General features: G+C 33.7%; 3 protein-coding genes across 3 annotated transcripts; all 3 read left to right on the top strand.

Moving 5' to 3' along the window:
• Window positions 1–29,401: 29,401 nt before the first annotated feature.
• LOC139856815 (chaperone protein ClpB4, mitochondrial) lies at window positions 29,402–36,626 on the top strand. The gene is made up of 10 exons (XM_071845523.1): window positions 29,402–29,794; window positions 31,286–31,501; window positions 31,855–32,089; window positions 32,196–32,391; window positions 32,520–32,574; window positions 32,662–32,812; window positions 33,463–33,771; window positions 33,852–34,117; window positions 34,548–35,477; window positions 36,103–36,626. Exons 1-10 carry the CDS (start codon window positions 29,501–29,503, stop codon window positions 36,394–36,396), a joined length of 2,946 nt encoding a protein of 981 aa, XP_071701624.1. The 5' UTR covers window positions 29,402–29,500; the 3' UTR covers window positions 36,397–36,626.
• A 4,330-nt stretch (window positions 36,627–40,956) lies between these two features.
• LOC139860315 (U-box domain-containing protein 45-like) lies at window positions 40,957–42,402 on the top strand. The gene is made up of 2 exons (XM_071849082.1): window positions 40,957–41,384; window positions 41,502–42,402. Exons 1-2 carry the CDS (start codon window positions 40,957–40,959, stop codon window positions 42,400–42,402), a joined length of 1,329 nt encoding a protein of 442 aa, XP_071705183.1.
• A 25,777-nt stretch (window positions 42,403–68,179) lies between these two features.
• Window positions 68,180–70,736, top strand: LOC139860314 (uncharacterized). The gene is made up of 3 exons (XM_071849080.1): window positions 68,180–69,046; window positions 69,790–70,263; window positions 70,359–70,736. The coding sequence occupies exons 1-3, from the start codon at window positions 68,180–68,182 to the stop codon at window positions 70,734–70,736; spliced, it is 1,719 nt and encodes a 572-aa protein (XP_071705181.1).
• Window positions 70,737–72,089: the final 1,353 nt, after the last annotated feature.

Genomic DNA, 72,089 nt, shown 5'->3' with positions numbered 1-72,089 from the left:
TATGATGACATATATATGGATATATATATATAGTTAACATGATACTATGATAAGTAAACATATCATTAAGTATATTAACAATGAACTACATATGTAAAAACAAGACTACTAACTTAATGATTTTTAAACGAGACATATATGTAACGATTATCATTGTAAAGACATTTAATGTATATATATCATATTAAGAGATATTCATACATGATAATATCATGATAATATAATAATTTAAAATCTCATTTGATATTATAAACATTGGGTTAACAACATTTAACAAGATCGTTAACCTAAAGGTTTCAAAACAACACTTACATGTAACGACTAACGATGACTTAACGACTCAGTTAAAATGTATATACATGTAGTGTTTTAATATGTATTTATACACTTTTGAAAGACTTCAATACACTTATCAAAATACTTCTACTTAACAAAAATGCTTACAATTACATCCTCGTTCAGTTTCATCAACAATTCTACTCGTATGCACCCGTATTCGTACTTGTACAATACACAGGTTTTAGATGTATGTACTATTGGTATATACACTCCAATGATCAGCTCTTAGCAGCCTATGTGAGTCACCTAACACATGTGGGAACCATCATTTGGCAACTAGCATGAAATATCTCATAAAATTACAAAAATATGAGTAATCATTCATGACTTATTTACATGAAAACAAAATTACATATCCTTTATATCTAATCCATACACCAACGACCAAAAACACCTACAAACACTTTCATTCTTCAATTTTCTTCATCTAATTGATCTCTCTCAAGTTCTATCTTCAAGTTCTAAGTGTTCATCATAAATTCTACAAGTTCTAGTTACATAAAATCAAGAATACTTTCAAGTTTGCTAGCTCACTTCCAATCTTGTAAGGTGATCATCCAACCTCAAGAAATCTTTGTTTCTTACAGTAGGTTATCATTCTAATACAAGGTAATAATCATATTCAAACTTTGGTTCAATTTCTATAACTATAACAATCTTATTTCAAGTGATGATCTTACTTGAACTTGTTTTCGTGTCATGATTCTGCTTCAAGAACTTCGAGCCATCCAAGGATCCGTTGAAGCTAGATCCATTTTTCTCTTTTCCAGTAGGTTTATCCAAGGAACTTAAGGTAGTAATGATGTTCATAACATCATTCGATTCGTACATATAAAGCTATCTTATTCGAAGGTTTAAACTTGTAATCACTAGAACATAGTTTAGTTAATTCTAAACTTGTTCGCAAACAAAAGTTAATCCTTCTAACTTGACTTTTAAAATCAACTAAACACATGTTCTATATATATATAATATGCTAACTTAATGATTTAAAACCAGGAAACACGAAAAACACCGTAAAATCGGATTTACGCCGTCGTAGTAACACCGCGGGCTGTTTTGGGTTAGTTAATTAAAAACTATGATAAACTTTGATTTAAAAATTGTTATTCTGGGAAAATGATTTTTATTATGAACATGAAACTATATCCAAAAATTATGGTTAAAATCAAAGTGGAAGTATGTTTTCTAAAATGGTCATCTAGACGTCGTTCTTTCGACTGAAATGACTACCTTTACAAAAATGACTTGTAACTTATTTTTATGACTATAAACCTATACTTTTTCTGTTTAGATTCATAAAATAGAGTTCAATATGAAACCATAGCAATTTGATTCACTCAAAACGGATTTAAAATGAAGAAGTTATGGGTAAAACAAGATTGGATAATTTTTCTCATTTTAGCTACGTAAAAATTGGTAACAAATCTATTCCAACCATAACTTAATCAACTTGTATTGTATATTATGTAATCTTGAGATACCATAGACACGTATACAATGTTTCGACCTATCATGTCGACACATCTATATATATTTCAGAACAACCATAGACACTCTATATGTGAATGTTGGAGTTAGCTATACAGGGTTGAGGTTGATTCCAAAATATATATAGTTTGAGTTGTGATCAATACTGAGATACGTATACACTGGGTCGTGGATTGATTCAAGATAATATTTATCAATTTATTTCTGTACATCTAACTGTGGACAACTAGTTGTAGGTTACTAACGAGGACAGCTGACTTAATAAACTTAAAACATCAAAATATATTAAAAGTGTTGTAAATATATTTTGAACATACTTTGATATATATGTTTATATTGTTATAGGTTCGTGAATAAACCAGTGGCCAAGTCTTACTTCCCGACGAAGTAAAAATCTGTGAAAGTGAGTTATAGTCCCACTTTTAAAATTTAATATTTTTGGGATGAGAATACATGTAGGTGTTATAAATGATTTACAAAATAGACACAAGTACGTGAAACTACATTCTATGGTTGAATTATCGAAATCCAATATGCCCCTTTTTATTAAGTCTGGTAATCTAAGAATTAGGGAACAGACACCCTAATTGACACGAATCCTAAAGATAGATCTATTGGGCCTAACAAACCCCATCCAAAGTACCGGATGCTTTAGTACTTCGAAATTTATATCATATCCGAAGGGTGTCCCGGAATGATGGGGATATTCTTATATATGCATCTTGTTAATGTCAGTTACCAGGTGTTCACCATATGAATGATTTTTATCTCTATGTATGGGATGTGTATTGAAATATGAAATCTTGTGGTCTATTATTATGATTTGATATATATAGGTTAAACCTATAACTCACCAACATTTTTGTTGACATTTTAAGCATGTTTATTCTCAGGTGATTATTAAGAGCTTCCGCTGTCGCATACTTAAATAAGGACGAGATTTGAAGTCCATGCTTGTATGATATTGTGTAAAAACTGCATTCAAGAAACTTATTTTGTTGTAACATATTTGTATTGTAAACCATTATGTAATGGTCGTGTGTAAACAGGATATTTTAGATTATCATTATTTGATAATCTACGTAAAGCTTTTTAAAACCTTTATCTATGAAATAAAGGTTATGGTTTGTTTTAAAAATGAACGCAGTCTTTGAAAAACGTCTCATATAGAGGTCAAAACCTCGCAACGAAATCAATTAATATGGAACGTTTTTAATCAATAAGAACGGGACATTTCACCTTTGATCATATGGAGCATGTGAGGGATCACGTGCTTTCCAATATGGTGATGGAAATATATGTATACTTCAGCCTTAACTGGCCAGAAATGTGAATACGCTAGAGTACGATGGGGTTCTTTTAATTTCTATGGTAGTTTTCAGATGTGATTCGGGTGGGTTTAGCTCAAGCCACAGCCCGTGAGAATATGTAAAAACTTCAGGTGGTGTATCTAATCCTAAATTTTGAATTATTAATGGTTGATTATTATTTAGGTATGACATCATCACTAGCATGGTGCCAAGTAATGGATGCATGAGTGCGAAAAGTTTTCCTTGGCTATGGTAATCAAAGGATACTTGTTGGAATGTCCTATTCTTCATGAGATTATGCTCATGAGATATTGACCGTCTCAGCACAGAGAACGTAATAGTGAAAGTGGTGTTTATAATATCGTCATTTGAAAATCTTGCGAGTGGTTGTCGCTTATCTTCAACGGGTTTCCTAATGGGTTTATGAGAATCTACACCAGGAGCGTAACTACAGGAGGCATGCATCGAAGAAATTTTAGGGGTGTCACTTCGGGTCACTAAAGAATATGCATCCTTCCTTCCAGCGATGATATGGTGGTAAAGCTGAGAAAAAGAGAAGGTTTGAAACTGGAAAACGGATTGAGCAAAGTATGAAGGAGGGTTGTGGATAAATCACAAAGACTAAACCTGCCTTCAAAGAATACAAATGATTCAGTATCTGCTGAAGTCATTAACGAATACCTTGCTCCTGATACTAAACCCCTACGGACAATATTCTTCATCATCCTCTGATATTAGAAATTCTAAAATATCATCGTATCTTTCATTATAAATATCCTCCATATTTCTGGAGATAATTTCATAATCATTCGTATCGAAAATCAATTTTCTCCTTGCGATATCTGTGTTACATCATAAAAGAAACTATTTTAGTTTCTAAATTCTGAAACTTTCAAGTTTAAAATATGAATATTTTGGAAGTGGTGTTGGGAGCTGAAGCATGAGTTAGTATAATATAATGACACTTGATCAACGTGATTATATTACAGTAAGTCATGCTGAGTTTCTAATGGAACGTGATAAAGGTTCACAGATCCCACCCTCATCATGAACCATGTTACATAACTCATTCATTCTATATAATCTCTAAATATAACAAGAAAATATATTTCTTGATGATTCGGTCTTTTTCGAGGTATTCTGGTAATTTGACAAGTCAGATTGTACTATTACCATTTCTTTCTTAGAACATTATTTATGTTCATCTGAAACTTCATACCTACGAATTCTGGACCATTATCCGTTTGACTTAAGGTCGGGAAGAGAAAACAAAAGTATGAAGCTCTGAAATATAATGGAGAATATAAAGCCCGATAACAACCCCGAAATTACAAACCGTGTATATCAATGCGTATAGCAATATAAAGACACGGGAGAATGAAAAACACTATAACCCCAAGGTAATGGTAGAAGTAAGTAATTTCCTCTGGTGGTAGATGAAAAAGAAGAATGACAGATATGAAAGTTAGGAGTATATCAAGAATCAGAACTGGATGAAGCATTTCACAATTTGTTAGAAGTATGAAATAAGGAAGAAGATTATAGAAGTGGTGAAAATAAATGCAACGGAAGTGGTCAATTTATAGCAAAATATCGGACGCAGCAATAGAGGCAGATTACGCATTTAATCAAAGAAAATCCTAATTTCCGCAAATTCTGAAGAATCAAATCTTATTTAGATTATGAAGATTTTCTATTCCTTAAAATTCGGAAATCAATTGTTACTACATCAAGAGATAAGACGAATCTCTATTCTCCATTTCACTCTATTACGATAACTTCTCTTATACGCTTCGAGTAATTGGATTGTTTTATCCATATTACTCAACGGTAATAAAATTCTATTTATCAACTCATATTCGTCATGAAAACATTTTTATTGTTAGCCATGACGACCTCACTCAAATTTCGGGACGAAATTTCTTTAACGGGTAGGTACTGTGATGACCCAGAAATTTCGACTAAATTTAAACTTAATCTTTGTATGATTAACATTTCCGACACGATAAGCAAAGTCTGTAAAACTGAATCTCAAAATTTTTGAATTACTTTTATATATTTAAATACCTTCGGTTGTTTTCGACGATTCGCGAACAATTATATGTAAAAAGATACATATATACTATAACATGAAAAGGTAACAATGTATTAATTGTTTGATACCGTACATTAAACTTATTGGTTTAAATATCTATTTGAATGTATATGATAAGTTGAAATATTTATTATTAAAATTTATTTATAAATAACGTCCAATGTATATTTAAAAACTGATTTATGTATATTAAAAAGATATATACATATATATAATAAACGATAGTAACATTCGTTTATTGATTCAATTGATATTTAGATAAGTTAACTAAAGCGTTTAAGATGAACCAGTTAAACACTAATTTGCTACAGTGTTTTCAAATTGCCACATTACTCAAAATGCTACAGTGTTTTCGAAAATCACTATTTGCTACAGTGAAATTGACTTTGCTACAGTAAAACACTATTTTAAAATGTATTTTTAACAAATAACGAGACGATGATTTATAGAAGTAAATGACCAAAATACTCGAAAGTTTAAGATATACTATGAGTGGTATAGTTTATGGATAACTTAAGGCTATATCTTGACAAAGGTACGTGTCACGAAACGTAAAATGCAAGTTTTCTCAGCGTACGAAAGGACATTCGAAAAACCAGAACCGGGACATAAGTCGAGTGATGACGTACGACTTATCGGAACAAAAATTACAAGTCAACTATGCACGTGAATTTAATATAATATATAATTAATTATTTAAATTATATATATTATATTAATATTTAATTATGTCGACAAGCTAGGAGCCAAAACAATGTGAGCTGTCCCTGGTCCTCATGCGAGTCGCATGGCCAGAAGGCCATTTCCATGCGAGTCGCATGACTCCAGATTCCAGGCCAGGTACTATAAATTCAGGTGTTTTGCTCGAATGAAAAATCAAACACACATACACAAATATATATTACTCCGTATAATATTTATTATTATTATTATTATTATTATTATTATTATTATTATTAAGATTATTATTAATCTTATTAATCTTATTATTAGTATTATTATTTTTGCGATACAAAAATAATAATGTACATAAAATATTACGACGGAGTGCTGTCCAAGTAATTTTCAAAATATGTTTTCGAGCGGGAAAGAGCTAAGGAAAATATGAGTTATTGCCAAGGAAATTATGGGTAATGTTCGGGGGTATTTTTGTGAATCAAACCTCGTGTTTATCATCTCCGATGCGTCTACGTGCTTTCCTGCAATATTGTATATCAATATTAAACAGTGAGTTTCATGAGATCCCTTTTACTCTCTACGTTTTTGGGCTGAGAATACATGCAAATGTTTTATTAACCGATATACAATATTTATATGTGTGAGTTTCATTTGCTCCCTTTTTAATTGCTTTTGCAATCTATATTTTTGGGCTGAGAATATATGCACTTTATTTTAAACGCAATGGATACAAGTACATACTAAATTCTACACCGAGTTTGAACCGAAAATCCCTTAGCTTTGGTAATTAGTAACTGCCGGTTATAAGAACTGGTGGGCGCGAGTAGTAGTATATGGATCCATAGGGCTTGATATCCCCGTCCGAGCTAGAGCGCTAGCCTTTTAACGGACTTATGCTATTTGAGAAGCGTACACGTTGGTTTGCGTGTATTATTAAGATGATTATACAAAGGGTACAAATTATATAAACATTAAAGTTTAGTTACCAGGGTGCTCAATTTTGTAGAACCGATTGATAAACGTTTCGAATGAAACAACTGAAATCTTGTGATCCACCTTTTATGTAAAACCTATTGATAAACGTTTTGAATAAAACAACTGAACTTTTGTAATCCACATTGATATACGGATTATGTGTAATATTAAAACTATGAACTCACCAACCTTTGTGTTGACACTTGAAGCATGTTTATTCTCAGGTTTCTAGAAGTCTTCCGCTGTTTGCTTATACGTGATACAAGATATGTGCTTGGAGTCATACATGCTATATACAAGAAACTTGCATTCACCAAACCATTACCATGTATCTTATTTTGACTGTATTGTCAACAGATGTATTATTGTAAACCATTTAAATGGTGATTGTCTATACGTAGGAATCATCAGATGTTAAAAACCTGGAATTTATATATTCATTTATGAAATACCTTTTCAAACGAATACAATGTTACAAAATGTATCACATAGAGGTCAAATACCTCGCAATGAAATCAATGAATGACGTGTTCGTCCATATGGATTTGGAGCGATCGTCACACATACCCCCCAAATAGGGTCGGGGAAATATGACTTCACAATATCACACACAAGTATGTATAAACGAGAACGACTCTAAATGAGACGTTTTATAACAAAATTTGAATTTGTAGCGGAAACATAATAATGTTTTACATAATGAAATTCATATGTAAATAACAACTAATAAGTCTAATATGTGGACTCCAATGCAACAGCTAACTAAGCGTCATAGGGCAGCACACAAGCTAATCTTCACCTGAGAAAAACATGCTTAAAATGTCAACACAATGGTTGAGTGAACATCATAAGTTTAACAATCATAATAAGTTTTAGACCACAAGATTTAGTTCAAAACATCAAAATGTTCAATATGCCATGAGTTATAATATCGAACTAAACATTAACCCCTGACACTGTACGGGTGTCGGCATCATTATTATGTACCCCCTTGACGATTACGCCAATGGGTAGAGACGTCACTCTCAATAGGCCTACTCACAATAATTAAGCTTGTAAAATTTCAATTCCAGCAATTAACAATATTATGGCGGAGATTTGCATGTAAAGATATAATCAATACAAGTTATCAAAAGTCTCACGAAGTTGCATATCAAATAGTTTAGGTACTTGTGTCTAAATTGTAAATCATTTAAAAGCAAGCATGTGTCTCACCCCAAAAGTTGTAAAACAGTTAATAAATAGTAAAAAACGGGGCTATGAAGTTCACCTTAGTAACAAGTAAGTAATTCCACACAAGGAAGTATGAATGGTGTATGTGTTCGGAGATCTCAACCTAGAGATATAACCTTTGATTAGTTAATGTCTAATAGACATAAAGTTTTTTTATTAATATAAAAACTATATTAACAGTGACGGTTTTCGAGAAAAGTTCCTATTCTCAAAAGTTTATATTTTTGGAAACCTACTATTTATGAAAAGCTTCCACTTATAGTAAGTTTCTAGTTTAAGAGGTTCGGGTTATAATTCTTAACAAAGATGTTGTACAATCTCGCCCAAACTTCGTTGCTATCATGCAAGTCACTCGAATGATCTATTGTTACCGGGCGCCCAGGATTCTTGACCGGAATCTAAGTCATGGCATTCGAAATCCACAAGCGGTTCCCATAAGGCAACAAGGATCACCCTAGGCCACAAGTAGCGGTGATGTTTGTAGTCTTTGTACGTTATCTTTAATTATAACCTTCACGTTATAGTTGTATACACATAACAAAATATTAAGGTACTTATTAATTATATGTATAGGTGATAATATAACTTAGTGTACTTAAGTGTTACCATATATATATATATATATATATATATATATATATATATATATATATATATATATATATATATATATATATATATCCATACCTACATGTTACATATACATATACATATACTCTTTATTATTATAATATGTATAGGTTTATAGCTATAGTATATATGTATATATTTTATGTAGGTGTTACATATTTTTAAGTGTAAAGATGGTACATATATATACATATAACTACTTATCAACCTTTTGTAATTTCTTATAATATATACATGATACATATACACATACACTAATCCTTCTATCAATTTTATCAATCTTCAAACTTTCATATTCTCACCATTAATTATCTAAATCATGAATCTTATTTACTTTTACTAGTTTCCATATTTTACGTACATCAATATATAATAATACTTTCATACTATATACATAATTATTATTCGTGTTACATATAGATTAACATGATCGTGTTACGTATATACATATTATCAACGCAATTTATATTCTTATAATTATACGTTCACACATGCTCATACATACACACGCACGTACATACATACATATAAACGCATGTATATATATACATATACACATACGCATACACATACAATATATACATATACATACGTAGGCATGCAAGCATGCATGCATGCTTATTAATTATTATTTTTTCCCAAATCACTAACTAAAATTGTTTATACTTGCTAGTTATTTACAAACAAATATAAGGAATTGAAACTAATAAAATGCATGAACAAGGCTTGGATCTAGGGATACCTCAAGTGAGTAGAAGATCGAGAAAAAAGATGATTAACGATGATGATGATTCCGAACAGCAGCAACAATGAAAAACAGGAGCAAAACGGCGGGTTTTGGTCTCTTTTTGGTCGCGCAGAACAGCAACCCGAAGCAGAAAAAGTGGCAACTTTTGAGGGCTATTTGTGGGGCGGTTTATGGTGGTGTTTAGTGGCGGAAAATAGCAATAAAATAGCAGGAAAAGTGGCAACAGAGGGCTGCAAAAAGGCAGCAGAAAACGCAGCTGCAGTAGCTGTTTTTGAGGCCTGTTTTGGTCAGTTTTCGGAGAGCAGGAGCAGCAGAAAGTTGCTGAATTCGGTGGCGGTTGGGCTGCTATGGTGCAACAGTAGTAGAGGGTGGTGATGGAGGTTGTTTGATGGTGGTGGTGGCGGTTTTAGAGGGTGGCCGAATGGGGATATATGGTGGTGATGGGAGCCGAAATCCAGAGAGGAGAGGGAGAGACTTTGAGTGTGATTTGTGAATGTAAATCTAGGAGTCTAGGAGGGTTTATATAGGGGAGCAATTAAGGTTAGTCTAGGATTACTTAGAGTAGGGACCAACTCACTAGGAAAAATCTAAAAATACTTAGGGACCAAGCAATTAGGATTTAATTAATTAATTTATTTTATTGTTTTATTTATTTTTATTTTTTTCGGCTTTCTTTATATAAATATATATTTTATATTTTTTTTACAAGTAATATTTAGTCCTTTTTAATTTTTGGCCCAAGCCTTGCATTTATTTTCTTTAGTTCCCAATTGTTTTATTAATTACATTAATGTCACATTTTAATTATTACATATAGACTATATATTTATAATATCACAGAAAAGTGTAAACTTTAATTAACAGAGAGTGTCGACTAAAAGTTTACTATTTGATTAACGTTTTATTAATCAAAGTTCACAAACACATAAGAGTCCTAAGGTTAAAATAGTAAAAATTGGATTTAGAAAAATGAGGGTCGTTATAACCTACTTTTCAATGGATCTCTAACCCCATTGAACATAGGAGGTTGAGCATCCTTGAAGTTCTTATAATGGAAGTCTCGCTTCCCATGTCCACCATTACCATCACCTCCTTTACCACATGGATAAATGTTTCGAGCCTCGAGTGCCTCTTCGATTGCGGCATTCATCCGCTCATTTATTAAATCGGTTACCTGCCCATCAACCGACTCTTGGAAAACCTTTCGGACATCCTCAAGAAATTCCGCTTTTTTCTTTTTAAAGATGGCCTCAACTTTGGCCGTGAATTCGGAGTCCTCGCTCGGGCCTCCGTCATTGGTGTCGTGTCCGTTTCTCATCTTCATTCTATAAAACGAAATAGGTTAAACAACGAAACGATAATACATGACACATACATACCACACCGCCCCATCTTGCTCAACAATCGTCGTACATCGCTTGTTTGAAACGAATTGAACCCGTAACAATGGTAGCTAGTCATTGTTACACGAGCACGTCGCGTTAACTTGCTAGTACAATGTATATCTCGCTTGATGTTTACAAATACAACACGAAACAATTAACGCAAGGTTAGTTCACATAAACCTAGGCTCTAACCAATCCCGATCCGACCCGAAATTCTACAAGTCCTGCATAAAGCACATACACGATAAAGTCTAAGTCTAGGCACCTATCTCAAGTCGCCTAAATCCCTTAGACCATGCTCTGATACCACTTGTAATGACCCGACTTCGTTATACCAAAAACACACCTTAAAAAAAATATTCTGAATCAGTGTATCTGGACGGCGTCCAGTTATCTGGACAGCGTCCAGTAATGAAGGCCAGGACGGCGTCCAAGCATCTTGGACGGCGTCCAAATGAACTGAACTTACTGATCTGTTTTCCAATTTCACGCGAGCGGAAAACCCGCTTCCCGACACTTTTTCACGAAACCAATTATCACAACACTTCATAATAGGTAAAACTAAGAAGTTTTCACAATAAAACCGAGTTTTACATCATCGAGCCCACATCGGCCGTTTTACGAATTCCGTTCAAAAATACAAGTTTCGACCATAAGAGTTTAAATTCCAAACGACGCCTAAAGCATGGTGTTTGGGGTTAAACTACCCACATCTTGGTCAAACTTCAAAAACTATCCTTTCCCAAAAGCGTCCCCTATCAAAACAAAGTGGGAGGCCACTAATCCAATCGAATACCCTTGCCTTTATCCAAGCCCGAACCTAAAAAAGGTAAACAACGAGAGGGTAAGCAATGTTTAGCGAATGCAATAATTATACATATACATATATAACCTACTTACTTGCAATCATTTACACAATTACCGCATACACACTAGAAAACTAGTTAGCATACCATTGCAAGTAAAATGCTAAATCTCCGATAACACAAGCTAGCACAACAATAGCATATAACACGAACAATATAATATGCTACACTACAACACATAACCATGGTTAACCAAAATACAAAGGGAATGATTCTCGCGAATGAACCGTTAGTCACACAGACGCCACTAGTATGCATCACTAGTCCCTTGGGTGGTATCAACGCCCGAACTTTAAACCCACACTTCACGCCTGCACACATACATATGATATGGTATCGAACGCCCGAACTTTAACCCACATCACATGCCACACATGAAGATGAGGTATCGAATGCCCGAACTTTAAACCCTCATCCCATGCCAACACGTTGTGGTATCGCATACCCGAACTTAAAACCCACATAGCATTTCGCACAAGTAAATACATTACATACATACATGTATAATTATTCCACTCACCTTAACGCCTTTGGTGAGTTAATCAAGCTCGCAACCTTCAATGCGACGTACCTATTACATCATGCATATAATCAATCATACAATCGAGTTGGTCAACCAACTTACTCACCATTCTAATGTCATATTGACCCATAGTGAAATTTCGACCCATTTGCACCCTTAACCCGAATCATTAGGTCAACTTTGCCAAACCCTAACACTAGCCAAATTTTGGTCTTAATTCACTTATTAACATAAGGTTATCGCATTTTCACACTCATTAAACAACTTAGGTCATCAAAGGCTCATTTGACCCATTTCAAGATTAACACACCCATTTGGGTCACCAACATACCCAAATAACACCCGTTTACTAAATCTCTAGATGTGCTAGTAATTAACCAACCAATTAAGACTCTTAAACACATTTATCATTTCAAAACCCTAGGTTAGTCATCTTTGAGTCCTCATGACCCAATCTTACCATAAAAAAACCCCCAAATCACCAACAAATGGGTTTTTAAGTTCGTCACTAACCCCAAACCCTAACCCTTAAACAATTAAAGTAAGGAAATCAAGGTTGAGACTTACCACCACAATCAAAACTTAGCTAGGAAGTAGATGAACAACTTTACAACTCGAGCTTAAACCCGAATCTAGCTTCTTCCTCTTTGGATTGAGCTTTCTCACACTAAAGCTTCCTCTCTCTCTAGAATTTAAGTGGAAAAGGATAAGGTAGATGGAAATGGAGTAAAGGCACCCACCAACTGATCTTTGGGGCCTTAAAGTCGTCCTCCAAGTTAAATTACCAATTTACCCCTTTAAAATCTCTAAAATCCAATAGCTGGCCCGTCAGTACATCTGGACGGCGTCCAAAATACTGGACGGCGTCCAGCTCTTCACAATTGGACGGCGTCCCATAACTTTGGATGGCGTCCCACTTAACTGGAACAGCAGGATCTTACAACTTATCACATGTATAATACAAATACAATAAAAAAATTATTTATTAATGATAACATTAATATCGAAAACATTTATATTGAATACTAACGTATCGATTAAGAGTTCGTTCGTTGAAATCATTTTAACTTCAATTGACAAATAATCGATAAAACACACCAAACATGAGCCCCTAAAAATTGTTTTAAAATCCACCGTTAAAAATAATAGTGTATGTATATCTCTAACTGTATATATGTTTTTAGTACAAAATTGTCAAAATCTCAAACGAAGCATGACAAAGATACATCTAAATATCTATAAGGATTATCAAATAACCATTTTAACTTCAATTGACAAAATGAGCCCACATTTATATAATATTCTACAAACATTATATTAAGTGTAAATTAATTTTATACTATATAAATTATCATTCGTAAACAATATTATAATGCTAAGAAAAAAATATCTATTTAATAGTTTTTTATACAATAAAAAACATTGTAAATGTTTCAATATATGACCATTTATATATATATATATATATATATATATATATATATAAATATATAAATATATATATATATATAAATATATATATATATAATATTAAATCAATGTATCGTTTAAAATAATATTAATTATGATCATTTAAAAAAATTTAATAATAATAATAATAATATAACATAAAATGTTATGTTATTAATATAATTATAACATGTGTTAATATTAATATAATATTATTTAATAATATAATATTTTAGGTAATGAAATATGTATATTAAATTAAATTGGGAAATTCGATAATTCAATAATTTGATAATTCAATTAATATATGGAAATAACTCATAGACTGACATGTGACAAGAATAAAGGAGGAGTTGACATGTGACATAAATTAATCAGGAGTTGACACGTTGGATTATTGTCACACGTTTTATATAATATATAGATATAGATTATAGCAGTGAATTAAAAGTTTGAATTTTTAGATAGTAATTATAATTTAATCAAATACTAATGATGGTAAAATGGTAAAGTTAGTTTACCTGATAAATTGTGGGTGAAGTTTTTGATATCATAATTTAATCAAATAATAACTGATTTAAAATGGCAAAATTAGTTTTAAATGATAGTAAAAAGTAATTTAATTTTATTAACTTTTATGTAATTTTGTGTATGTAAATGTATCTTTTTAATTATATTATTAATTTTGTCTGTTAAATGATGGTTAATATGTTAGAAGATGGTTAATATGTAGGTAAATGAAAAGATAGAGCAGTGTTGACAATTGATGTACTTACGTTTTAATATTATGTTCTTATGACTTAATTTGATAATTATTGAGTCATACATACATATATAGATTTATTAATTTTACAATCATAAAAAACACACATATTATATGAAAAATTGATGTGCTAAAGTGTGTGCTTGTAATACTTAGTTTTGTTTCATCCTTTATATTTATATAATTTTAATTATTTATCACTTTTAACACCCTTACGAACGACAAAACTCGATCAAGGTAGTATAGTAATTAGTAAGTTAAGGTTCGCCCCAAGAGATGCAGAGTTGGATAAGAGTTGTTATTTATCTTTAGTCTGTCTCTTAAAAAAGATAGAGTTATTAGATTATATTATATTGTTATTTAATTATTGAAATATCATCTCTTTGGAAAGAGAAAATTATAAAGCATATTTGGTCAAAGATTTTTATAAGACTATCTTATAAAAGTTAGAATGAAATTTTTGATTAAATTCAAATAATATTAAAAAGATGCTTAACTAGACTTAAGATTCATTAAGGATTATTTTGGCATTTAGTAGGTTTCAACTTATATTGATAATTAATAAAAATAATAAAATAAAAATTAAAGACCGATTGTTATTCTTATAAGTTTAGTAAAACTAATTATCACGTAAGTTCAATCATTAGGACTTAATTATGGCTTACTTGCATAATAAATGTCATCTAAGTTTTATGATGAGAACTAAGATGGCATTCATTCAGACTGACAAATAGATAAGCTAATAAACCTAATCAGATTCAACGGTAGTGATGTTCTAATATTTTGTCTTAATCACATTCTCATGCAATTTTGGCATATAAACTCACAAAAACAAGGGTTCTTTCAATTAAGCTTAATTATTTAATTACTATATAAGTGCAATTAATAATCATCCATAAATTACTAATATTAACCCTTAAATAGATTTCATGCAATTCAAACACTTTTTTTTAGATATGATTAATCTTGAAAGTTGAATAAATCAGCAAACGAATACTTAGAAACAATGATGTGTTAATCCCAGATTCTATTGTACCTATTCATTAAGCATGACAATTAAATGTTAAGTCATAGCAGTAGACAAACAGATTCTCATGACCCGTCCTAATCCATCTGGACGAATACATTACATTTGGTTACATCGAGAGGTACGTGACCTCTATATGATACATTTTACAAACATTGCATTCATTTTTAAAAGACAAACTTTCATCACATTGAAAGTTGACGGCATGCATACCATTTCATAATATATCCAACTATAAATGACTTAATAATATCCTTGATGAACTTAACGACTCGAATACAACGTCTTTTGAAATATGTCATGAATGACTCCAAGTAATATCTCTAGAATGAGCAAATGCACAGCGGAAGATTTCTTTCATACCTGAGAATAAACATGCTTTAAAGTGTCAACCAAAAGGTTGGTGAGTTCATTAATTTATCGTAATCAATCATTTCTATAATTTTAATAGACTAGAAGATTTTAATTCCATAAATACACATCTCGTATCAGGCATTTCGCAAACTGCATAGAGATAAAAATCATTCATATGGTGAACACCTGGTAACCGACCTTAACAAGATGCATATAGAATATCCTCATCATTCCAGGACACCCATCGGATATGATAAACTCGAAGTACTAAAGCATTCCAAATTCCAGAATGGGGCTTGTTGGGCCCGATAGATCTATCTTTAGGAATCGCGTCAATTAGGGGTGCACTAATTCTCAAAATTAGTGATGTTCCCTAATTCTTATATTACCAGACTATAAAGGGGCATATTCGGTTTAATAATCCAGCCATAAAATGTAGTTTTAAGTACTTGTGTCTATTTCGTCAAACATTTATAAAAGCACCGCATGTATTCGCAGTCCCAAAAATATATATTGCAAAAGCATTTAAAAAGGGAGCAAATGAAACTCACTATACTGTATTTTGTAGTAAAAATACATATGACGGAACTGAACAATGCAGGGTTGGCCTCGGATTCACGAACCTATATCATTTGTATATTCATTAATACATCTAATCGTAATCGAACGATCTCATATATTATAACTTTATATACTAGTTATTTGATTTGTGTATATATTTAAAATGATTATTATTTATATAGTTTTAAAAATACCTAATTTGTTATATATGGGCATTTATATAAATATTGTTAATATAATTTATTCATACTTATATGTAATGTTACTCTTAAGTATATTTTTATATACATGATAATATATAATATTAATAATAGTGAATAAAAGTTGTATTTGATTATAATTATAATAATTTTTAATGTTAATAATACTAATAATAATAATCCTATTAATAATACTTATGTTAATGATAATAACTCCAATACTTATAAAATGATAATAATTCTAATATTTATGAAAATAAATCGTATTATTTTTCATAATAATTATAATATTAATCATACTCATTATAATGATATTAATATTAAAATGGTAAAATTTATATTTCTAGTAATACTTATAATACTAATGATAATATTAATACTAGTCTTAATAATAATGATAATAGTAATTTTACTTATTTTAGTGATAATAATATTCATAATATTAAGTTAGTAGTAACAATAATTAATATGTCCATCATCTTAATCATAATAATTAATAATAACAATAATGATACAATAATACCAAAAATAATAATAGTGTTAATACTAATAATGTTAATAAATGATACTAATTAGTAACATACTAATACTAGTAAGTAATAATAATAACATAGCAATAATGATAGTAATAATAATAACAATAATAATATTTATAATAATAATAATAATAATAATAATAATAATAATAATAATAATAATAATAATAATAATAATAATAATAATAATAATAATAATAATAAAAGAAATCTACCTCATATAAGTAGACTTTAAAAGAAAAAGAATGCCACCAGCAGGGATTGAACCTAAGACCTCTCGAATAACCCGAAACAACCAACACCACTCAACCAAATCCGTTTTTCTGAAATAATCTATTCTTAAATTCATATAACTCTTGTTTCTGTTCTCTCTTTGTTCTTCTCCAAATACCAAACAGCAAAAATCCAGGATCAATATCATAACAGCAAAACCAAAAAAAATGTTTTTAAATTTGCAAACAAAATAAAAGTATCAGGTGTGTGGGGGTTTATTTTTAACAGAAAAGAAAAGAATAAAAAAAATATTACGAACAGAAATTTCTTCATCTTCTTCTTCTTTTAATTCACACAACCCAAAACTCATCTAATCTTACTGATTAACGCAAAAATTGATTTTAGGATTAATATTCAACACATAAACATTTATTAGTGATTAATTGGATAAAAAATAAAAATAAAATAAAAGAAGAAAAAGCCCCGCTGCTGTGTTCGCGAATGAAGGTGAAGATCCAACTTTGATTTTAAAATTTAGACACTATTAGATTATACTTACAACATAAAATAGGTGTTAAATATTTTATAGAAACTGCTGAAATCCTTAATTAAACTCGAATTATAACAGGTAATCCGAATTTGATCGAAGAACATCAGTTGACTTTTCAAAAATCAAACTTTGACTTTGAAAATTCAATTTCGTTAGGAAGAATTGAAATCTGAAACTTTGCAGAAAGCTTTAATGGATGAATCCTAACACAACTACATTTATAAATTTTGAAAATTGATTCGGTTTTTAGGTTTTTGAAAAAATGGAGCAAGAAAAGAGACCGACGTGTATACATTATGTTTTTCTTTTTCTTTGTTCATTCCCATTGCAAGCTGATGGTTACATAGCATTTATGTGATATCATTTTAGCTTAAACGAATCAATTATAGTTTGTTTTGTAGTTAGATTTGCTCGACAAGAATTTTCTGTCAGAAGTAAAATAAATAAAGTGAGGTCGACCCTTAACAGCATTTGTTTGTTATTGAAATACATGGAATCAATTCGTACGTCACTTGATTCTGGATATCTATTAATATCAGATAGAGAACAAAATTGATTATATTAACTGATTGTGATACATAACAAATTTTGATTCTTTTATATAATATATATGTATTTATCTTATTAATTATTAAATAAAGGATAATACTGATTTTTATATATATTAGTATATATCTGTTTTATATATCTGTATAAACATATATATGTATACCAATATTTTTATATATATTTCGTATATATGTATTTGTGTTTATATATAATAATTAATCAATAATTATAACTACCTTGTTATTAGTAATACAAAAATTTATAATAATATAATATTAATAATAATACTAATAAGAGTAATATAAATAATAGAACTGATAATTGTTAATATTCTTGTTAATAATGATTATAATAATTATGAAATATAACACTATTATTATTTATAGCAATAATACTAATTATACGAATAATAACAATAATATTACTACTAATAATAATATAACAATTTTCATATTTATGTATTATCTATTAATATTAATACTATATCTATTATTGACTTTAATATTGATAATAAAAATATGTTTATAATTAGCGGTACTAATAATATTATTAGTTATAATATCATTAATTTTAATGATAGTAATAATATTAACAATAATAATAATATAACCTTTTATACTTAACATTATAATTAAATTTAATATGTTACAATTTATTTATTATATCATATTTACCAATAATATAGTATATTGAATCTGTAGTATTTATTTACTATTTATTTACACACAATTGTTCTTGAATCGTCGGAAATGGTCAAAGGTCAAATGCATTCCTGAATAATAGTTCAAACATTTTGGGGACTCTGTTTAATAGACTTTGCTTATCGTATCGAAATCATATAAAGATTAAGTTTAAATTTAGTCGAAAATTCTTGGGTCGTCACACAGATTCAAATAAATTACATAAACCATATTCCAACAGTTCTGGTAAAGACAAGAAAACTGTCAAAATTAACATTCAGAGTCATCGGCTGTAGCTGCCAGAGCCGACGAATTTAATAGTTTTAATCCAATTTTCATCTTTTCGTCCAGTTAACCACCTTGAATGTTTAGCTCATGGTTGGAGACGAATAAAGCAGCGTGCAATTTAAAGTAAACATAATAAAAGAGATAACAATAAATTAAATAAGTACCCGAAAGCAAGAATGAATTAACTTGAATAAACTTGAAAGAATTCTTGAATCCAAAAGTCATTACAATACTTCAAAACTATCTTAAAACCCTAACTATATAATAAAATTCATAAATTGGGAGTCAAGTTATAAAGTAAAAAGTACATCAAAATTGGTAGATTCGACCTCTATTTATAACCTTGCAATATCGTCACCAAAGCTGTCGGTTATAAAGGATATAGCCAGCGAATATAACCTTCCAAACATTCCCGATTAAGTAGTTTCTTGATCACCAAGTTTCTTGATCCGCAACTAATACCTTAATTAGTGAAAGGATCCGTTCATATACATTATAAACGATTCACAATAGTTGATTACATCGCGAGGTATTTGACCTCTATATGATACGTTTTACAAACATTGCATTCGTTTTTAAAAGGCAAACTTTCTTTACATCAAAAATTGACGGCATGCATACCATTTCATATTACATCCAACTATAATTGACTTAATATTAATCTTGATGAACTCAACGACTCGAATGCAACGTCTTTCAAAGTATGTCATGAATGACTCCAAGTAATATCCTTAAAATGAGCTAATGCACAGTGAAAGATTTCTTTAATACCTGAGAATAAACATGCTTTAAAGTGTCAACCAAAAGGTTGGTGAGTTCATTAGTTTATCATAATCAATCATTTCCGTATTAGTAATAGACCACAAGATTTCCGTTTATAAATATATGTACACTCGCAAGTGTATAAAAGTATTCTATAAGTTGTAGGCACCCGGTAACAAGCCTTAACGTTCATGTTTTACCCTCTGAAGTACACCAGATCAGGCGTGTTTAAAATAACCTCGAAGTACTAAAGCATCCCATAGTCAGGATGGGGTTTGTTAGGCCCAATAGATCTATCTTTAGGATTCGCGCCTACCGTACATAGACAAGTAGTTTAATGTTACCAAGCTAAGGGTATATTTCTGGTTTAAACCCACATAGAATTAGTTTTAGTACTTGTGCCTATTTCGTAAAACATTTATAAAACAGCGCATGTATTCTCAGCCCAAAAATATATATAAAAAGGGAGTAATGAAACTCATCATACTGTATTTCGTAGTGAAAATACATATAACGTCATTTAACAAGTGCAAGGTTGGCCTCGGATTCACGAACGTATCAATATTGAGATTCAATATTGCAGGAAAGTACGTAGATGCAACGGAGATAATAAACACTAGATTGACCTCACGAGCATACCCATGAACCATACCCATCACCTCCATAGCTATAACCCATAATTTCCTTAGCTTCGACTCATTCAAAAAAAACTATTTTGAAATCACTCGGACAGCACTCCGTCGTAATATTTTATGTATACTAATAATATCTTGAAATAATACAGAGCAAACATATATATATATATATATATATATATATATATATATATATATATATATATATATATATTGAGAGAGTTTAGAGAAATATATTTTCAAGTTTCTGTGAAATAATGAAACCTATTGAATTCTATTTATAATATATTTTTGAATTATTAAAGTGAATTATTAAAATATGAATTATTAAAGTGAATTATTAAAGTATGAATTATTAAAGTGAATTATTAAAGTATGAATTATTAAAGTGAATTATTAAAGTTAAAGTAAAGTAAAAGTAAAGTAAAGGTAAAGTTAAAGTATAGTAAAAGTATAAAAATTATGTATGTATAATACGCGTATAAATATATATAATATTAATTTAAATCGTTATATATATTTAATGAAATAAAATATAAATATCTTTATATTTATTATACTAGTTAAGTAATGAGTTGTCAAAAGTGATTCTAGATATTTATAAAAGTTATATACGTTTTAATAATAAAGTTCTTTTTAAACTGAAAACGTCTTTGTACGTTTGAAAATAGATTAATAGAATATTATGGAAACCAATTCTCCACTAACTTTTGTCTAACTTTCGTAAATGACACTTTTTATTTTTATTTATAAATAGCTTTATAAATTATTCTGAATATTGTCAAGAGGAATAGATTTTCTCAAATCATAGTGGACCTCTCAACAGAGACTTGTAATCATAATTCAATGTTTCTGATAATTCAATCATTTAATATATATTTTTTTAATTTCGTCAAAAATCATATTGAAACAAATACGTTCGTGTAAAGTATTATACGTTTAATATTTTATTAATATTCTCAAGTTATAATATATATATACATATACATATCTATTTATATATAACGTTTTGTGAATCGTCGGAATTTGGTCGAGGTTATAATGAATGTATGAACACAGTTTAAAATTTTTGAGATTTAACTTAACAAACATTGCTTATCGTGTCGGAATAATATAAAGATTAAAGTTTAAATTTGGTCGAAAATTTCCGGGTCGTCACAGTACCTACCCGTTAAAGAAATTCCGTCCCCGAAATTTGATAGAGGCCGTCATGACTAACAATGAGAATGTTATTATAACGATTATAGAGTTTTATCATGTTCAAGAAGCATGGATAAAATAATTCGATTACTCGAAGCGTGTGAGTGAAGTTATCGTAAATGAATGAAATAAGATAATAGTGATTCGTCGTATCTTTTGACGTCATAACGATTGATCTCCGAAAAGAAAATCTTTGTAATCTATATTGGATTTGATTATTCGGCGATTAAGGAAATTATGATCCTCTTCGAATTAATGCGATAATCCATTTTGATTTCTCTGTCGGATATTTCACTATAAATCCACCTCCTTTGTTTTCTTACAACTCACACCTTCTCAACTCCTATTTTAAAATATTTGTCAATATGCTTCATCCAGTGCTGATTCTTGATATACTCCTCACTTTCATATCTGTCGCTCTTCTTTTTCATCTGCCTCCGGAAAAATCTATTTACTTCTACTATACTCTTGGTTTTATAGTGTTTTTAGTTCTCCCGTGTCTTTATATTGCTATATGCATTGATATATACGGTTTGTGATTTCTGGGTTGTTGTTGGGTTTTATATCTTCCATTATATTTCAAAGTCCTTGCTTTTTCTATAATCATTGTCATCCACAGTTAATGCTCTCTTCTATTTGCTATGATTTATACTCCCATTTCTAGTTTGGAGCTTTGTCCTTTCGTTTCTTCTTCTTGCGATTAAGCACCGCTTGTAATGGTCCATAATTCGCAGATATAAATTTCGGAATGAACATTGTTAATGTTCTAGGAAGGAAATTGTAATGGCACGATTTTGACTTGTCAAATTACCAGAATACCTCGGAAAAGGCCGAATTATCAAGAAATATTTTCTTGATATTTAGAGATCAAAGAGAATACAAGAGTCGTGTAACATAGCACATGATGACGTTATGATATGTGAATCATCATGTTCCATTTAGAAACTCAGCATGAATTACTGTAATATAATCACGTTGATCAAGTGTCATTATATTATACTAACTCATGCTTCAGCTCCCAACACTTCTTCAAGAATATTCCTATTTTAAACTCGAATGTTTCAGAATTTAGAAACTAAAATAGTTTCTTTTATGATATAATACAGATAGCGCGAAGAGGTAAATGATTTCAGATAAGAATAATTATAAAAATATCTTCAGAAGTATGGATGATATTTATAATGAAAGATACGATGATATCTTAGAATGTCTAATATCAGAGAATGATGAAGGATATTGTCCGCAGGGGTTTAGAGTCAGGAGCAAGGTATTCATTAATGACTTCAGCAAGTACTGAATCATTTGGATTCTTTGAAGGCAGGTTCAGCCTTTGTGATTTTTCCACAGCCACCTTCATACTTTGCTCAATCCGTTTTCCAGTTCCAAAGCTTCTATTTTTCTGAGCTTTGCCAATATACGATCCTTTATCATTCAACTTTTTACTGTTAAGGTCGTTTACAGTTTTTGCTGCTTCATCAGCATTTTTCAAAATTTCGAGAATTGGTTCGCAGTTTAGGGTGTTTTTCAGAAATTTCTCATTCAAAGAATGTAAGTCTTGGAGGTAGACGTTGTGTGTATATGTAATTGTTGATGTAGACATGCTGCGAGGTTTTAAAATTACTGATTGCTGATTCTCAATAATTGGTATGGCAATTCTTGTTATAAGGTACGAATGAGTATATGATAGGGTTTCGATAATTATAATGATTTTTTTTTAAAGTCAAAGATCAGTGAAGTTGTTGGTAAGTTTATTGCTAATGTGGTGAATATAAATGATTCCCCGATAACGTTGGTGAAAGGGCAACGTATCTATCGAGGTTATAATAAGACTGTTTTGATTGAGAAGTCGAAGTTGACTTACTGGAGCTGTGACAAAACTGTCTATTTTGAAACGGAATTGAAAAGTTATTTTAGCTAGTAAATGCCAAAGGGTCTAACACGGATACGTGTTGAACTATGACTTGGGTTTTGAGAGTTTTTCAGGTGTATAACTGTGGGTAACATGTGGTTGGATCATCATCTCGATTGTTCCTTAGTTGAAGTCTTCAGGAATTTCGAAGGGTTTGAGCACATATTGTAATCGTTAGTACATATGATGTTCTAACACAGTTTTGAAGTCAAAGTATAGCTTTGAAAGATATAGGAATCTAAGAGTGATGATACTGGTTATATTTCGAATTGAATTATGCGATTTCAAAATCAGAATATGTAATTGAATTTGAATGAGTATGATTGTTTTGATTTATATGAAAGAATGGATATTGTTGTGAAAGTAGGGAGTATAATGGATGATTTGCTGAATCAGATTCGAAGAATGCAACATATTAATTGTGAATTTATATATCTCTCGGGTATTACCTACCCGTTAAAAAAAATTTCACAATTAATATTTTGTACAAAAGAATTTTATTACAGTCTTTACGGAAATATATATGTGTATATTTCTTCAGATGTAATATAGATTTAATGAGTTAATATTAAATTAAACTCATTTGATTTATGGTTAAGGCTAGGATAGATAATTTCTAAACTTTAGAAATTACATAATCGTCGTAGAATGTTTCCCCAATGAAGTTATGAATCAATACTTCATCGTTGTGGTATTCCTTAGTATCTACATGGCGTATGACGTCGATGCTCGTGGGACAGATTGTGAAATTGAGGTTTGCGATGCGGTTGTTGTTGGTGGTGGTAATGGTACTGTTGATGTTGTTGATGGTGGTACTGGTTATGCTGCTGGTGCTGCTGCTGGTGTTTGTAACCTTTGCACCATATTATCCAAAGCCACTACCCGAGCGCGAAGCTCGTTGACTTCTTCTATTACACTGGGGTGATTGTCGGTTTGGACGAGCGGATAAATAAGATCTAGAATTTGGTGTAGTATATAATCATGACGAGATACTCTGGAAATGAGAGAGAAAATGGTGTTTCGGACAGGTTCGCCGGTAAGTGCTTCAGGTTCATTGCCAAGAGGGCAATGTGGTGGATGAAAGGGATCACCTTCTTCTTGTCTCCAATGGTTAAGTAGATTACGAACCCATCCTCAATTCATCCAAAATAGATGATGGCTAATTGGTTGATCCATTCCGGTCACGCTGCTTTCGGAGATCATGTGGAAATCCATATCGGCATAGCTGTCGGAATCCGAGGAACTCGAACTGGTTGAGGGATCCATCTTGTATGATCAGGGAAAGAATTTTTGGTATGAAATAGATTGTAGAATTTATATTTGGTATTCTTCAATACATAATTTACATATGTATATATAATACCAAAATCCCATAAATTACGGAGGAATCTTTGAAAGATGTCAGTCAAAGTTCACAGTAACAGATATGCTAAGATAAGAATTCGTCTATACATTATTATGCAATAAATGTAGAAAAACGCGTCTAGACTTAAGAATGATAAGCAGTTAATTTCCTAAGGATGGTAAGTAGATGATTTCCGACTAAAAATGATAAGCAAAACTTTTGACATGCAGACACGGTCGAAGTCCAGACTCACTAATGCATCTTAATAACTATTAGTTAGACACACTAATGCAAGACCTGGTTCGCTAAGTCCACCGCTCTGATACCAACTGAAAGGATCCGTTCATATACATTATAAACGATTCACAATAGTTGATTACATCGCGAGGTATTTGACCTCTATATGATACGTTTTACAAACATTGCATTCGTTTTTAAAAGACAAACTTTCTTTACATCAAAAATTGACGGCATGCATACCATTTCATATTACATCCAACTATAATTGACTTAATATTAATCTTGATGAACTCAACGACTCGAATGCAACGTCTTTCAAAGTATGTCATGAATGACTCCAAGTAATATCCTTAAAATGAGCTAATGCACAGCGAAAGATTTCTTTAATACCTGAGAATAAACATGCTTTAAAGTGTCAACCAAAAGGTTGGTGAGTTCATTAGTTTATCACAATCAATCATTTCCGTATTAGTAATAGACCACAAGATTTCCGTTTATAAATATATGTACACTCGCAAGTGTATAAAAGTATTCTATAAGTTGTAGGCACCTGGTAACAAGCCTTAACGTTCATGTTTTACCCTCTGAAGTACACCAGATCAGGTGTGTTTAAAATAACCTCGAAGTACTAAAGCATCCCATAGTCAAGATGGGGTTTGTCAAACCCAATAGATCTATCTTTAGGATTCGCGCCTACCGTACATAGACAAGTAGTTTAATGTTACCAAGCTAAGGGTATATTTCTGGTTTAAACCCACATAGAATTAGTTTTAGTACTTGTGCCTATTTCGTAAAACATTTATAAAACAGCGCATGTATTCTCAGCCCAAAAATATATATAAAAAGGGAGTAATGAAACTCACCATACTGTATTTCGTAGTAAAAATACATATAACGTCATTTAACAAGTGCAAAGTTGGCCTCGGATTCACGAACGTATCAATATTGAGATTCAATATTGCAAGAAAGTACGTGGACGCAACGGAGATGATAAACACTAGATTAACCTCATGAGCATATCCATGAACCATACCCATCACCTCCATAGCTATAACCCATAATTTCTTTAGCTTCGACTCATTCAAAAAAAAAAACTATTTTGAAATCACTCGGACAGCACTCCGTCGTAATATTTTATGTATACTAATAATATCTTGAAATAATACAGAGCAAAAATATATATATATATATATATATATATATATATATATATATATATATATATATATATATATATATATATATATATATATATGTATATATACATACATATATATATATATATATATATATATATATATATATATATATGTATATATATATAAATCGATTGAGAGAGTTTAGAGAAATATATTTTCAAGTTTCTGTGAAATAATGAAACCTATTGAATTCTATTTATAATATATTTTTGAATTATTAAAATGAATTATTAAAGTATGAATTATTAAAGTATGAATTATTAAAGTGAATTATTAAAGTTAAAGTAAAGTAAAAGTAAAGTAAAGGTAAAGTTAAAGTATAGTAAAAGTATAAAAACTATGTATGTATAATACGCGTATAAATATATATAATATTAATTTAAATCGTTATATATATTTAATGAAATAAAATATAAATATCTTTATATTTATTATACTAGTTAAGTAATGAGTTGTCAAAAGTGATTCTAGATATTTATAAAAGTTATATACGTTTTAATAATAAAGTTCTTTTTAAACTGAAAACGTCTTTGTACGTTTGAAAATAGATTAATAGAATATTATGGAAACCAATTCTCCACTAACTTTTGCCTAACTTTCGTAAATGACACTTTTTGTTTTTATTTATAAATAGCTTTACAAATTATTCTGAATATCGTCAAGAGGAATAGATTTTCTCAAATCATAGTGGACCTCTCAACAGAGACTTGTAATCATAATTCAATGTTTCTGATAATTCAATCATTTAATATATATATTTTTAATTTCGTCAAAAATCATATTGAAACAAATACGTTCGTGTAATGTATTGTACGTTTAATATTTTATTAATATTCTCAAGTTATAATATATATATATATATATACATATACATATCTATTTATATATAACGGTTCGTGAATCGTCGGAATTTGGTCGAGGTTATAATGAATGTATGAACACAGTTTAAAATTCTTGAGATTTAACTTAACAAACATTGCTTATCGTGTCGGAATAATATAAAGATTAAAGTTTAAATTTGGTCGGAAATTTTCGGGTCGTCACAATTAGCTCTAGAGTCGTTGGCTTTAATGGTACACCCGACAGCTGTCTTCAATTGTGTTTCAGCCGGATTCTGTTTCCTAATTATCTTTGCTTGGGCTCTACGTATAAGGAACAGATCACCACAATCGGCGACTTTCTGTGATGAAGTAGGTGACTTTCTTGTCTTTTACTTGTTCTTCAAGTTCTTTCGAACATCCTGTATTTTCTTCTATAACCGGCAGCTATACTTGACCATAACCAGCGGTTGTGATCTTTTTATGTGGTTTTTCTGTTTTTGTCCTGTTTAACACATTTTTAAACCCAAACTCAAGATAGCTTTTTACATAAAATTCTAACAATTTAGATAAAACTTAGGTAAAATGATGATTAAATACCAAAATAACGCCTTAGAATGCTTACGAACATTTGTATATTTTAGGCATTATCAAAAACCCTAGCCACTTCAAGTGATTTTAACAATCTTGTAATAATAATAACTAGTTCAGGTCCGGCCCGCGCGATGCGACGGGGACTTTTGGTCCGGTTCGAACGTAGTTAGTTTCGTTTTGTTGATAAAAGTATTTCAAGTCTAACGGTGCTGGCGAAAAAATTTAACTCATGGCGAGCAGGAAGATACGGGCTGTCGTTGTGTTTAGCGTTTTTTAAAAAGTGTCCATTTCGAACGCAAGTTTTTTTTTTCGTTTTGTTCATAAAATTATTTTGATTATGACGCTGCTCGTGGAAAATTTAACTCGCGGCGAGCGGGAAGGTTGTCGTTGTGTTTAGCGTTTTTTAAAAAGTCTCCGTTTCGAACGTACCTAGTTTCGTTTTGTTCATAAAATTATTTCGAGTTTAACGGTAGATCGGTGAAATTTAACTCGGGTCGAGGAGGAAGATACGGGCTGTCGAAGTGGCTGGGTGGAGTTTGTATTTTAATTTAGAAAAATGACAGTTTACACCCCTGGAGGTTGGGGTATTTTTTGTAAGCTGTTTATAGTTGAGGGAGGGTTTTTTAAGTTTTTGGGTGTAAGTTTTGGTCAATGTCGTTTTGACCAGATTTTTGCTTTGGTTGGGGATGAAGCGACACATATTCTCACGAGATTTAGTATATAACTAGAAAAAAATTCGACCGCGCGTTGCTGAATTTGGATATACGTTGTTTGGTACCTAATATATCTAGTAAGTTGGGTTGTTTGTTGGACGTGTATGTATATGTATGTAATATAGCCCGAAATATTTAGTGTTTTTTTAACGACGTTCGTTTCGCGTATAGTTAGTCGCGTTGTGTTCGTAAATTTATTTCGAGTTAAACGGTGATATCGAAAAAATTTAACTCGCACCGAGCGAGAATATAGGGCTCGTTATCTAGTGTTTTTTAACGATTTCCATTTCGCGCGTAGTTAGTGCCTATATATAGGAGTTAATATGCTGCTTAGTTATGAGGAAAAGAATAAGCCCATTACCATAAGAATAAGTTTACGGTTTGACGGCCCACAATGGGTAAGGAAAATTCGAACCACGCGCGGTTCACGTGCAACATGCTAAAATCACACATTCACTAGGACCGGGAGAGTTCCAAACCAGAGTGTGTTTCTAGAACCTTCACCTTCTACAATCATCCCTCTTGTTCTCCAAGTTTCCTCTTCTAAATCCTTCTCACTTTTCAACTTTCATCTCCATCTATCTTAATTCATCAACCACACTCCAACAACAATCAATCATCACACATAACTCTAATCCAACAATGGCTGCTGCAGTCATGTTACGGAAAACCTCCACTTACAACACAATCAGACGCACTCAATCAGCCCTAATTGCAGTCGTAAATGGTTCTTTTAACGCACCTCGTTCTCAATCTCGGTCCAATTTCTCGTCTCTTACTCGCGCATCTGACATTATATCCCCAAATAACGTTATTACGCCACGGCCGTTCGCGAATTATATACGTAGCATACCTCATGGAAGCTTAATTGGATACAATAAGATTTCGTTTTCAAGTCACAGACTGTATTCATCTGATGCTCCAAGCTTATCTCCGGTAATTAATATTTTTTAGTTTTGGAATGTTGTATTTGAATGTGTATGTATATATCCATAGGTTTATGGTATTGTGAATTGCTGTATTGATTGAATTTTCTCCGATGTCGGCCATATACTCATTTTTGTCTCACTGTCGGCTATATACTTTCAAAAGGTGTACCAATATAAGCCACTATACTGTTTTTACCTGCAATGAAAACAATTGATGACGTGGCTTCTAAGTAGTCTTCAGAATAAAAATTGAAAGTATATAGCTTACACCGGAATAAAACTTGAAAGTATATGACTACTTAGAATATAAAATGTAAAAAAAAGTTGGATAATTAACTTTACCGGTTCAACAGGTAACCGGTAACGAAATGTTGACATTGTTACACTTTTTGAAAGTGTGTGACCGACAGTGAGACGAAAATGGGTATATGAGCGACAACGGATATTTGAGAAAGTATATAGCCTATTTGTAGATTTATGAAGTACCATGTGCATTGATAACCATTAATATTTCATGTTTTTATTGAAAGTAATTACAAGATGTTTAGAGTTTATAGCTGCAGCTGAATGTAATACATGCTATATTGATGTAATCATGTAAAAACGTATTTTAGGGTGATTTGAATGTAGAAGATGATCAATGGAAAACTCAAAAACATCCTTACTTTGGCTAAAATGATCCATTCTATATAATCAATGGAAGTATTTGCTTCTGATATCAAGTTATAATTTTTACTATAGAATTTTCATTATTTGACATAAAAAGTGGGTTGCCTGACAAGTTAAAACACTGGTAGTGTGCTGATTTAACTATTATCTAGGAAAGGATTTCATCCATCAAAAGATACTGAAGTTGCTATAAACAGCTTTATTATCGGAATTCGGAATATTAATAATTGCAAGGAATGTAGTGAGTCCGCATTATTGTTCTAAAGATAGTGGTACAGACGTACAGTTGGATCAGGTCGAACTTTGGGAATATAGGGTTACCAATATCCGTTTAGGCGACAAATTATAAATGGTGGATTAAAAATTTAAAATCTTTTATCTCCAAGTATTTGTCGCGCCTTACCTTATGATGTACATTTCTAGTATCTAATAGACTTTCCTATTCATTATATTTATATCCTATGTTATAATGAAGTTATGACCACTGTATATCATATCTAGTTAGTTTAAAAAAGTCAAAGAACCTTGCAAGTTTGGTATTACTTGGATAGGTTATGTCCGCTTGATATGAATTAGTGAACAATCATAACAGTACGAAATGATCAAGTATGACACTATTATTTTTTTATTTAATACGTCAACACAATTGTAGCTTGATAGGTGGTTGGAAGACTTGCAATGTAGAACGCAAAACCCATTATGTGGAATGTCATTGTATCTCTTATTCAGTGATATTTCATCAATCATTATGTGTGATATTTCAGCAATCATTATGTGTTTTCACATGTGTTACGAGTTCTTTGTATAAAACCTTTTGTTTCAATGTCAGAATAATAAGGAGTACACAGAGATGGCATGGGAGGGAATTGTTGGTGCAATAGATGCAGCACGAGGTAGCAAACAACAAATTGTAGAAACTGAGCACTTAATGAAAGCACTTTTGGAGCAAAAAGATGGGTTAGCAAGACGCATACTAACAAAGGCTGGATTGGACAACACATCGGTTCTACAAGCTATAGATAACTTTATAGATCAACAACCAAAGGTATTACTATTGACATGAATAGGTTATTGATTTTTATATCTTTCGAGCAAGCAACACTCCCTACTTGGGAGGGACTTTATAGGGAGTACTCGACAATTCGGGGAGTACTCGAATGTTGACCAAGTTTGACTTTGACCTTTTTGATTGATTCTTGACCGATTCTGACCTAGTTTTCTGAGTAATCTTGAGTATGACCGAGTTTCAGAGTAATCCCGAGGTTTGACCAAGTTTGACTGAGTACTTGGAGCTCTCCAAAAACCTAGTACTCGGGGAGTATTCGGGAGTAATTCCGAGTTTTGCAACCATCTTTTGAGTTTTGTAAATGAAAAAAGTGAGTAATATTTCTTTTGTAGGTCAGTGACACCAGTTATCCTGTACTCGGGTCAAATCTGAGTACTTTGCTTGAAAATGCGAGAAAGCATAAGAAAGAAATGGGCGATGATTTTGTATCTGTGGAACATCTTGTATTGGCGTTCCACTCAGATAAAAGATTTGGAAAGCAGCTGTTCACAAAGTTGCAGCTAACTGAGAAATCATTAAAAGATGCTGTTCAAGCTGTTCGTGGAAATCAGAAAGTAACCGATCAAAGTATAACCATTAATTTCTGTTTTTCAAATATTAATGCTCATGTTTTCTATTAACATATTGAATATTGATAATGATATTTTCGTATTGCTATATGTATTTGATACAGATCCCGAGGGGAAATACCAGGCACTTGAAAAATACGGTAATGACTTGACTGAACTTGCTAGGAAGGGTAAACTTGATCCAGTCATTGGCCGAGATGATGAAATAAGGCGGTGTATTCAGATATTATCTAGAAGAACAAAGAATAACCCTGTTATTATTGGCGAGCCCGGTGTCGGGAAAACTGCAATTGCAGAAGGGTACGTTTTTTTTGAATTTAGCATGTATATTTATACTCAATTATAATGTATATGTATATGTATATATTTGTATATTTCACATTTAATGGTTGAAGTTTAAAACTATTATATATTGATGTATCCTGCAGATTAGCTCAAAGAATTGTGCGTGGAGATGTTCCTGAGCCTCTTAAGAATCGTAAGGTTAGAACAGTTTCCATGTTACCATCTATTTTAACGTTTTTAATTTGTCTTGTAATGACAAAATTGCCCTTGGTTTAATATCTGCAGCTTATATCTCTGGATATGGGTTCATTGCTTGCTGGTGCTAAATACCGAGGAGATTTTGAGGAGAGACTTAAAGCTGTGTTGAAGGAAGTCACAGCTTCAAATGGAGAAATCATTTTGTTCATCGACGAGATTCACACCGTAGTTGGTGCAGGTGAGTGATTTTACTTTTTGTTTATCATAATAGACATAATTACGTGGGCGGTCCTTGTGGTTAGCACAGATTACATGCTCAGTCCCTAAACTTACTCTTTTGTGTGGTCAGTCCTCATGGTTTCTCTAAGGGCGCGTCTGATAAAACTGAATGATTTAGCGCTGAATGGTTCATAATCTGAATGGTTCAAAGTCTCTGAATGAATTTAGTTATGAATGACAATAAGCTGTTTGATAATCATTTTGAATAAACAATATAAATCAATTAAATCAACTTGTTATCGTTTAGCATTAACAAAAACTTCAATATACTTATTTGATAAGTGTTCTGGATATGGTTTAAGAAGAATATTACATAAAATTTAGCCTCTTAATGGTTAAGAAAGAGAGTTTTTTTAACTCTGAATGGTCCAACACTGAATACTGAACTATTCAGCACCATATCTCATTCAGAAGTCGAAAACAAACGCACTGTATGCTGAATGGTTAGAGGTAAACAAACGCACCCCAAGACCGATATGTCCGTCAGTAGTCTCAGGGACTGTACGTGTAAGACTCCCAAACCATGAGGACTGTCCACGCAAGAAAAAAACTTTAAGGACTATCCGCGTAATTATGTCTAAATAAGGTGATGATTGTTTGTGTGTATAGGAGCTACTGGTGGATCAATGGATGCGGGAAATTTGTTAAAACCAATGCTTGGTCGAGGCGAGCTACGATGTATTGGAGCAACTACATTAAACGAATACCGAAAGTACGTCGAAAAGGACCCTGCTTTGGAGCGTAGGTTTCAACAAGTATTTTGTGATCAGCCGTCTGTTGAAGACACTATTTCAATTCTTCGTGGGTTACGTGAACGGTATGAACTGCATCACGGGGTTAAAATATCTGATGGTGCTCTAGTTTCGGCTGCTGTTCTTGCTGATCGATACATAAGTGAACGATTTTTGCCTGATAAAGGTAAGAACTCTAAACAATGTTGTTATCATAATTTAAATTTACTGTTCTTATCATGTATTGATGTTAGTTTGTGATTGCAGCTATTGATCTAGTAGATGAATCTGCTGCAAAACTGAAAATGGAGATTACTTCTAAGCCTACTGAATTGGACGAGATAGATCGGGCCGTGTTAAAGATTGAAATGGAGAAACTTTCGCTTAAAAACGACACTGATAAAGCATCCAAAGAACGGCTGATGAAGCTGGAGAGTGATTTAGAATCGTTGAAAGAGAAACAAAAAGAGTTTAATGAACAGTGGGAACGTGAAAAATCACTTATTACCCGCATAAGGTCAATCAAGGAGGAGGTAATTTTTTTATTTATTTTTAATGCATATTTAATATATATAATAAATAATAAATTAAAATATTGTAAGTGTTTGTGGGTCAACCTATCACACTGAACCATGAACAAAGTCGCAAAAATTGCTACTCGGGGAGTACTCTGTCGGAACGTTTTAAGGAGTACTCGGCAACTCGGGGAGTACTTGGATGTTGACTGATTTTGACCAAGCTATGTCAAATTTTGACTGATTTTCCGAGTTTTGACCGTTTTTCTGAGTAATCCCGAGTTTTGGCTGAATTTGACCAAGTTTGATCTAGTTTGACTGATTAGTTGCCGGATACTCCCCGAGCTGCAAAAACCCATCATACTGAACTATGAACCGTATCGACTGAATCTCTATTGGATATTATATTGTTTCATGCTATTTGTTGATTATGCTTTTGTGTCCAAAGATTGACAGGGTAAACCAAGAAATGGAAGCTGCTGAACGTGATTACAATCTGAACCGTGCTGCTGAGCTCAAATACGGAACATTAATGACCCTCCAACGCCAGCTAGAAGAAGCCGAGAAGAATCTATCTGAATATCAGCGTTCCGGAAAATCATTCCTGCGTGAAGAAGTAACAGATATCGACATTGCTGAAATCGTAAGCAAGTGGACCGGAATACCGTTATCAAATCTTCAACAATCCGAGAGAGATAAACTTGTTTCGCTTGAACAGGTTCTTCATAAAAGAGTAGTTGGTCAAGATATGGCAGTCAAATCTGTTGCAGATGCAATAAGACGGTCAAGAGCAGGACTATCTGATCCAAACAAACCAATAGCAAGTTTCATGTTCATGGGTCCCACTGGTGTTGGTAAAACCGAGCTCGCAAAATCCTTAGCTAATTACCTCTTCAATACAGAAAACGCTCTTGTAAGAATTGATATGAGTGAGTATATGGAAAAACATGCAGTTTCAAGGTTAGTTGGTGCGCCACCTGGCTATGTCGGTTATGAAGAAGGTGGTCAACTTACTGAAATCGTGCGCCGAAGGCCGTATTCGGTTGTCTTGTTCGATGAAATCGAGAAGGCGCATCATGATGTGTTCAACATTCTTTTACAGTTGTTAGATGATGGACGAATAACCGATTCTCAAGGAAGGACTGTCAGTTTTACAAATTCGGTTGTGATAATGACATCTAATATCGGTTCACATTACATACTTGATACTCTCCAAAGCACACATGATAGTAAGGATGCAGTTTACGAATTGATGAAAAAGCAGGTTGTTGAATTGGCTAGGCAAACTTTCCGTCCTGAGTTCATGAATCGAATTGATGAGTATATTGTTTTTCAACCACTCGACTCCACACAAATCAGAAACATTGTTGAAATCCAGGTACAATTCCTCTGTGTACTCGATTCATAGTGTTTGGCAAACTTAACTTTAAAAATAGTTAATTGCGTTTTAGGAGACTCAAAACGTGAAAATGAAAAAGCAAGTCACCCTAAGGAAGGAGACTCAAAACGTGAAAATGAAAAAGCATGTCACCCTTACCGTAGTAAAACGTGATATTATATTACCCGATCTTTTACTTTCTTGCCTATTTTTCTTCCTAACAGTTTGTTAATTTAATCAAATAATCTTACTTATCAAATAATTAATCAAATAACTACAAACTGATTATTAGTTTATTGTGTTACCACATAGCATAATTAAATTCAAACTCCATTAATGTATAATACGTCTACAGCAGCTGATTATTTGATTATGATTAAGTTAATTATTTGATTATAATTATCTAAAACGCATAATCAATTTTTTAAAATGCGAAACCAAACACCCCAGTATTATGTTACCACTTTGGGCAATTTCGATTTTAATATTTCCTGAAATGTGAGAAACTGAATTTATGCTGCTAGTTTTTCACAAGCTTGAACTGATATATGTTTTCAAATTTGTATTTCATGTTTTTCTGTTCTGGTAATTTTCCCTAATCTAAACGGCCGTAATTGTGTTGCAGTTGAATCGTGTGAAAGATAGGCTTAAACAGAAGAAAATTGATTTGCGTTACACAGCGGAAGCTATTGATACTCTTGCTAAATTAGGGTTTGATCCCAACTTCGGTGCACGACCAGTGAAGAGGGTAATTCAACAGATGGTTGAGAATGAGATTTCGATGGGTATATTGAGGGGTGATTTCAACGAAGAAGATACTGTTATCGTTGATGTTTCATCATCGGCTAAGAATGGTTTACGTATTACGAAACTCGATAGCCAATCTGGTATTGAGGAGGGCATTGTTGTGAATAACTAAGTTAGCCTTGTGAGTTGTTTATAAATGAAACATATCCCATAGTTTTGGTTTTTGTCAAAAATCTAAATGCTACCAGACCTTTAATTCATTGTTCTAGCTTCTCTTCCTAGACTTAGATATGCTTCTTTGTTGGCATTATATTCACCAACATACTAATCAAGGGGTTTTACAGTTTACGACGGTAAAAAGGTTATTTTGCCATTTTTTTTCTTTTTCTCCACTCTACTGGAATTGGGTATTGTTGTTGTTGTTTTTCTTTTTCTGTTTTACTACGTCTTTGGCGTCATTGTAACGTTATCGTTTTTTTATTGAGCTTTTTGGTGGGTTTCTTTGGCACAATGAAGTGGGCCCCTAATTTACTAGTTCGTCAAAGCTTTCCACTTTCTTGTCTCTTTCTCTTTTCCAAATGAACAGTGAAAAGTATATGAAATATGAAAATGCATTGAACTTTCACTAAATTCCTATTGTATGCATTCAATTTTCAAAACTCCTATCGTATGTATTCAACTTTCAAATATGTACTATTGTATACATTCAACTTTCAAAACTCCTATTTTTTGACGAAGTGAGTCCCTCAACATAACAACCGTTAGTTATTTCCGTTACATTTAAACAATTTTCATCTCATCTTCAAACTCAAACTCACTAAAACAATAAGTTATAAGAACTTGCAACCTCAGCTAATCTGTAGTAAAAAATTTGAAATATAAGTCCGTTATCAACAAACAAAAAGTGAAATAAATCTCAAAAAGGAATCAACTTCAATTATTTTACATATTCATTTAACAACAAAAAAATTAATGAAATTTCTTTTAGATCTAAGAAAAACTTGCAGAAAAAGAGCATCCATATCAGTCCTAAAAGCAACAAATTAATAAAATCAAATAAAGCATTCAATCTTAAAACCCTAAATCCCCAAATTGATAAAACAAATTATAACAATTATAGTTAAAATCCAAAAACCCTAAATTCCTAAATTGATAAAACAAATTATAACAAGGGATTAAACAAATGAATAGCAACCTTAAACCTTTGATTTAAGAAACATTGAAAAACAGGAACATTTATGTACTAAATCCGACACTAAATCTGGAACAAACAAAGCTCCGATGACGGCTTTAGTTTTCCGGCGACAACGAACTAAAACAAAGAAAGCTCCGGTCACGGCTTTAGTTTTTTTCCAGTGACGGCTTCATTTTTTCCTTCCACTACTCCGGCAAAATGTTTTGTTGTTTGATCATTCTGGTGATGCCGAACTAAAACCCCGATTCAGTGAGTTTCATTGAAGTGAAGAACGTTAAGGGCTATTTGTTTCATTGAAGTGAAGGGTATATGGTTCAGTGAATGAAGTATGATGATGAAGGATATTTGGATTACTCATTTTTTTAGATCTGTTAGAATGGATCAGTGTTCATTTTTGAATTCATTTTGTAGAACGAAATTTGATTTTGTAATAGAGAATAAAAATTTAGATGAGATGAATGTGTTGAATTTCATTTTAATTCAGTGATGAAGATGTTAACTTTTAAGTTTTTATGATGAGGTAAAAATTGTTTAAATGTAACGGAGATAACTAACGGTTATTATGTTAAGGGACTAACTTCGTCAAAAAATAGAAGTTTTGAAAGTTGGATGCATACAATAGTACATATTTGAAAGTTGAATGCATACAATTGGAGTTTTGAAAGTTGTATGCATACAATAGGAATTTAGTGAAAGTTCAATGCATTTTCATATACTTTTCCCAAATGAATATATGTATAATTTATCTTTTCTATTTCCGAATCACCTGATGTGCTTTTTTCGGTTTGTATTAGTTATTAAACTTTTAACTTCAAGGTACTAAAAACCAAATATATATATTATATTGCTTGAGCCTTTATAGGAGTTAACAACTTCATGAGTTTTTGTTCCTCTTAAAGTTGATTCTCAGGTTAATCTTTTAATAAGTTTTGAGTTGTTAGTTTCATAGTTGGTTTACTATCCCTATGCAAAAACAAATGAAAGCAATTAGCTATTACTACTGAAGAGTTGTGGAGTCCACCAAATACATAGATAACATTGTGCTTGTTTTTTTCTTCCACTTTTGGTTTTTTGTTTTGGATGTATGATGACAGATGGAAGGGGTCTGTTTCTACTAACATTTTTTTATTTAACTTTCCCTCTATTATAATAAATAGAAAAACTTAACTAAATTAAAGTAATTTTTTATAGGTTGTGGTGTTGAGTTCTTAATTCTTTTTCAGGGGGAGTCTGCACAGATTCTGAATTATTTGTAAGATGTGTTAGTCTATTTGTTGTGGTAGTTATATCTTTATGAGTTTCTGATACATTCTAAAACTAGCTTAACACTTCAACAGTTTGAATAAACACATTCCTGAACTAGGTTATAATTTTAAGCATAAGTTAGAAACCTGCAAACATGTTACTATCCCACATCGCTCAAGTATGAAATTGGGTCATGACTTATAAGCTTGGGTGTCCTTGATAGACCATGACAATTGGTATGAGAGTTCACCTTTCGGAACCTGGTGGCACCATCACCAACGAGAACGTCACCTCTTTAAAGGTGATGTATTGTTTCAATCTCACATCGCCCATCTACACTTGGACTTATGGTGAGAACGTTAGCTCTTTAAAGGTGAGGTATTGTTTCAATCTCACATCGCCCCTCTACACTTGGACTTATGGCTTCAATCTCACATCGCCCATCTACACTTGGACTTATGGTGAGAACGATAGCTCTTTAAAGGTGAGGTATTGTTTCAATCTCACATCGCCCATCTACACCTGGACTTATGGCGAGAACCTTAGCTCACCTCCTGTTCGTTCTCGGTTGAGAATCTGAGTCTTCTCCGGTCCGTCCTCGGAAGACCATGACAAGACACAAATAAGTAGAAACTAACCTTTCTAAACGATTTATTAAAGGCATCGACTCCATATACTTTCAAAATTTATATTTTTTAAAGATAAATAATCACTAAAGTACCTGTGAAATATAATTAATTTTCAAAAGAAAAATCGAGACCCCACTAAAGTACTTGTCAAATATAATTAATTTTCATCATGAATTTACCACTCTCATTGAGAATGAATGAACACTTAACATTGAAAATGAATTATGAACACTCTCTGAATTATTGTCTCCGTCTCATATAAAGATCTCATTTAATTTATAGGTATAGAAAATTCCTCTCTATTGTTTCTTACAAGTTGTATTTATTCGCACAACACAAAAATGGCTAAGATATTCCGGTTACTGTCTTTTATTTTCTTTTAATGTTAATCACTTCACTTTTTTTCTTCATAACATAATACTATGTCCTAGTTTTTTGAAGAGATTAATTATTTTCTTGAAGTTTGATCTTTTTCTATTGTTTATCCTTGATGCAAAATTATTTATTTATTATTTTGCAAAAATAATGAAAACTTATATAAGTATGAAAAACATTTTCGAATAAAAAAGTCTTTAACAAAGGATACAAGAGAGATCCCCGATGAGGCCCGTACCTAACAAGCGGCTAATATACAAACTATTTATACCGAGTCCACCTATCTGACTAAACCGGAACAAAAACCGAGACAAGTTATGACAAAAACTAACTGGAAGCCAACATGCTCAACGAAACAACAAGAAATAAATCTCAAAACCGAATAAAACACAACAAAGCATGAAACCAAGAAACACTGGGGCTCAAATATCTTTAATAAATACCCCGAATTCTTTTATTTTTGCATCATGGACCAATTTTTTGTTCCTCTTTTGTTGATTTTTACTTTTAAACGGCATACTAGGGATCTAACAAGGATTAATGAGAGTAGTCGCTCTCCTCGGCCATACACGTCATTATTTCATCGAATGCCGCAAAAGTCTTTAAAGATATTTTTCCCCAATGCTATATTAATTGCCTAAATTTATTTCTATTAATTTCCTTTAACTACTAGTCTAAAAATGATAACTTTTTTAACTATCTTTTAACAGATAAACTTTTATATAACAAAAGAATGTTCATAAAAAATATAACTCCTTTGAACTTATAAAATCAAGAAACCTGAGCAAAACTAAACAAACCTAAATAAGCTTGAAACACTACAATGAATATAAAACGCCTACGAACAACTAAACACGACTTATCCTATAGAAAAAAATGAAATCCATAACATTTATGTTTATAATACTTTTCTCTAATAATATAGGCATATAGCTGCCAAACTAAGTGAATTATTTTATAAAGTGCCAAAACAAAAAAAAGGACAATTATTATATTACTCCGTATATCACTAAATTTACAGGAAAAATAACACTTTAAAAGTTAGGCTTCACTTTATTCATCTCTTCAACATCACCTTCGAGTAGTCCCTATCTATCTTCTTCATTAAACTTCACCTTTTGCCACTTTATAGCTTTACTCTCTCTGAATCCCAATACTATAATTACGTCATTTTATGAGTTAATATATCATACATAACAAACCATCAATTTCTGTATCTATAGCCAGCTCTGATTCCAATGAATTAACCCAACACTTTGTCAGAAGAAAAAAAAAGTAAGAAACAATAATGGCAAAGTATCAACAAACCACCAGCCTCTGGTCATCCTGCCGTCGCAAAATCATCGAAGCAATGAAATGCGGCGGCAGATTGCCAAAGCATAAGAAAGCTGTCAGGTCCCCGATATCCGCGCCAAAAACTTCAATATCTGAATGCAGATCAGATACGACCAAGAGTATAAGTAGTAGCAAAGTATCGAATGAAGAAAATGTTAAGTTGAAGGAAGTGGTGAATTTGTTAGTGAGTGAAAAAAACGATGACGTTTTACTAGGAGCGAAAAAAGTAAGAGAGTTAGCGAAAGAAGATTCGGAAACTAGAACAAATTTTGGATTACTTGGAGCGATTTCGCCTTTGGTTCGAATGCTTGATTCTAAAGATCTTGATTTTCAAATCTCTGCTCTTTATGCTCTACTCAATCTAGGAATTGGAAATGACATGTAATTTTCTTTTAACAATATTATTATTATAGACACATTTAACCTTTACTGGTTGTTAGATCTTGTTTCAAAAGAATATTGTTATAATATTCTCTTTTGTGTGTTGTTAATTTTCAGGAATAAATCTTCTATTGTTGAAGCAGGGTTGGTACACAAGATGCTAGATCTAGTTCAATGTACATTGAATGATGGTTCACCAAACCAGGATTTGTTACCAGTAATTGTTGCTAATTTTTTGGGATTAAGTGCGCTTGATTCGAATAAACAAATCATTGGATCATCTGGAGCGATTTCGTTCTTGATAAAAACTCTCAAAGGTATCGCTAAGACCGAAAAGAATTCACAAATGATTCAAGATTCTTTGAGGGCGATTTACAATCTATCTATTTTGTCATCAAATGTTTTGCCTATGGTTGAAGTTGATGGTTTCGTACCATTTTTATTGAATGCGATTGGAGATATTGAAGTTAGCGATAGAATTCTTTCAATCGTGAGTAATATTGTGTCGACTCATGAGGGGAGAAAGGCGGTTAGTGTTGTTCAAAATGCGTTTACGATCTTGGTTGATGTTTTAAATTGGGTGGATTTGCCTAGTTGTCAAGAAAAGGCGACATACATTTTAATGGTGATGGCTCATAAGTCGTATGTGGATCGACAAGCTATGATTGATGCCGGGATTATGTCTTCACTTCTTGAGTTAACTTTGATTGGTAGCACTTTAGCGCAAAAAAGATCTTCGAAAATTCTAGAGATTTTAAAAAACAACAAAGGAAAACAAGTTTCAGACGTAGGGGCGACTCTCTCAGCACCCCTATGCGGGTCCATTCACGATAAGTCAGTGGACCCGTCAAGTAAGTTAACAAATAACAACGCGGTAAGACAATTGGTAGAACAGAGTTTGCAAAACAACATGACAAGGATGGTGAAAAGGGCCAATTTTCCAAGAGTGTTCGCACATTTGGAGCATTCAAAGTCGTCGATTGTGTCGTTCTCGAGCTCGAAAAGTTTACCATTTTGATTTAAAATTGAAGTTCGTTTCTTATTATCAACTTTCGATTAAACTTATCAATTAGGGTATGATGTTTCTATTGAGTTCTTTGACTAAGAACTTGTAGACTCGAATGTTATTGAAAGTGACATTTGTATATAGCATAAATAAATGTTTCTTTCTAAAGTCTTTAATATCTTAAAGTTTTTAACTACCGAAGCTTGCCATGAGTGGTATGAGGTGAGATCCAACTTAAGGTACTGCCAACCAAGGTTCGATTCTCACTCTAAGCAGAGAGTTTCTAACCTTTGATGGTATTGTCAACATCAATGCGATTTGAGAAGGTCTCTGGGGGGTTTTCCCAACAGTCGATGGTACTGTCAACATCATCGCGAATTGGGCGTGTGTGAGCGAAAAATGAGAGGATCCTTCGATATCGAGATTAAAAAAAAAAAAAAAAATCTTAAAGTTTTTCTAACTGGCTATCCTAGCTTAAAAAAAGCTTGTGCTTAAACGTACAAAATAGTTAGAAAGTTGATTATTAGTAAGTTAGTGGGTTGTTATTAGTAACGTACATAGAATGCATGTCTTAAAATCTTTTGAAAATTTTATATATTTTAAATTGCAAAATCAATTCGGATTTTGGGATCTTATCAAAGATGAACTTGAAAAAGCAGTTTGTTGGTTTTGGAATAAAGGAGAAATTTTCCGAGGTTGCAACGCTTCTTTTATCACCTTAATTCCAAAGAAATCGGATCCTTGTGTTTAAAGGATTGTCGGCCAATAAGTTTAATCGGGAGTTATTACAAAATAATTGCTAAGATCCTCTAGAATAGACTTAAGAAATCTATTCCTTCGCTCATCGGATCGGAACAAAGCGCTTTCATTAAAGGAAGATTTATATTAGACGGAGCGTTAATTGTTAATGAAAGTGTAGATTTTCTAAAATCTAAAAGGAAGAAGGGTATTCTTTTTAAGGCCGATTTTGAAAAGGCATTCGATAGCCTCAATTGGAACTTTTTGATGGAAGTAATGAAAAGTATGGGGTTCGGTAATAAATGGAGAAATTGGATATACTCGTGTTTGAGCTCCGCTTCTATCTCGATTCTTGTTAATGGCTCTCCGACTAACGAATTCACCTTAGGTCGGGGAATACGACAAGGTGATCCTCTTTCTCATTTTTTTTATTCATTATGGCGGCGGAAGGCTTGAACATTTTAACGAAATCGGCCATTGAGAAAGGATTGTTTAAAGGAATTGAAGTTGGGAATGAAAATATACTTGTCTCCAATTTGCAATACGCGGATGATACGATTTTTTTAGGAGAGTGGAATCGTTCAAACGCCCATAATTTGCAAAATCTACTTAAATGTTTTGAACTCGCTTCGGGACTTAAAGTTAATTTCGATAAGAGTTTTCTATATGGTGTCGGGGTTAGTTCGGTTGATGTGCTTAATATGGAAAAATTCATGGGATGCCAAGTTGGTAAATTCCCGTTCACCTACTTAGGCTTGCCTATCGGTGCTAGTATGAAGAAATTAAGCGATTGGAACCCCGTCATTGAAAAGATTAAAAGTAGGTTGTCGAGTTGGAAGATGCGAACGTTGTCATTTGGAGGTAGAGTAGTCCTTATAAAGTCGATTCTTAGTAGTCTCCCATTGTATTACTTCTCTCTATTTCGTGCTACGCCGTGTGTGTTAAATATTCTTGAGAAAGTGAGGCGTGATTTCTTTTGGGGCGGGTTGGATGAAAACAAAAAAATCTCTTGGGTTAAATGGGCGGATGTTATCGCTTCATACGATAACGGGGGATTAAACTTTGGCTCGTTGAAAAATAAAAATATGGCCTTACTAGGGAAATGGCGATGGAGGTTTAATACCGAAATCGATTCCTTATGGGCTTGCATTATTCGCAGTATCTATGGCACGCGTGGGGGTATGGATTTGGGGCCTGATGTAATTCGGGCCTTAAGGCCAACCTCTTGGCGTGCAATTTTGTTAACAGGTTATAATATTCAAGAAGCAGGTGTTCCATTCTTAAATTCTTTCGTGGTAAAGGCAGGTGCAAACTCAGAAACATCGTTTTGGGAGGAAAATTGGACGGGGCAGGGGTGTTTGAAAGATCGATTTGGGAGACTATTCCGCTTAGAGAACAATCGGTTTGCAGCCATCAAGGATCGAATTAGTTTCGTTGACCAGCGAATCGTTTGGAACTGGGATTGGAGCAGGCCCCCTACTGGACGAACTGCAGCTGAACTAACCGAACTTTGTGATCTTGTTTCAGGTTATAATTTCAATCCCCAATCCGTAGACGAGTGGCGTTGGTCACTATCAAATGACGGATTATTCACAGTGAAAAAATTAAACTCGTTATTGGAGGAGGCTTCATTCGGTGGTAACACGATCTCAGGTGGCGAAACCATGAGAAACTCCTTGGTCCCGAAAAAATTGGAGGTATCTGTTTGGCGTATGGTTAGAAGGCATTTACCTACTCGGGTGGAACTTGACAAGAGAGGGGTTTATTTAAATAGCGTGAGATGCCCCATATGTGAAGATGCGATTGAATCGGTGGAGCACACTTTCGTTTCCTGCAAGTATGCTTCCGAATTATGGTCAAAAATTTATTCGTGGTGGGGCTTCAACAACACCTCCAACCTTAGCTTGAATGAAATCCTACGAGGTAATGGTCCGACTCACATGACTTCGTTGGGGAAAAAGATATTGCAAGCGGTCGAGTGGGTATGTGCGTATCAAATTTGGAAGAATAGAAATAACAAAGTTTTTCGAGGTGCAAGTGTGAATGTGAAGGTTGCCTTTTGATAACGTCCAAGTCAATTCTTATGAATGGATTTCGGTTCGTTTGAAAAGGAAGAAGATTGATTGGATGTCGTGGCTAAATGATCCTAGAACTTATTTAAAATTGTAATCGTAATTATATTGTATCTTTTGTATTATGGTTTGTTAACTTTACAAACCATTCGAGAACATTGAGGTCTTTCCTCATTGCCTTGTATAGTTTCGTGGTTATAATAAATTCCTACTTGCTTTTCAAAAAAAAAAAAAAAAAATTAAAATAAAATAAAATAAAAATCAATTCGGATTAGATAAAGGGTTTTGTTAAGGTAAATCATCATGAAATATGTTAAACTGCTTTTAATAAACTCATAATTCTCTCAAATACGGAGTATTAAATATTATTCGGAATACATTAAATACAACTTACGATAATTGTACACATTAACAAAACCTCTAGATAAAAATGAGATGCAAATTTGCCTACATATTATTAAACCATTAGTAAACAAACATAATAAATGAACGATTTAACTTTAATGAAGATGTTATCAAACGTTCAAGGACGTAAACGAATGAATGTGACATGTGTTCATAAAATAAAAACAAGCTAACATAAACAAGCTTCCCGCTAACAATCTATCAATCATTCGCTAAACTTTTGGTTAAGTTGAGATTACAAAAGATGATGCTTCGTACACCACCACTTTTTAGTCATACACTACCAACTGTGCTTTAAAGTCTTGTACTCTACAATACTACAATGCATATTTAGTGGTGTATGGCTAAAAATAGTGATGTACGAATTATTAGATAATACTCCCTATATTCTATCAGTTATTAGGTATATGTTAAAATGAAAATTTTGTAAAACAATTAACAAAATTTTGTTATAAATGTATGTGATGTTATTTAAGATTATAAAGATAGAAAAAAAATATCTGAATTTAATATGGTGGTCAGACACTGAGTTAGTATGCCACCAGCCACATGACATGAATCTGTAACAAATATAATGAGTTAAGTCACTAACAAGCTATTCAAACATGCTTCGCTAAAAACTCATATTCGAACTGCGTTCAAATCATGACTTCGAATTTCAACATATTTTGAAGATCTTTTGGTAAAAGAGTTCAGGTCGAGTTTCTTTCGTCGAGCTCGAAAAACTCACCATCATATTTGAGTGTTTCATTTATCTACAATAAATGATATTTTCATATAAATATCGTAAAGTGACGTTTTCTTTTTCTCAAAAAAGCAAGAAAACCATTATATAAATAGAAACATAATTACATGGCACAGTGATTGTGCATGCCCAACCATTTTATGTGGGCCAGAATCAAAGAAACGAAAACGATCGGTATGTATGTTATACACAGCTATTTAGATTTGTCGAGTGAATTAGTTAGCATAAAACCCGAAGCAGAATCTGACATTTTGTTTGCAGGTACTATTGAATTAGCCAACTCCGGGGCGATGATTTGTTGATAAAACGGATAAATCGAGATTTATCAACCATTGGTGCCATTTTAGAGAAGCCTTCTTAAGTCTTTATGAAATTTAATTGAAGTTTTGTAACTGAATGCCCGAAATGATCATGTTTGGTTCCCAATGTTTATTCTGAAATACTTTTGATTTCTATTCCTCCAAATCGTATATCCACAAATCCATTTTGTTACTTGCCAAATTATTTTGCCCATCGAGGTGTTATCAAGATTTTGATCTTCCTTGAAAGTTTCCTCTAATTTTGTGATGTTGTGAGATTGCGAGTTCCACCATTTAGTAATAGTGACCAAATGTTCGCACTAGCCGAGCAGTTTATCAAAATATGATCGACTGTTTCCACACTATTGTTGCCTATTGGGTAATGAATTGTGTCTAAATCAAAATCACCTTTATCGAGTTCCGATCTTGTAGGTATTTTCCTGTGAATTGTTATCCATAAAAATGTCAACCTTTTAATGTAGAGCTTTGTTGTGAATTGTTTCCTCGTTAGAAGGATATTCTTCGAGTAGTTTGTTGTCGAGCAGCAAGGCAAGAGCATTTATAGTGAACGATCCCGATGCATCCAATCCCCATTTCCATAAATCTCCATGTTGGACAAATAAATAGATGACATAAGTTGGTTGAGATTATCAAGTTTAGATAGAGCGCGACCACTAAAAGGATTGATCCAGCTCCAAGTTTCGTTGCATTGTACGTTTGTTTTTTATGTTCTTTTAGCGATTGTGACTTATGTGTTTGTCTCGAGTTTGAATAATCCCCTAAAGGTGTTTTAAAGATTGTTATTTTCGATCCATGTGTCATGCTAGAATTTGGTTGAATGACCATCTCCAACAGCTCTTAACAAGGACGAAGAGAAACATAAACCTGTTGCATCAACCTAGTGACCAGCTTTAACAATTTCCATCCATGTTGTGCTACCAAAAGGGTTCCTGCAAGTGTTAGTTTCCAAAAGGCAAGCGTCTTTTCCATATATGCTAGTTATAACTTTGGCCCAAAACGCGTTAGGTTCTATTTTAAAGCGCTACCACCATTTACATATTAGAGATAAGTTTTTAGCATGAAGAGAACCTATGTTTAATCCCTCCTTTTTGTATGGTAGAAGTTCCCGGTCCCATTTAACCCAACAACTCCCATTTAACCCAACAAAGTTTTCTAGTCGAGCCATTACCCCCTAGAAAAAAATATGTCTAAATGATTCTAGAGTTTTAATGATACTTGCTAGGGCACGAAAGACAAAAAAAAATATAAAGGTAAGCTACTAAGTATAGATTTCACCATGACGTCCATCGAAAAAAATAGTCTTGGCTTTCCAATTCACAAGACTTTTCTTGATTTGTCAATAACTGGTTAACAGGTTGTTGCTTTGCACATCTTCACTCCAATAGGCATTCCAAGAGATGTGAAGGGCAAAGATCCTGATGAGCATTCTAAACATTAAGGCAACTCCTTTACATCTTCTTTTGAAACACCAATACTAAAAAGGTTGCTTTTTTAAACTTTACTTTTAATCCTGAAAGCTCTTCAAAACATTTTAGGTGTTTGGTTATATTCGATGCGTTGCATTTACTCCATTCACTAAAGAATACAGTGTCATCTGCATATTGTAGGTGTGAAACTACTATTTTATCATTTTCCACGTCGATGCCCTTAATAAAGCCATTTTCAATTGCTCTTTTTGTTAGAATGTGTAAGTAACTAGGGGGGGGGGGGGGTTGAATAATTACTTAGTGTAATTTTGAAAACATTTTCGATTTAGAGCTTGAGATTACTATAGTGTGATTTGAATAGTTTGTTCACAAGTATAATAAATACGAAGATAAAGGATAAGAGAACAAACACGGAATCGGGAAGATGTTAACTAATCTTCCTTAATCCACTCCTCAATTCTAACGAATTGAGAGTTAGTTGCACTATGATGCTCCAAACTCGGTGGAGTGTCCGGATACAACACTAGCTCCTTGATAAGCCGCAACTTATGAACCCTTATGCCCCATTGAAGAATTCACAATCACCAAATACTCTTACCAATAGATCATAATGCTACCACCAAGTGAAACCTCACTTATCTTCTATGTGATGCCCCGTACAAAACCATCGTGTACGAATCATCAACAACAGGATCATTACAAGGTGATGTACTATATGCTGTAATTAAAGAAGTTGCATTCACGATAAAAAGGTGATGTCATAACCGACATCAAATGTTTTACATTTCAAAAGCATGCTTCACTAAGTAGAAGCAAATAATAAGTGTATGTGACCACAATGGTCGTTACAAGTCATAGTTCAAAAGTACGAATGTTTGAATGCAAAATAAAGTAGTTCATGCGATGACAACTCTAAGCAGCGGGTGTCTACAGAACGACTAATACACAGCGGAAGCTAACCTCAAGCACCTGAGAAAAACATGCTTAAAAACGTCAACACAAAGGTTGGTGAGCTATAGTTTAAGTATAACAGTATATAAGGTAGGCCACGAGATTTCAGTGCTACAAAGAGCGTTTCAAAACAGTATGATAAAGTATATGTTAACCGTGGGCACTTGGTAACTAACTTAACGTTTATGCCCCCTGAAAGTACACTTGGCAAGTGCGTATGTTTACGAAGTATTAAACACTCGTTAAATGCTAGCGCTACTAGCCCGAGTGGGGATGTCAAACCCTATGGATCCATATCTAAGATTCGCGTTCACGGTTCAAAAACCAATGATTAAACGTTACCGAGCTAAAGGGAATGTTTCTGCCGTTATATAACCCACATATATATAAGTTTAAGTACTCGTGCCTAGTATGTAAAACATAAAATCCGCATGTATTCTCAGTTCCCAAAATAAGTTAAAGTAAAAAGGGGATGCTATAACTCACAATGATATGTAGCGGTAAAGTAGTAGTCGGGAAAGGTGTGCAAGTAAATGGTCCGAAGTCCTCAACCTAAGTCAAATAGTACTAAGTCAGTAAATCGTCTTAATAGGTTTAAAAGTATGTATTTAAGGTCTTAAGGGTCATCATCATTCATCATTAAACAAAAGGCGTAAAGTAAGTTTCGTTTATGAAAGTAGTTTTCAACAAAGTCTGACTTCAGTCAGTCACCACGGCCTCTACCCTTACTGAATTAAGGTGAGACCAGTGGCCATGGCTCTGTCTATGAGTCTCTTAAGTGTGGTAAAATTTACAGAAGCAAACTCGTCTTGGTTTGACCGTGGCGACGGTCTAAGTGCGAGTAGGTCAGAAATTTCTGCACAACGTTAAAGGACATAGTAACGATCGGAGGGCCATAAATCCTAAACCGTAACTCGGATTAAGACGAGTCCTATATGAAAAGTTATCTACCCGAAAAGATCTATCTAAAAATCAAGGTTAGAACAGCCCAGGTCTACTGGTCTGTTCCAGAAGCATCAGGTCAGAAAGTTTTGGACAGAAACAGTAAGTTTAAAAGGGTTCCGGTGGTCTTGGTGCTTGATGTTCATCATGGTTCTCATCCTTGATGCATATAGCTTCAAGTGTATAACTCATTGATGTATCTACATCATCTTAATCAAGTCTTGACCATCATAACCCTAGTGCAAGTCTAAGACATGAAGCACAACTCACTTAAGAGTTGCATGTAGTTTGATGAACCAAAGTTACATCAAAGTCTTAGGTTTGACACTTACATGGACTTTAAAGCTAATAACAAGTTACAAACTTGAATGTAAACTAACTAATCAAGATCATAAGTAGTTGAACATAGTTCTTAGTTTGATCTTGAAGATCCAAGACTCAAAAGTCTAGATCCAAAGTTATATTTAAAGAAAACTTATTTGTGTGTTCTTGAACTTTCAAGGTTAACTTAATTTGTTCAAGAGATATGAGATCAAGACTAACTTGTAGTACTTGACCATATAAACTAACTACATGAAATTAAAGTGCATAAATTGAAGAAGTAAACTTAAATAAACAAGAAAAGGTTCATGGTTATTCATACTTTAAAGATTCAAACCAAAGTTTGATCTTTAGAAAGTAAACTTTAAAGTTTACTTCATGAGCTTCAAGTATGTCTTTAATCAACACATGGAACTTGCAACTTTTGAAACAATTGAAGTAGAATCATAAACTAGTGAGTTTATGTTCTTGTGTTCTTGAACTTACAAGATAATAGAAGAACCAAAACTAGAAAGTTAGGTTCTTGAAAGCTAGTAAGTAACTACAACAACAAGATGAAACAAGTAACAACAACAAACAAGAAATCAAACAAGCAAGTAACAAAAGATGATGATGATGATTTAGTATGTATATAATTCAGTTTCTAACAAGAAAAGAAGAAGAGAAAGAGCTTGAAAGAACACTCACACTTGAGAGCAAAAGATGAGAGGATGTTTGAGAGAAAAGTGAGTGTGTGTGTGTAAATGAAAGAGTAATATGAATACTAGTGAGTATGTAGTGTAAAAAAAATTCAAAACACCACTAAATGACCACCAAGGCCGACGGCTTTTGGAGTGGGGGAGGGGGAAAGAGTTTGTTTGTTGGTTACATGGATGAAAAGTCTTAAAAGTTGGATACTTGGTGTTAGTTCATGGGGATTAGATGATAACTAGATTCTCATGTGACAAAACTAACTAGTTACATTTACAAGTACTACTTACATGACTAAGTGGGCTAGTCAAGTCCATTTAAAAGGTAGGGTGGGCTTGGAAGCCCAATAACATAAGTCCATTTACTTTAAACAAGCCCAAGTTCAATAATTCACAAGTTAAACCAATTAAAGCCCAAGTAACTAACTAGTCACCATAGTTAATTAAAATGATTAATAAAATTAATCATGAATGCAAATAATATCTAGAAATATTATTCGTGAAAGTTCCGGGTGTCACAAAGACGTTTCGGGCACTTAAAAGTCAAGTACGGGCAATCATAGCAACATGTAAATGTAATAACATACATTCATTTAATCACACGTATTAATAATAGTAATTATTAATAAATAAATGTTGGAAATTCCAGGGTCGTTACATTACCCACCTGTTGAAGAAAATTTCGTCCCGAAATTTAAGCTGAGGTAGATGGAGGAGTCGGGAAAAGGTGAGGATACTTTCGCATCATTTGATCCTCTCGTTCCCAAGTAAACTCAGGTCCTCGTTTGGCATTCCATCGTACTCGTACAATCGGAATCTTGTTGCGTTTCAAAGTTTTGATCTCACGATCCATGATCTCAACAGGTTCTTCCACAAAGTGAAGTTTATCGTCAATCGTAAGTTCCTCAAGTGGTATGATCAGTTCAGGTGGAGCAAGACACTTCTTCAAGTTTGATACGTGGAAGGTAGGATGAACTGAACTCAGTTGTGTTGGAAGATCAAGGCGATAAGCAACGGGTCCAACACGCTCCAAAATTTCAAAAGGACCAATGTACCGCGGGTTTAACTTTCCGCGCTTCCCAAAACGGATCACACCCTTCCAAGGTGCAACCTTCAACATAACACGGTCTCCAACATTGAATTCAAAGTCCTTACGTTTAAGATCGGCATAACTCTTTTGGCGATCACGGGCAGTCTTAAGTCTAGCTTGAATCTGAGCAATCTTCTTCGTGGTTTCGTGGACTATCTCGGGTCCGGTGATTTGCTTTTCGCCTACTTCGGCCCAACAAATAGGAGATCGGCACTTACGGCCATACAATGCTTCAAAAGGTGAAGCATTAATGCTAGAGTGATAACTGTTGTTGTACGAGAATTCGGCGAGTGGCAAATGTCTTTCCCAGGCCTTTCCAAAATCAATGACACATGCACGCAGCATGTCCTCCAAGGTCTGAATCGTTCGTTCACTTTGCCCGTCAGTCTGAGGATGATACGCAGTACTCATATCGAGACGAGTTCCCATGGCTTCTTGCAAAGAACGCCAAAATCTAGAAGCAAAATGGGGATCGCGATCGGAGATGATCGATAAAGGTACACCATGACGAGATACAACCTCTTTGATGTATAACTGAGCAAGTCTCTCCATTGTATCCGTTTCCTTCATCGCTAGAAAGTGTGCAGATTTGGTAAGGCGGTCAACAATAACCCAAATAGTATCGTATCCGCCCACCGTCTTTGGTAGCTTGGTGATGAAATCCATTGTGATCCTTTCCCACTTCCATTGTGGGATTTCCGGCTGTTGAAGTAACCCAGAAGGTCTCTGATGTTCGGCCTTAACTTTCGAACAAGTCAAACACTTCCCAACATAAGTTGCAACGTCCTTCTTAAGATTTGGCCACCAATACTGTTCTTTAAGGTCGTGGTACATTTTGCCTGCTCCAGGGTGAATCGAATATCTCTATTTGTGTGCTTCATCAAGTATCAGGTTTCGTAGATCTCCATAATAAGGTACCCAAATTCTTCCGGCATAACATCGGAGTCCAGACTCCCTAACCTCGAATCGAGAGACAAGTATGTTCAAATGTTCATGAGATATGTTCTCCTCCTTGAGAGCCTCATCTTGGGCTACTCTGATCTGGCTGTTGAGGTTCGAATGGATGGTGATGTTCAGAGCCCTAACACGAAGAGGTGCCGTCCTCTCCTTTCGGTTTAAAGCGTCAGCTACAACATTGGCCTTGCCAGGGTGATAACGGAGTTCACAATCGTAGTCGTTGAGCGTCTCGATCCATCGACGTTGTCTCATATTCAGTTGCTTCTGATCAAAGATGTGCTGGAGACTCTTGTGATCGGTGAAAATAGTGCTCTTAGTTCCATACAAATAATGTCTCCACAATTTAAGCGCAAAGACAACGGCTCCAAGCTCAAGATCATGTGTAGTGTAGTTCCGCTCGTGAATCTTCAATTGGCGGGAGGCATAGGCAATAACCTTTGATAATTGCATCAGTATACAACCAAAGCCACTCTTCGATGCATCACAATAAACAACAAAGTCGTCACTGCCTTCAGGAAGTGATAGGATAGGTGCGGTGGTTAACTTCTTCTTCAAAGTTTGGAATGCTGATTCGTGTGCGGGTTCCCAAATGAACTTCTTGCCCTTGTGAGTCAGTGCGGTCAAAGGACGCGCAATCAGAGAAAATCCTTCGATGAATCTTCGGTAATAACCGGCGAGACCTAAGAATTGGCGAATATGCGTTGGAGTAGTGGGGGTCTCCCACTTGCTGATGGCTTCAATCTTGGCGGGATCAACTTTGATACCCTGGTCGCTTACAACATGACCCAAAAATTGTACTTCCTTCAACCAAAATTCACACTTGGAGAATTTGGCGTAAAGTTGTTCTTGTCTTAAGAGTTCAAGCACTAATCGGAGATGTTGCTCATGTTCTTCTTCACTCTTAGAGTAGATGAGGATATCATCTATGAAGACGATAACAAACTTGTCCAAGTAAGGCATGCAGACACGATTCATGAGATCCATGAACACGGCAGGTGCATTTGTCAAACCGAATGGCATCACGAGGAACTCATAATGACCATAACGGGTTCTGAATGCAGTCTTCATCATGTCACTTTCCTTCACCCTCAACTGGTGATAGCTGGATCATAAATTGATCTTTGAATAGACACTCGATCCTTGTAGTTGATCAAAAAGATCGTCAATTCGTGGAAGAGGATACCGATTCTTGATTGTCAATTTGTTGAGCTCACGGTAGTCGATACACATACGAAAGGATCCATCCTTCTTCTTCACAAACAACACAGGTGCGCCCCAAGGCAAGAAACTTGGTTGGATAAATCCACGGTCTAACAGCTCTTGTAGTTGACTCTGTAATTCTTGCATCTCGGAAGGTGCGAGTCTATAAGGTGCGCGAGCTACAGGTGCAGCTCCTGGCACTAAATCAATCTGAAACTCTACTGCTCTCTGCGGCGACAATCCAGGCAATTCCTCTGGGAAGACATCGGAAAATTCGTTCACAATTCGAACATCGTTCACGCTCTCCACCTCAGTTTCTACCGCTTTCACATGTGCTAGGACAACAAAACGTCCCTTCTTCATAATCTTTTGCGCTTTCACGCAACTAATGAGGTTCAACTTCGAGGTACATCTCTTTCCATAGATAACCAGTGGTTCGCCATCTCCTTGTGGTATGCGAAGTGCTTTATCTCCACAGATAATATCGGCCTTTAACTTGCTCAACCAATCCATACCGACGATCACGTCATAACTTCCCAGTTTGATAGGTATCAAATCAATTTCGAAATCTGCACCAGCTATGTTGATAATAGCTCCTCGACTAATATGGTCAACCTTTTCAAGTTTTCCATTGGCGACCTCGACAAGCATACTTTCTTTTAACGGGACTAATGACCAATTAATCTTATCGCAAAAATGTCTACATACATAACTTCTATCCGCACCAGTATCAAACAAGACAGAAGCTAAAAGATTGTTGATTGTGAATATACCTGTCACCAAGTCGGGGTTATCGCGTGCATCCCTTGCATTAACATTAAAAGCTCTACCACGAGGTGGCTCGCCATCTTTTCGCTTGTTTGGGCACGCATTTCTGAAATGGCCCGTCTGCCCGCATTCATAACACTTCTTCGGCCCTGTGGGGTTCGGCTTCCCATTCAAAGTGGTGACCTTGCAGTCTTTTCCGATATGCCTAGCCCGTTGGCATTTCTTACAAACAACATTGCAATACCCAGTGTGGTGTTTGTAGCACTGTTTGCATTGTGGTAAGGTTCCTTTGTAGTTCGGGTTGGTGTTGGTGTTGTTGTTGGGATTAGGGTTTCCACCATTGTTGTGCCTCTTGGCGGGGGTTTGATCGTAGTTTCTCCCCCTGTTGTTGTTGTTGTTGTGGTTGTTGTGGTTGTTGTCCCATTTCCTCTTTTCGCTACTACCAGCTTCAAACTTAGCCTTCTCCGGCTCGTCGTAGATGATTTGATTCAGGAGAGTATGCGCCATGCGCATTGCTTCGGGGACATTCGGTGGCTTGGATGAGGTGACATTACCCTTGATGGACTTAGGAAGTCCCGAGAAGTATTTCTCCATGCGCTTGAATTCGGGGGTGACCATGGTCGGACACATCAGTGCTAACTCCAAAAACCTACGATTGTAACTGTTAAGGTCGTTCCCTACGACCTTCAACTGCATGAATTCAATTTCCATCTTCTGAATTTCGGTTCTCGGACAATACTCATCAATCATAGCCGCCTTGAATTCCTCCCATGGCGTAGCATACACCTCATTGATACCTTTCGCTTGAGCTAACGTGTTCCACCACGTTAGCGCGCCGTCAGATAGCGTGCAAGATGCAAACTTGGTCTTATTGTCCTCCGAACAGTTGCTAACTCGGAATACTGATTCAAGTTTCTCGAACCATCTGGTGAGACCAACTGGTCCCTCGGTGCCGCTGAAGTTATGCGGTTTGCAGCTCTGGAATTCCTTGTATGTACACCCATTTCGAACGGGTGGAATAACCAGTGGTGGTGGCGGTGGAGCTTCGAGATTTCTTTCTGCTAGGGCTGCAGCGACCCGTTCGTTGATCATGTCCTCAATCTGGGCGGCGGTAGGTGTGGATCTTCCGTTAGCCATGATATTCTAAACAAAATTTTTGACTCAAGTCAAAATCTAGTATGCAAGTAGTAATAATACAGTATATAGTGACCAACATGGAATCAAAACATCACATGTTATTAAATAATGCATCTAGGTACAAATACCACAGAATCATCGTACATCAATGTAAATCGAACATCGTGCAAGAATTAAATAACGCAAAGTTTCATTCATTAATAATAATAAGTTTCATACATCTGAATAAGTTCGTACAATACATATGAAATACATGAAACTACAACTAGATTACATCATGAAATCTAAATATAAAGTCCTACGGTGAAGGCGGGTGAACTGCTCCTCGAGCTAACTGCTCCTCGAGCTCAGTGACTCGAGCTCAGAGAGTCTCAACCTCCCTCATCAGTTCCTCATTAGAGGGAGCTGGTGGGGCAGGCAGTGCAGGTGAGGCGGGTGGTGCCGGTGGTGCTGATGTAGATGGTCCGGCTCCGGATGTAGACGGTACGTCCCTAGATGTAAGTGGTCCGTTTCTAAATCTTGGTGGTACGGTTCCAGGAATAGTCAATACATAACGGGGAACCTTACGTATCTGTGGGTCGACAGGGTATGGCACAACTCGTTTACGAGCAGTAACCCTACGACGATGGCCAAATGCGTCAGTAAAAGCACGACCTCCATTCACCCCTGGAATGACGGTGCCGTCGAAACGGTACCGCTTCTTCGGCGGGGTGGAGGGTGCCTGAATAGGTCTATCAGTAGGATCCTCATCATCGCTGGAGTCGTCTGATGATGAAGAATCGGCGGATGATGAGTCATCCGAATCGGGTGGTAGTGACACTGGTGGCTGAGCTGGTAATCCGAAGCGTCTGAAAGCGGCCAACATCTGTCTGTGTCTTCCTGGCGGAATCACGACTAAACGTCCGTCGGGAGTGCGTCGGCAAGGCATGCGCATGTGGTTACGAAACGGACCTTCCCCGAACTCCGCGGGGATCTCAATACCACCAATGTGGGGCTGTGACCTCGAGGGTCCGGGAGCAGACACTGGGGCAGGTGCACTAGTACCAGCTCTGGAAGTGGAAGCACCGGGATCACTAGTGGGTGTCGGGGCTGGTGTATCGGCAGTAGTAGCAGCAGGTGTAGCAGTAGGTAAGGCGACGGGGTCTGAGTCTGTACTGCCCGAAATGCCAGCAGGTGGAACATCCGACATCTGAACAAGGAAAAATAAATTTTCCATGTCAGTATGTCATAAAGCAAGCAAATAATAGGCCAACAGTTTAAATCATGTATAACGGTAACAAGCATGGCAATAACAGTAATTCGTATGAAAGTAGTATGCAATCAAAAGCAAGTAGCATCATGCAGTAGTGAAATCATGTAGTAGCATATGGCATATAGCAGTAACAGTAAGCAGCAGCAAGCAGTAAGTTCAGCAGAAACACGTAAACTAGCAAGTTGTAGATTAGTCCTACTAGTGAATCCTACTCGGGTCGGTCTTAGACTCACTAATGCAACCTAATTCCCTACAACCAATGCTCTGATACTAAATGTGATGCCCCGTATAAAACCATCGTGTACGAATCATCAACAACAGGATCATTACAAGGTTAAGTACTATATGCTGTAATTAAAGAAGTTGCATTCACGATAAAAAGGTGATGTCATAACCGACATCAAATGTTTTACATTTCAAAAGCATGCTTCACTAAGTAGAAGCAAATAATAAGTGTATGTGACCACAATGGTCGTTACAAGTCATAGTTCAAAAGTACGAATGTTTGAATGCAAAATAAAGTAGTTCATGCGATGACAACTCTAAGCAGCGGGTGTCTACAACACGACTAGTACACAGCGGAAGCTAACCTCAAGCACCTGAAAAAAACATGCTTAAAAACGTCAACACAAAGGTTGGTGAGCTATAGTTTAAGTATAACAGTATGTAAGGTAGGCCACGAGATTTCAGTGCTACAAAGAGCGTTTCAAAACAGTATGATAAAGTATATGTTAACCGTGGGCACTTGGTAACTAACTTAACGTTTATACCCCCTGAAAGTACACTTGGCAAGTGCGTATGTTTACGAAGTATTAAACACTCGTTAAATGCTAGCGCTACTAGCCCGAGTGGGGATGTCAAACCCTATGGATCCATATCTAAGATTCGCGTTCACGGTTCAAAAACCAATGATTAAACGTTACCGAGCTAAAGGGAATGTTTCTGCCGTTATATAACCCACACATATATAAGTTTAAGTACTCGTGCCTAGTATGTAAAATATAAAATCCGCATGTATTCTCAGTTCCCAAAATAAGTTAAAGTAAAAAGGGGATGCTATAACTCACAATGATATGTAGCGGTAAAGTAGTAGTCGGGAAAGGTGTGCAAGTAAATGGTCCGAAGTCCACAACCTAAGTCAAATAGTACTAAGTCATTAAATCATCTTAATAGGTTTAAAAGTATGTATTTAAGGTCTTAAGGGTCATCATCATTCATCATTAAACAAAAGGCGTAAAGTAAGTTTCGTTTATGAAAGTAGTTTTCAACAAAGTCTGATTTCAGTCAGTCACCACGGCCTCTACCCTTACTTAATTAACGTGAGACCAGTGGCCATGGCTCCGTCTATGAGTCCCTTAAGTGTGGTAAAATTTACAGAAGCAAACTCGTCTTGGTTTGACCGTGGCGACGGTCTAAGTGCGAGTAGGTCAGAAATTTCTGCACAACGTTAAAGGACATAGTAACGATCGGAGGGCCATAAATCCTAAACCGTAACTCGGATTAAGACGTGTCCTATATGAAAAGTTATCTACCCGAAAAGATCTATCTAAAAATCAAGGTTAGAACAGCCCAGGTCTACTGTTCTTTTCCAGAAGCATCAGGTCAGAAAGTTTTGGACAGAAACAGTAAGTTTAAAAGGGTTCCGGTGGTCTTGGTGCTTGATGTTCATCATGGTTCTCATCCTTGATGCATATAGCTTCAAGTGTACAACTCATTGATGTATCTACATCATCTTAACCAAGTCTTGACCATCATAACCCTAGTGCAAGTCTAAGACATGAAGCACAACTCACTTAAGAGTTGCATGTAGTTTGATGAACCAAAGTTACATCAAAGTCTTAGGTTTGACACTTACATGGACTTTAAAGCTAATAACAAGTTACAAACTTGAAAGTAAACTAACTAATCAAGATCATAAGTAGTAGAACATAGTTCTTAGTTTGATCTTGAAGATCCAAGACTCAAAAGTCTAGATCCAAAGTTATATTTAAAGAAAACTTATTTGTGTGTTCTTGAACTTTCAAGGTTAACTTAATTTGTTCAAGAGATATGAGATCAAGACTAACTTGTAGTACTTGACCATATAAACTAACTACATGAAATTAAAGTGCATAAATTGAAGAAGTAAACTTAAATAAACAAGAAAAGGTTCATGGTTGTTCATACTTTAAAGATTCAAACCAAAGTTTGATCTTTAGAAAGTAAACTTTAAAGTTTACTTCATGAGCTTCAAGTATGTCTTTAATCAACACATGGAACTTGCAACTTTTGAAACAATTGAAGTAGAATCATAAACTAGTGAGTTTATGTTCTTGTGTTCTTGAACTTACAAGATAATAGAAGAACCAAAACTAGAAAGTTAGGTTCTTGAAAGCTAGTAAGTAACTACAACAACAAGATGAAACAAGTAACAACAACAAACAAGAAATCAAACAAGCAAGTAACAAAAGATGATGATGATGATTTAGTGTGTATATAATTCGGTTTCTAACAAGAAAAGAAGAAGAGAAAGAGCTTGAAAGAACACTCACACTTGAGAGCAAAAGATGAGAGGATGTTTGAGAGAAAAGTGAGTGTGTGTGTGTGTAAATGAAAGAGTAATATGAATACTAGTGAGTATGTAGTGTAAAAAAAATTCAAAAACCACTAAATGGCCACCAAGGCCGACGGCTTTTGGAGTGGGGGAGGGGGAAAGAGTTTGTTTGTTGGTTACATGGATGAAAAGTCTTAAAAGTTGGATACTTGGTGTTAGTTCATGGGGATTAGATGATAACTAGATTCTCATGTGACAAAACTAACTAGTTACATTTACAAGTACTACTTACATGACTAAGTGGGCTAGTCAAGTCCATTTAAAAGGTAGGGTGGGCTTGGAAGCACAATAACATAAGTCCATTTACTTTAAACAAGCCCAAGTTCAATAATTCACAAGTTAAACCAATTAAAGCCCAAGTAACTAACTAGTCACCATAGTTAATTAAAATGATTAATAAAATTAATCATGAATGCAAATAATATCTAGAAATATTATTCGTGAAAGTTCCGGGTGTCACAAAGACGTTTCGGGCACTTAAAAGTCAAGTACGGGCAATCATAGCAACATGTAAATGTAATAACATACATTCGTTTAATCACACGTATTAATAATAGTAATTATTAATAAATAAATGTTGGAAATTCCAGGGTCGTTACATTCTAGAACTCTTTAAGAAGATAATTTACAAGTAAACTCATAACTAAGTTTACAATCACTCTTGCTTGAATCACTCTAAATTAATTACAATGAAATTTGAAAGATATCAGTAAATGTATAGAAATGTAAGTGCAATAGATGAGTCTTTAAGTGCTCTAAGGTTTGGCTTTTATAGGCAAGAGAAATTCAAACCCGAATGTCTGCGGCTCACCCCACGGTCGACCGTGGTTCGACCGTGCAGCTCTAATCTCTGAATTTTGTAGCCGCTTGAGATCTTTTACTTTGACTTTTTTCCTTATTAGATGGCTGCAATTAGATGCCAAAAACATCTGAAAAGACCTACATTATCCCTTTTGTCTTGGAAGCATTCTTTAAAGTTGATCTAGGCTTGAAAGAGAAAAGTCACTTTGTACTAGAGGTGTGTCATTGATTTCCTTTTAAGGCAAATGCATAATTTTGATCCCATGACAACCATAAGCTTCCAAACTTCAAGTCACAAGTCTTCAACCACTTTGTCAACATTAGTTTTGCAAGTATATGCTTTCATTGGCAACTTGCAAGCTTCCAAATTAGACTAACTTGTTTTCATATGAAGACTTTTGGGAGTTTACACTAAACTCTTATTAAACACATGATTAGTGCTTAATGGTTACTCAAGTGAAGAGCATCTCTTTAATTGGGACTTAATGACCATCTTTTAATTTAGATTTATGAAAGTACACTTTGAATATGACCAAAACTCATTTGAATATGAAGGGGCAACTATTTTAAGTATGTTTAAACAAGTTTTATAAATTATAGATGCCCCGAATTAGTTAAACATTTTTCGATGAAAAATCTTGACAGTGGGTTTCTGCGGTCAACCCACGGCTGACCGTGCAGTCGATCGTGTACCTTGTTTCGAAGAACAAAGGTACAGGGCATCCACGGTCAGATCTGCGGTCGATCGTGGATCGACCGTGCTCCTTTAATATGTTTTTAAATGACTCTTTTGACTTATCGGTTTGTTTTTTGGTCGTTTGCTAGAGATAGTGTAGGCTTATGAACTTATGTTGTTCTATACGTTGTTGTAAGCACACAAGACATGGTGTCATCATCAAAACAAAGTGTTTAACATTTGAATATTAATATTGGATTACTAACCAACATTCTCCCCCTTTTTGATGATGACAAACCTATGTAAGTGTGCTTAAGCATGTAGTACAACACATGTGTTAACATCACTTACCATACGCTTTCTCCCCCATTTATCGAAGCAAAAAGGTTAGCTCCCCGTGGAACTAAGCACGCCCTAGAGTAATGCTCCCCCTTGAATGGTACATAATGGTTGATGATATAGCTCCCCCTTGAAATGTGCAATATAAAACTCATAGAAAAGATCATTAGTACTGATATCGCTCCATTTATATATGTTTTATCTCGCGATATCTCCCTCTCTTTGTTCGGTTTATGATGATCTTGGAGCCTATTTTGTGTGTTATTGAGCTAAATGGTAATTTAAGGGCTAAAGACTTGATTTAGTGTAAAATTGACCAAATCTTGAGCAAAATTGGCAAAGGAAATGACAAGTGCAGGATTCATCTCAAAAAGCACCGCTCCTGAACTAAGAGCGCCGCTCCTGTGGGGCAAAAGCACCGCACCAACATGAAAAGCGACGTTCTTATGCACATTTCAGCTCCATTTTCCACCAGTGACCAGAAGCGCCATTCCTAAAGTCAGGAGTGCCGCTCCTATCCAGACAAAAGCGGCGCTCCTATAGCAAAAGCGTCGTCCCAGAATGTTGCCAAAAGCGGCGTTCCGGATCAAAAGCGCCGTTCCTCAATTAAGCTAAAATCGCCGCTCCTGCATCAAAAGCGGCGCTCCTGTCGCTATTTTAGCCCAGATTTTCAGCACTATAAAAGGAACGAGATTAGGTCATTTTTCATATGCATCTTTAGAGAGCAGCTGTCTTAGGTTCGAATTTTACATACAAAACCCTAATTTCATCATCCATTGGTGTTTAAGGGTGGATTCAAGGAGGCTAGCTCTAGATTCATCATTGTTTAGCTTAGATCTTCATCTTCTTTACATTTTGGGTTGTAATCTTCACTTTACTTTACATACTTTGCATTAATTACTTGTAATAACTTGAAGATGATGATCATTTATGTTTCTATGCTTATTATTAGTTTGATCATAGCCATGATTGGCTAAATCTCTTGTGTTTGCTTATCTATGAATCTCTAATGCTAGTGTTTGCCTCAAAATCAATTGAATAATGTTGTTTGAATGAATTACATAATCATGTGTTATTGAGTTAGCTAAAGATCTATTGCTATGAGTTTGTTTTAGGCTTGACTTTGATTACATATGTTGAGTAGCTCTCTTAGTGATTTGAGAAGTGAATCAATGTGTGCTTCAACACCGTAGGTGATCTAGACAACTAGTTTAGGAATTTCAAGTGATTGTGTTCTTGATCTAGGTTGGTTTTCAAGTGGCCTTTAGTCAACATAGTAGTGCCGATTATCTTAAGTGATTTCGATAATTGGTGGTTTTAAGTGATTTCAATCTAGGCATAATCTCAATAACAAAATCGTGCTTAACTCGGTCTTAGAATACAATGCTTATGTGAATTCACGGAGTGTTATTTGAATTGAGGTTTAGTAGTGATCCTAAACATTTATGTGACGACCCGGAAATTTCCGGTCAAATTTAAACTTAATCTTTATAAGATTCTGACACGATAAGCAAAGTCTGTAATATTGAGTCTCAAAAATTCTTGAACTATTTACATAGATTCATTTGACCTTTAACTATTTCCGACGATTCACGAACAAATTGATGGTAAATAAATATGGAAGTAAATAAATGTATATTTATATATAAATGTAAGTATTGGAAATGATAAAATATTATTAATTCATTAAAAATTAAACATGTAAAATATTATAAAAAATAAATTGTTACCAAAATAAATTTATGTATAGGTATATATTACTCCTATAATAATTATTATCATATGTATATTAGATTATATGTAAAAACTATAAATATTATATGTCGAAACTATTTTAAATGAATATAACATATCAAGTAAATATATATCTAATAATTATAAAACAATCATATTTAATATACAAACACATATATTATAATTTTTATTAAAATGAATAAATAATATTCAATATATGTTATATATGGTACAATTATAATACATACTATTATTATCTTAAATATAATTACACATTCAAAATATGATTGTTATATTAACATTACTATTAGTACTTTCATTCTTATTATTAATATTAATATATGTATCAGTAATATTATTATTTTTAATACAATATATATATATATATATATATATATATATATATATAATTTGGTATGAATAAGTTGATATATATAATTTGATATATTATTATTATTATCAATGTTATTATTTTTATTAATAATATTAGTATTATTATTATTAATTATATTATACATCTATGGTAATTGTTATTATTATCATTAGTAACATTATCATTACTATCATATTATTATAAATTTGTATTATTATTATTATTATGTATAATATTAAGAGCATTATTATTATTGTTATATTTATTAATAATATTAATTATAAATCTATAAAAATAAATATATAAATATAAGAGTTATACATATATATAGATATATAAATTCAAATAGATATATATATATATATATATATATATATATATACTAATATATATTAGGAAATCTGTATTATTATTATTATTATTATTATTATTATTATTATTATTATTATTATTATTATTATTATTATTATTATTATTAATATATTAAAATCAATAAATCGTACGAAAATGGTTACCCATAGCTATCATCACTGTAAATAAATTTGTTTGTGTCGGATTTTGTTATAAGTCTATTTCAATCCCATTACCAAACAAGAATTCATCCTTCATATAGAGACTTAAACGATTACTTTGAATTAAAATAGGAAAATTATATATAAAAAAAACCGTACCCTCTGTTATGAACTCAAACTGACATAATTCAAATTCAAAGCAATCCTCACAATCTAATAATGCAGAAGCGTTAGGAATCACATATATAAACTATCTGTAAGTTTTCAATCCTCAATTCTTTCTATTAATCTTTAATTTGAGGGTCAAAGTTTTGGGTTTTAAAAGTCAACTAGTGTTCTTGAATCAAATTCGAGTTTGTATTGATGTTTCCAGTTAATTTGATGATCCATAAAGATTATAGGAATGATTTGCAAAACAATTCATGTTGTAATCATAATCTATAACAGTTTTAAATTTAAAATCAATTTTTGAGTTCATGTGTTCTTGAAAGTGAAATACAAAAACTTGAATTCGAAACAAATTTCAAAAACTAAAAATGCAGAGTTGTTAGGAATCTTTTACTCAAACTTCCTGTAAAATCTCAAGTTCCAATTCTTAATAATGAATTCGAATTTGCGAGTCAAAGTTAATTTGTCAAAAGTCAACTGATTTGTTCATCGAGAAATTAGAGCTTGTTGTGATGTTTCAAGTTCAATTGACAATTCCAATAGTTTATATATATGATTTGAAAACTACTTCGTGAAGAAAGCGAGTCCTAAAATAAGCTAAAAATCAAAAAGTGAATTTTTTTTTAAAATGACGAGCAGCAGTACCTGCTGTATTCTATTTTTTATTTTTTATTTTTGTTATTTAAAACATCCTTTACTAGTTCCATGTTTGTTTTCAAGTCCTAAGTAAAACCCCGAATTAGTTATTTTGGTTATTGAGATCCTTTGGTCGTTTGATTTCAATGAAGAAGATGGAACGGATTGAAACAAATACGTGATATATATATGCTGGGGTGTAATATGAATCAGAAAGACATGAATGGCCGATTGGTTAAGTGTGTTTGCGGGTGAGAGAGAGGTCTCGGGTTCGAGCCCTGTTCAGGGCATATTTTTTTAGAAAAGCTTTGGAAGGTAGATTTCATTACCAAAAATTATTATTATCATTATTATTGTTATTTGTACTATAATTATAATTTTTATCATTATTATTATTACTAATATATGTATTATTATTATTATGATTATGATTATTATTGTTATTAAAATAAGTATAAGTATTAATAACATCATTATTATTATTAATATCATTATAAGTATTGTTATTATTAAAGTTTTTATCGTTAAGATCTTGTACTATTATTATTATAACTATAGTTACAATTAAGATTATCGTTATTACTAGGTATCATGAGTTTATGAACTAATGTCTTATGATATTGAATAAGTAAGTATGTATATAACTATAAAGTTTATATTGATTAGGATATGAATAACATAGCTATGGTCATAAGAATTATAAACAGAGAATTTATATGTACGTACGTACAAACATAAAACCATTAAGATCTTAAAATATTAGATTATTATGAAGAATGTTATGAAATAAAAAGTATTACAATTAAGTTATGATTTAAGTGTAACATAATTGAGAGTGAATAAAAATTATGATTTAAAGAGTATTGTTACAAATGTTAATTCGAAACTTCAAATATGAAAATAATATTTTGATAAATAATATTATGTATATATATAAATTTAGGGATTTAAAAACTATGGATAAAATGATGATTTAAGTAAGCTATTAATTATTAATATCATTATCATCAATATTATTACTAACACTACCATAAATAATAATTAGTATTATTATTATTATTATCATTTTTATTATTATTACTAGTATCATTATTATTATTAAAATAATTATTAAATATATAAAACCATATTTAAAACAGATAACCTAATTCTATTCTTAATAAGTATTAAGTAATTATTCAAGATATATAAAATAAATATATTTAAAATATGACATATGAATCATTAAATATAACAAGTATATTAATATTATTAATATATGAACTTGTTATATGTTTTAATATATATATGAATGATATAGGTTCGTGAATCCGAGGCCAACCCTGCATTGTTCAGTTCCGTCATATGTATTTTTACTACAAAATACAGTATAGTGAGTTTCATTTGCTCCATTTTTAAATGCTTTTGCAATATATATTTTTGGGACTGAGAATACATGCGCTGCTTTTATAAATATTTTACGAAATAGACACAAGTAATCGAAACCACATTATATGGTTGAATGATCGAAGCCGAATATGCCCCTTTTGCTTGGTAACCTAAGAACTAGTAAACCGATCTACTAATTGACGCGAATCCTAAAGATAGATCTATTGGGCCTAACGAACCCCATCCAAAGTACCGGATGCTTTAGTACTTCGATGTTGTTTATATCATGTCCGAAGGATTTCCCGAAATGATAGGGGATATTCTTATATGCATCTTGTTAATGTCGGTTACCAGGTGTTCACCATATGAATGATTATTTTTGTCTCTATGCATGGGACGTATATTTATGAGAATTGGAAATGAAAATCTTGTGGTCTATTAAAATGATGAAAATGATCGTTTATGATAAACTAATGAACTCACCAACCTTTTGGTTGACACTTTAAAGCATGTTTATTCTCAGGTATGAAAGAAATCTTCCGCTGTGCATTTGCTCATTTTAGAGACATTACTTGGAGTCATTCATGACATATTTCAAAAGACATTGCATTCGAGTCGTCGAGTTCATTAAGATTATTATTAAGTCTATTATAGTTGGATATATCAACTTTCGATGTAATGAAAGTTTGTCTTTTAAAAACGAATGAAATGTTTGTAAAATTGTATCATATAGAGGTCAAGTACCTCGCGATGTAACCAACTATTGTGAATCGTTTGTAATCGATATGGACTTCGTCCGGATGGATTAGGATGGGTCACTTCAATTTAATAGTTCAACAACTATTGTAATAAAAAAAATAGGCAAAATCGGGGCAAGCCAAGCATAGAGAGGATTAAATAAGTGAACACTTCTTAGTTAATTTGATTTAAGTCTTAATACTTCGTTACTTGTTTCTTGCTACTAGTTCACTTGTTAAGTTTAAGTTTGTTTAATTGTGCAGGTTTTAGTTGTTAGTTAATATCAATCACCCCCCCCCCCCCCCCCCCAATCAAACAAACCATAGGATAATTGATAGTTTCAAATATTCGACTTACACCGCTCCCTTGGGACGAACTTGATAAGAATATTTACATTGCAGTGCTATAATAATCGAGTTCTAAGTGCTCATTAGTTGTGTGTACCTATTTGTAGTGTTTAAATCATATATAAATTTTGAGGGTAAAAGATGTACGTTGCACAACACCATCACACTTTCTTGGCGCCGATGCCGGAGAGCGGTTAGCTTAGTTGGGTATTTGTTTTAAACTTTTGATTGTTCGATCCTTTCGTAGGGGTTTACTCTTATGAAAGTTACTTTTCTTGTTTTATATATTATTTTTGTTTGGAAAACCGCTTGTATTTGTGTTGTGATTGAAGGATAGGTACCTTTGGTGTATGAAAACATGGTCTCACAAGGATCAAGAGTTCACACATCCATTCTCTGATCCGGAAAAACACGTACACGGGGTTTACAATCGTAGAGAAGAAAGGGTATAAGGAGAAATTTCGAAGCTTTGCCATTTTGTTTAGAAGACATGGATCCTAACGGTCAACCGATTCTCAATGAAGAGGGTAATCCAATCAACCATGGTCCACCGGTTAATCAAAACTTATTAAATGATCCGAATGACACGCCGATGTGGAACGCTAGATTAGTTGCACCAACAATGATAGCACTGGCTATTACAAAACCACCAATCGAAGCGGAAAATTGGAAGATTGAGGGTAACTTTTTCACGTTGATCAAAGATACGTACTTTCAAGGGTTGATAGATGAGAATCCATTAGAACACATCCAACACTTTAATGATCTTTGTGATATCTACAAATACAAAGATGTCACCGATAACGCTTTTAAGTTAAGGGCATTCCCCTTTACACTTCAAGGAGAAGTGAAAGTTTGGTTAAGGAGCTTACCATACGATTCCATAAGAACTTTTCAAGATTTAACCAATGAGTTTATCAATCACTTCTTTCCACCGTCAAAAGTAGAACGACTTCCAATGGAGATTAATGGGTTCACCCAACGGGGTGATAAATCTTTGTATGATGCGTGGGTACGATTCAAGAAAATGTTAAGAGCTTGCCCACCGCAAGGTTTGACGAAAAAGGAGTACATCAACTCATTCTACCGGGGTTGTAATGCTTTGATGAAGCAATATCTTGATTCTTCATCCGGTGGAGTATTTATGTATAAATCACCAAATGCGGCCGAAATCTTATTGGAAGACATCTCAGTTAACACATATGAATGGGCACCTCCACCGCGAGATTTGACAAGGAAAAGTGTAGAACAAATCGAGAGTGATAATGGGCAAGTGACGCTTGCAAGCTTAAACAATCAATTTCAAACGTATGGGAAAGAGTTGAAAAAGATTCAACAAACGATAGTCACAATGCAAGTAGGTTGTCAACGACGCGAGGGTCCACATCTCACAAAGAATTGTCCTCAAATTACTCAATGCAATCATGTTGATCTAGATGACATTCCCATGAATTCGGATGCTCATGTGAACTACGTGAGTAATCAAAACTATCAACGGGGAGGAGCATCGAACCAAGGCTACTACAATCCTAATAAAAAACAAGTGTCATTCAACAATCAAACCAATACACCACCCGGATTTACAAACCAAAGCCAAAACCAAGGTTACAACAACAACTATAACCAAAACCGAAACAACAACTTTCAATACCAAAACCAACAACCTTACAACCATCAACCTTATAACAACCAAGCCAATTCGAATTATCAAAACAACCAAGGTTATAGTCACCACAAAATAACCAAGGTTATAATCAACAACTTTACCAAAACATTCAATAATCCCAACCTTCGAAAAGTTTAGAAGAAACCATACAAAACTATATCAAGAAGGTAGAATCAACCGAAGCTTTCCTAACAAAAGAAAATGAACTTTTGAAGCAACAAATACGAAACTAACAAGCTTCATTCCAAAATCTTGAGAGCACCGTTGGGAGACTTTCAAATCAAGTTGCCGAAAGAGCATAAGGAACTTTACCTTCAAACACTCAAGTTAACCCAAACAACAACTACATCAACAACAACAACCGAAACAACCAACACCCCTAACACAACCAACAAAACCAAAACAACAATAACACAAGAGTTATTCCTATTGAGAGCAACACTACCAATCCAAACCATAATCAAGTGAGTTCATCAAATTCAAACAATACTTATGCTCAAGTGAACTCGATAGATTCAACAGAAGAGGATCAAACCGAATATCCTCAAGTTTTCACGTTCAATGTTGAAGGGGACACGTTTGATTTCGATGAAGCGTTGGAAATTGATACAATAGATTATGGGGTATTCAAGTTTTCGGAGGATTCGAATGATGCAGTGTTCATTCCTTATCAAGTTAAAAGTGTAATGTCCATGGAGGATAACGAGTCGACATGCAAGGAACTAAAGGGTAATTTTGAGCAAATTAAATTAGGAAGGGTTGAAAAAGAGAAAAGGGTCGAAACTTTATTGAATGCAAAGGAGCAAAAGAACAAGGTCGAGGTTCTTACTACATCAACCAAAGAGAAAATGAAACACCGGTCTCATATCCTCAACCATTACCTCCTCCATATCCAAAGGATGTGGATTGTAAGTCAACTTTAACCGACAATGAAAACATTTATGTTAAACTCCCCTTGGCGGAGGTGCTTGAGAATATGCCCAGCTATGGGAAATTTTTGAAGACACTTATGGCCAAAAAGGGAGAAGTTGAACAAGCATCCACCGTTTTCTTGAAAAAAGAGTGTGATGGGATTTTAAAGAAATGTAACCTACCACCAAAAATGGGTGATCCCGGACCGTTCCTTATGCCATGTAATGTGAACGGGTCGAAGATGCTTACATCTTTAGCTGACTCGGGGGAAAGTATCAACTTCATGCCCTATTTTGTTTACAAAAAGTTAGGCTTAGGTGACCTTTCGCCCACTACAATGGGAGTTAAATTAATTGATCAATCAATTAGCTCTAGCGTGGGGATTTCCGAAGACTTAATTATTAAGGTGGGGGACAAGGAATTTCCAATTGATTTTGTCATTGTCGATATAAAGGAAGATCCGGGTTGATATAAAGGAAGATCCAGTTGTACCCCTTGTTTTAGGAAGGCCATTTTTGGAGACCGCGAATTCTTTCTTTGACTTTAGAACCTAAAAATTGACTATTAGGGACAAAGGCAAATGCATGAGCATACGAACCAAACGTGTTAGAGCACAATCAATACCATTGACCACACCACAAGTTGTTGCTAGTATACAATGCATCACAACCACAAAGCAAGTTGGTTCACCAACTAAAGGTGGCGGGGGATTGACAAAGAGAACTCACGGTAAACCCAAAGATCAAAATGATGTTGTTGACAAGTCCATGAGAAAATTGTTTGGGCGGGTGCATGGGGCTTCGTCCAAAAACGATGAACATTTAAGAAAATGCCTCATTTCAAACTTGTCAAAACGTGAAAAAGTCAAACTTAAAGATTTAATCAATGAAACCAAAGTAACGAATGATTGGTTAAGGTCAATGATAAGTGGTGGCGGTAATGAAAATGTTTTCCTTAGCTCAAAGGGAGGGGAAGTTTACCACCCCTGTATTAGTTGAATTTTCAGAGGGATGGGAGTCGGGTGATAGACTCATTAAAAACTTTCCACAATTGTGTATATAGTTTCTCGTAGTTGCATTTCATTTAGAATTGTATGATATTCCTTTCGTAGTTGTATTTTTATGTTTTCGCATTTCATGCATATGGGTAAAATCGTAAAACGCCAAAAATAGTTTGTGAATGGGTTAAAATTTAAATTGGAAAAACTGCAATCAGGTATGAAAGTAGCGCTTTTGTCCTAGGAGTGACGCTTTTGGTATTCAAGAGCGACACTTCTGTTTCAAGAGCGATGCTTTAACCTGTGTTTTGGGACCAAAAATGGACAGTAGCCAAGAATGGCGCTTTTGTTTTCAAAAGTGGCGCTTTTATTTCGCCTAGAGTGATGCTTTTCTTCTAAGAGTGCTTCCCTTTTACCAGGAGCGGCGCTCCTGTTCCAAAAGTGGCGCTCCTGCACCTGGTTACTTAAGAAATCTGGACGACTAAAATGTAGTGACCCGAACTTTTCCATGTTTATATATATATTAAATGAAATTGTTATTTTACATGATTAAGTATTTCTAACATGTTAAGCAATCAAACTTGTTAAGACTTGATTAATTGAAATAGGTTTCATATAGACAATTGACCACCCAAGTTGACCGGTGATTCACGAATGTTAAAACTTGTAAAAACTATATGATGACATATATATGGTTATATATATACTTAACATGATATTATGATAAGTAAACATATCATTAAGTATATTAACAATGAACTACATATGTAAAAACAAGACTACTAACTTAATGATTTTGAAACGAGACATATATGTAACGATTAT

The sequence above is a fragment of the Rutidosis leptorrhynchoides genome, chromosome 7 (assembly GCF_046630445.1).
Source record: "Rutidosis leptorrhynchoides isolate AG116_Rl617_1_P2 chromosome 7, CSIRO_AGI_Rlap_v1, whole genome shotgun sequence".
Lineage (NCBI taxonomy): Eukaryota > Viridiplantae > Streptophyta > Magnoliopsida > Asterales > Asteraceae > Rutidosis > Rutidosis leptorrhynchoides.
The sequence above is the reverse complement of the archived record's forward strand: the minus strand, read 5'-3'. Positions and strand labels throughout refer to the sequence as shown.

What these genes read in the sequence shown, in the direction of transcription:
- LOC139856815 (XM_071845523.1), top strand. Translation starts at nt 29,501, where the DNA reads ATGGCTGCTGCAGTCATGTTACGGAAAACCTCCACTTACAACACAATC. An exon ending in TCAGAAAGTAACCGATCAAA is followed by an intron (nt 32,090 to 32,195) that starts GTATAACCATTA and finishes TATTTGATACAG; the next exon opens with ATCCCGAGGGGAAATACCAG. An exon ending in AAAACTGCAATTGCAGAAGG is followed by an intron (nt 32,392 to 32,519) that starts GTACGTTTTTTT and finishes TGTATCCTGCAG; the next exon opens with ATTAGCTCAAAGAATTGTGC.
- LOC139860315 (XM_071849082.1), top strand. Translation starts at nt 40,957, where the DNA reads ATGGCAAAGTATCAACAAACCACCAGCCTCTGGTCATCCTGCCGTCGC. An exon ending in CTAGGAATTGGAAATGACAT is followed by an intron (nt 41,385 to 41,501) that starts GTAATTTTCTTT and finishes GTTAATTTTCAG; the next exon opens with GAATAAATCTTCTATTGTTG.
- LOC139860314 (XM_071849080.1), top strand. Translation starts at nt 68,180, where the DNA reads ATGGATCCTAACGGTCAACCGATTCTCAATGAAGAGGGTAATCCAATC. An exon ending in AAACGATAGTCACAATGCAA is followed by an intron (nt 69,047 to 69,789) that starts GTAGGTTGTCAA and finishes ATTCCTATTGAG; the next exon opens with AGCAACACTACCAATCCAAA. An exon ending in ATATCCAAAGGATGTGGATT is followed by an intron (nt 70,264 to 70,358) that starts GTAAGTCAACTT and finishes AAATTTTTGAAG; the next exon opens with ACACTTATGGCCAAAAAGGG.